Source organism: Plecotus auritus (assembly GCF_963455305.1).
Source record: "Plecotus auritus genome assembly, chromosome: 13".
In the NCBI taxonomy this organism is placed as follows: domain Eukaryota; kingdom Metazoa; phylum Chordata; class Mammalia; order Chiroptera; family Vespertilionidae; genus Plecotus; species Plecotus auritus.
Window position 1 is genome coordinate 11,462,218 of NC_137779.1, and position 72,089 is coordinate 11,534,306.

The window sequence follows — 72,089 nt, forward strand, 5'->3', positions numbered from 1 at the left end:
AAAATCGGTGATGAGTGAGCTTTACACAGAAATCAAACTGGGTAATGTGGCACTTTAGGGGGTGGGAAAATCAAGGAAGGACTTTAAGAACTTAATATTTGCCCTAGCCGGTTTAGCTCAGTAGATAGAGCTTGCGGACTGAAGGGTCCCCGGTTCGATTCCAGCCAAAGGCACAGGCCCGGGTTGAGGACTCCATCCCCAGTTGGGGGCGTGCAAGAGGCAACTGATCAATGATTCTCTCACATCTTTGATGTTTCTGTCTTTCTCCTCCTCCCTTCCTCTCTGAAATTAATAAAAAAATAAAGAAGATAATAGTTAACCTAAGCCTGAATAGAAGAAACCAGCCTTCAAAGAATGTTCTAGTCACAAGTGCAAAGGCCCTAATGCAGTAATGAGTTAGGAATATTTAAACAGCAAAAAAATGTGTGGCTGGAGCAGAGGGGACAAAAAGAATGGTAGATTAAAGGAGAGAGAAGCAACTTGGACTGAGAGAGGAGGCTCTTGTAATGATAGCATTGACCAGGGTGGTAGCAGTAAAGATATGAGGCATCAAGTGATTAGGAAATACTGTTAACTTTACAGTGCAAAGCCTCCCTCTAAGTCACACTTGGTCTGTGATGTTATCCCTGTCCCATGTTTGGCGGTAGAGGTGTCACTTTGCCAATAAAGGCCCCAAAAGCATAGGGTGTTGTGGGGTGACAACCAACCAGCCATACCTACACTTTTAAATTCTTGAAACTTTGCCTTGAATAGGCCACACGTGCCAAACCCACAAGAAACCCTTTTGAAAATAGGAAGGGTTCAGGCACTTGAGATAGATTCAGAACTCCATTGTAGGTTTCACTTCCCCAGCAATGGGTACAAATTAAGAAAATAAAATGATGGACTCTCTTTCTCTCAAACCCTTAGTTTGCCCATCTTGTAAACAAATTTGAAGGTTGCCAGTGGGTGAAGACAGGTGAAAGAGTAGGGGGTTGAGACTGCATTCAGCCTTCAACATTTCCAACGGCCATTTATCCAGGCCAGGACCCCAAATTCTGTAAACTTGGGTGCGGGGGTAGTGGCAATCCTTCTATGCCTTGATCCTTGTCCTCAGGCCCAATATTTCCTGTAGGGTGGTAGAACCGAAGCTTATTCTTAACGCTTGCACTTTTCAAGGAGACGCAGGCTATCTGGACATTATTTGCATATTGCAAAGCTGGCTGCAATCCACGCCAAGGGAAGAGGGGCGCAGAAATGCAAGCTAACATGACTGGTTTCTACCTCGCCGCCCAACCACAGCCTGTGCTGCGGCGTCCGCCTGGCACCGCCCTCCGGGTCTCCCACTTGTGACTCCAGGATTGGATCTCGTTTGACACCGCCCCCTCCCCATAGGTGAAGGAAAGCTGCATCTTGCACAAAAGAGGAAGCAAGTAAAAATACTGCAAAGGCGAGGGTGCGCAGGGGCCCTGGAGCTTGTAGACCCCATGGTCATGCTATGGCGTCGGCCCAGAGTCCACCAGCCCGATACGATGGTGGGAAGCCCCGAGATCGTAGTTAGAGACCACCTCTAGCCAGCCCTCTGTCCCTTGCGTCACCCACGGTGCGCGCTCCCCTGGGTGCGATGTCCTCCGCCCCTGTTACCTTGTAGAAAGTGACTGTATCCAGGGGAAGGGCGCCCTTGGTGTGCAGGCCGCTGCTGCCCTGCGGAGCGGAGAGAAGCTGGAGGAACAAGAAAAAGGGAAACAGTGGGGAGAGGGAAGGGGAGCGGGATAGAGCGGCAGCCATAACGCCGGACACTGGCAGTGGGAGCTAGTAAGGCTGTAGCGGAGAAAGCGCAGAGTCGGGAGCACGTGACCAGGAGGTCCCGCCCCGGAGGCTTACGCCCGCCTAGGACGAGAGGGAGGGGCCACGTGAGGGGCGGGGAAATAGGGCTGCCGTGTGCGCGCGCACTCAGCGAGGATCGCGCCTTCCCAGGATGAGAGGGAGGAGCGACGTGTGGGGTGGGGCAAGGAAGAGAGGGAGGGAGAGACTGCCGCGCACGCGCACGCGCACGCGATGAGGCGCACGCGCACGCGATGAGGCGCACGCGCACGCGATGAGGCGCACGCGCACGCGATGAGGCGCACGCGCACGCGATGAGGCGCACGCGCACGCGATGAGGCGCACAACCGGCCACGCCTCCCCCCCATCCCCCCGACCCCGTCCTCCGCGTGAGGAGAGGCACGAGGCGCGTGCTTTGGCGTCTTTGCAACTCTTGGTTCGCTGTCTTTCCTTGCCTCGAAGATGACGACGCCACAGCCCTAGTTCTTCCTGCCCTCGGTCCATCAGGCAGGCGGTTGAGACTGACTACTACCCTCGGTTAGTCTATCAGTCACTGTGACTTGAGTTACTACCCTCACTCAGTCGGCTCAGTATTCCCCTCAGTCAGTCATCCTCGGCCACCTGCCTTGGCCAGGCCCGGCTTGGGCACCAGGCGTGGCTCTTCATCTGTGTGGCTCTTCATCAGGGCCACTCCTGCCCTCTGCCCAATCTGACAGTCGAGCCTACTCTGAGGCGCCAGGTTTTATTGGAAGCTGATACCCCACCCATCTAGGCCCCAAAAAATTCCGTACCGCAGGTGTTTGTTCAGGGTAAGGTCTGTTTACACCGGATCCTGGGTTTGCCTGTGGGAATACAGAGAGGACTGAGACAGAGCTCTGTACCGAAGGAAGTCATGTGCGGGGAGGAGACATTGGAATAGTAATGTAGCACTTACTATGTCATTGGTAGATAATAAGACTGTAATACAGTCTTGTGAAAGTACATATGCAGATTCAGTCAGTCCTGTTCTGGGATGTCAGGGAAAGTTATAGACAGGAGATGACTTTTAAGATGGATCTTGAAAGAAGAGGCATTTACAAGGCAAACACCAAAGGATATTTCTAGCAAGGGGAAAAGCTGGATAAGTCTGTGAAAGGGCACGTTATAGAGGGTCATATTAAGTTAAAATATTTGGAGTCATCAACTTTTTTTTTGGTGTGTGTGTGTTTTTAATATGTATATCCTATATAATAAAAGGCTAATATGCAAATTGTCCCCTTGGGAGTTCCACCAGGAGACTGGGAGTTCAATTGCTTGCTATGATGTGTGCTGACCACCAGGGGGTGGTGTGGAACATGGTGGGCGGCCAGCAGCAGCAGCGGGGCACTGGGAGCGAGGGAAGGAGGAGGTGGGGAGGCGGGGAACCTGATTGGCCCTGATTGCTGGCCAGGCCTAGGGACCCTACCTGTGCACAAATTTCATGCACCAGGCCTCTATTATTCTTTATTGATGTCAGAGAGGAAGGGAGAGCATGTGCATGAGAGAGATGGAAACATCAATGATGAGAGAGAATCATGGATCAGCTGCCTCCTGCACACCCCACACTGGGGATTGAGCCTGAAACCCAGGCATGTGCCCTTGATCAGAATCGAACCCAGGACCCTTCAGTCTGCAGGCCAATGCTCTAACCACTGAGCCAAACCAGATAGCGCTCTGTTATTTTTAATATTGTTTTATTCAATAGGATAATATTTTGAAACTCAGATTTTAACATTCAGGCATCAAGTAATTTCAGCAGAAAATTTTTTTCTTCTTTTGTCCCACTTTCAATTCATATATTTTGTCTTACTTTTATAAGCCACACAAACAAATAAACCAGATATTTTGGAATTTCATAAATGTTCATCTGTGAGCTGATGATATTTGAGCTGATACTTTAAGGATGAGGAGCCAGTCGTGATTATCTGGAGGAAGAGCATTCCAGAGAGAGGGAACAGGTATTGCAAATGATCTGATTTGGAAAAGTACCTAACATATTAGAGTACACATGGTGGGAAGACATTAAGATGGCCCCTGCCTCTTGATATTCACACTCTTGTAATCCTTTCCTTTTGTGTGTTGAAAAAATCTGCAATCAATAGAATACAGAAGAGATGATGGAATGTCACTCCAGTGATTTGGTTCCATGAGATTGTGACTTCCATCTTGCTAGGAGGACATCTTGCATAAGTCCACAGGGCAAGCAAGGAATTGAGTGTAGCATTTGGCCAACAGTTAGTTGGGAACTGAGGCCCTCAGAGCAATAACCCTCAAGGAACTGAATTAGGCCAACAACTACATGAACTTGGAAGCAGATCCTTCCTCATTTGAGTATTCAGATGAGAATCAGTCAACATCTTGATTATAACCTTACTAGAGGCTCGATGCATGAAATCTGTGCAAGAGTAGGCCTTCCTTCCCCCGGCTGCTAGCACTGGCTTCCCTCCGGCCATTGGCAGGCACCCGGAACCTGGGCTTTCCTCGCAGCCCCGGCTTCGTCCGGAAGGACATCCGGTCTAATTAGCATATTATACTTTTATTATTATACCAGAGGCCCAGCACGCGATAGAAATTGCACAAGGAAGCACCCCACCTCCTCCCGTGTGAGGAGGCACCCCGCGGGGGACCGGGACCCGCGCCTGGCCCACGTAGCGCTGGCCGCTGCATTGTGTCTGCTGGGGTGGGGCCAGGTGCTCCTGTGTGTTGTGCCTCTGCTCCGGCCCGCCCCCAGCCCCAGCCTCCCTGCGGCCGCTGGAACTGGGGGTGGCACGCAGTCCCCTCCCACCCATCTGCGCACGAGCTCCTCCTGTGTGGTCGTGATGCAGCCTCCTCCTGAGCGGTCGTGACGCCCAGCTAATTAGCATATTCCCTGTTTATATAGATATAGATATAGATATAGATATAGATATAGATATAGTTATAGATATAGATATAGATATAGATATAGATATAGATATAGATATAGATATAGATATAAGAGACACTGAAGCAGAGGACCCAACTAAGCTAACCTGGACACCTGACCCATAGAATATGTGAGGTTATGTGTTTTAAGCCACTAAATTTGTGGAAATTTGTTACGCAGCAGTAGATAAGTGACACACACAACTTCATAAATATGCCTAATATATTTTCTTTCAAGTCATTGAAGAAAGTGTTTTACAGAACAGTGCCAAGTCAGAATGCTGGTTCACTCCACTAGAAGGTATTCCTAAATTGATATTCATCAATGAATTAGCATTCTCTTAGGTTTATTTAAGAAATGTCCTTAATTGTGCTTCTACTTGGTCTATATTTATTTTTACATCACCAAATTTCTTATCAAATGTTTTGTCAAAATACCATATATACTATGTGCAGTAATTCTATCCAAAAAGAGAATGAGGCATGATTATTTATAAGTTCATGCTGACATAATTATTATATTTTTCTGTTTATTTAAAAATGTATCTTTTGGATAGTTCATTCTACAATCTTGTCTGGGATCAATACTCTAATCTTTTCACTTATGGTTTGCAGATTTTACTATTTTATTTATTTTTTATTTTTTTAAAATATATTTTATTGATTTTTTACAGAGAGGAAGGGAGAGGGATAGAGAGCTAGAAACATCGATGAGAGAGAAACATTGATCAGCCACCTCCTGCACATCCCCAACTGGGGATGTGCCTGCAACCAAGGTACATGCCCTTGACCGGAATCGAACCCGGGACCCCTCAGTCCGCAGGCTGACGCTCTATGCACTGAGCCAAACCGGTTTTGGCAGATTTTATTATTTTATAAAAATAAATTTTTTTAATGGTAACCAGTTTTCAATAATTTCTAGCAGTTTTCCCATTTTAAATATATTTTTATTGATTTCAGAGAGGAAGGGAGAGGAAGAGAGAGATAGAAACATCAATGATGAGAGAGAATCATTGATTGGCTGCCTCCTGCATGCCCCCTGCTGGGGATAGAGCAGGGGTGGGCAAACTTTTTGACTCGTGGGCCACAATGGGTTCTTAAATTGGACCAGAGGGCCGGAACAAAAGCATGGATGGAGTGTTTGTGTGAACTAATATAAATTCAAAGTAAATATCATTACATAAAAGGGTACGGTCTTTTTTTTTTATTTCAATAGTTTTATTCATTTCAAACATTTTAACAAGAAGAATGTAAACACTAATTATTATAATTTGAAACTTCAAAAAATGGAGGAATCATAGCACAATAACATACCTTATATTGAAGATGGCAAAGGCAAAATAAAATTGCCTAACAAAGGAAAGGTACAAAAGCCTTTCAAATTAAACTTAAATATAATAAAATAATTTAAAACTAAAACAAATAGAAAAGAACAAAATGTATAAACAGTAAATTAAACATTTTCTTTAGTGCAACTTCCAAATTATGCCTGGGACGTAGATGTAGATGGCAATGTAGACTGGGTTGAAAGGTTTTTGGTCTTTAAAACATCAACTTCAGTGGGAACAGTGTTGTTGGTCTCCTTTTTAGCTAATGCTCTGATACTGTGCTCTCCAGGGATGTGTCTCCCTTCACCACCACGATAACGTGTCTACGCATTCCCAGGGTGATGTCGGGGACGCGTCCGCGGGCATTACAAGGAGCCTCTGGAAGATTGAGAGGTTGTTCCTTCTACTGAATGGGCGGATATAAATCCACCCACTCCGAAGAAGGAGCTGCGGCCATGTTTCCCGACATTGCCATGTTAACACTGCTGCTGGTGAAGGAGCGGAGGGGAGAGCAAGAGAACTCTCCGCTCTTTCGGCTCCGCCGAACGGGCCGGATCTGGCCCGCGGGCCGTAGTTTGCCCACGGCTGGGATAGAGCCTGCAACCTGGGCATGTGCCTTTGACTGGAATCGAACCCAGGACCCTTTAGTCCATAGGCTGACACTCCATCCACTGAGCCAAACCAGCTAGGGCAGCAGTTTTCCCATTTTTACATGAACCCTCAGATTTCACTCAATGGTTTATTGGGTTAACCTGCAAGTTTTATCAAAGTGCTGGAGTATAATTTGTTCAGGCCAGGAGTGGTGGATTCATTTAGAGTAGTCAGGTGCTTTCTCAAAATCTTTCTCTTCAGTTCCCTCTTGCAATGTTTATTTTACACTTTTTAATCTCAATATTATTCTTTTCAGTAGTAAAGACAGAAACATGTTATCCATTAATCATTACACCAGGAATTTCAGCAATGGGACATTTCCTTCCTTGTTTTTGTCCCAAACTTCATTTTTTGGCAGCAGCTTTATTGAGATACTAGAGGCCCGGTGCACGGATTCATGCCCTGATGGGGTCTCTCAGCCTGGCCTGCAGGGATTAGGCCGAAACTGGCTCTCCAACATCCCCTGAGGGGTCCCGGATTGTGAGAGGGTGGTTCTCGGCTGATGCACCCCAGTATCAGGCTCCCTCCTCTCTGGTTCTGGCTGCATCACCTGAGAACCACAGCTGCCAAGTCAGCGTAGCTTGGCAGCTCCTGCGTTGAATGTCTTCCCCCTGGTGGTCAGTGGGCATCATAGCTACCAGTCAGCCAATCGCTTGAGCTTTTATATATATAGATAATTCACCTATCATATAACTCCCCTCTTAAAGTGTACATTTCAACAATTTTTAGTATATTCATAGAGTTGTGTAGCCATCACCACTATATGATTTTAGAATATTTTTGTTGTCCTAAAAAGAAACCCTGTGCCCATTAGCAGTCACTCCCTAAACTATCTTCCTAGCCCTAATCTATGAGACTATAAATTTGTCTATTTTAGACATTTTGTATGAATGCAATCATACAATATGTGGTCTTTTGTGACCGGTCTCTTGACTTAGCATAATGTTTGTTTGTTTTTTTAAATCCTCACCCAAGAATATTTTCCCATTGATTTTTTTTAGAGAGAGTGGAAAGGAGGGGGAGAGATGGAGAGAGAAACATGAATGTGAGAGAGACGTTGATTGGTTGCCTCCTACATGCACCCTGACCTGGGGCCAGGTATTGAGCCTGAAACTGAGGTACATGCCCTTGACCAGAATTGAACCCGGGACCCTTCAGTCCGTGGGCCAGTGTTCTATCCACTGAGCCAAATCAGCTAGGGCAGCATACTGTTTTCAAGGTTCACCCATGTTGTATCATGTTATCAGTACTTCTTTCCTTTTAATTGCTGAATAATATTCCATTGCATGGATAAACCACATTTTATCCCTTCATCAGTTGATGAACATTTATATTTTTTCTACTTTTTGTCTATTATGAGTAACACTGTTATGAACATTTGTATCCAAATATACCTAGGAGTAGAGCCGGGTTTATATCTAGAAGCTGAGTCATGTAGTATATGTTTAACTATTTGAGAAACTAACAAAGTGGCTGCAAATATAATATTCCCACTAGCAATGTATGAGGTTTCAACCTTTTCCTCCACGTTTTCATCAACACTTTATCTATAAAATGGGAATAATACTGCTTCTTACCTCAAAGGTTATGGTGAGGATTAAAATGCTTAGTACAGAGCCTTACACATAGAAAGCACTCAATAATTGGTAGCTATTATTACTAAAAAAAACCCAACTTCTTTGAGTTGAGTATTTTTGCTTAAATAAAAATATTTTACTAGGTAGGTGATTTCTTGACTTTTTAACCACTGCATTAACTTGCTCATGGTAGAAGTTTAATGAATATCTGTTAACTTAAATTGATATGTAGTGTAGAGTGGCCCATTACGTTGACTTACTGGGGTGTGTTTGAGCTCGCTAAAGAAGTAAAAATAGAAGAACCCTGGCCTGTGTGGCTCAGTTGGGTGCAGCTTCATCCCGTACCCCTACTTCATCCCATAGTAGGTTCCATTCCTGGTCAGGGCACATGCCCAGGTTGTGGGTTCAATCCCAGTTGGGGCACCTATGGATGTTTCTCTCTCATACTGATGTTCCTCTCTCTCTCTCTCTTCCCCCCCCACCTTCTCCCTCTCCCTCCCTCTTTTTCTCTCATTACCGCTTTCCTTCTCTCCCTTCTTCCCTCCCTCTCTCCCTTCCTCCTTCCTCTCTCTTTCAAGTAAATTTTTTTAAAAAGGAGGAGAAAAGAAAACTGAAAATAAATATTACCCACTTTATCATTTGAGCTTGGTTAATCCTTGTAGAAAAAGAAGATGGGAAGATTATTTTTCCGTAGACATATCAAAGGAAGACAGTGCTGAATATACAGAAGGCAGGGGACTAATTTAGAGAGAAAAATGGAAAAGTAAATCCCCACATGTTGGTTGGTGACATAGACATTTTAGAAGAGATACCAAAAGTGAAAAGTTCTATCAAGAGCAGCAGACTAATGTTCTCGGAACAATTTGAGATTTGTTCTCGACTAAGACAAGAGTCCCTTGTTCAAAAGCATTCCTTTATCACTTGGTGAGACTGTCATTAGTCCCCTCACTCTTATTACATAGATATATGATTAGAAGCCGCAAAACACTCCCTAAGACCTATAATAGGGATTTCTGACCCAGAAATATACTGGTATTTTCATTTATTTGTTTATCTAATAATTTAAACAAAGTGATTACAGCCTACCTCCACTTAACAATGTCCCGTCTTCTATGCCACACTATATTCTTAACCTCATATGAATAAATGTCATATATTGAAATTACTCAGGCCAAGCAAATGATCTAATTTATGTTATCAATAAATATTCATAGAATGTATAAATGTATCGTTAGATGAAATAAATATTCTTCCTTCTGTTTCCTTCTTCCTGCAATTTTTGTCCAGATTTTACCATTTCTTACAAATACTTCCAATCAGGATATATGATTTTGTGTGCAGATAATTTAAGGTTTTTAGTATTCAAGCTGTTTTTCCTACTATATTATAAACTTTTGCAAGTATGGGTCTGTATCTTGTCTTTGTATCTTCCATAACACAATGCTTTATACAAAGTTGATATATAAACATAAGTATATTAAATGCATCGTATAATTTAATGATATATATTTCTGGTGGTAATTTTTGGTATAAAATATTGAAGGTGTTAGTATTAAATAAATATGAGATATTAATAACTTCTTCTCTCCACAGCTTTTTCCTGATAATACTAACATTTTATTGATTGAGTGAATATCCAGTCCAGTGTATATTTCTCATTATAGGCTTCTGTATATAAAAAGGGGCAAGTTTTAAGCAGACCTCCCTTCCCTATTTTTCTCTCCCGTTTTTCTGTTCCATTTCTTGCAGCTCTGTTTACCTTGTCACTATGACTTGTTCTTTCTACTTTTATTATTCCTGCCTCGCCCCTTCTTACAATTTTAATGCTTTTTTAGAACTTTGTTTCCTTGTCACCTGCTTTTTCTGTTTTTGTTCTTTCTGCTTGGCTTTCTCCTCCACTTGTTGCCACCTCTCCTTGCCCTCAAGGTACAGGGCAGGATTGGATAGGGAGGAGCCCAGCTGGAGTGGGGGTGGAGCCACCTGTTCACCACTTGGGTATTCAGAACCTGACGGAGAAGGATCTGGCTGCTTAAGCATAGCTGGGACTAACGTCCCTATGGCCTTCCTGCTGGAGGCTAGAATTCTGACAGACAATCTGGACTTGGTGAGATTAGCAGCTGTGGGGAAGCTCTCTCCTTTTGTGCACCCCCTTTCTTCCTCCCTGTTCTGTATTTTTCGCTCAAGTATCTCTCTCCATATTGTTTTCTTTTTTTCTATTTCTCTGTTGCTTAGTATTCTGTTTTCCTCTGTCTAGCTGTCACTCAACTCTATTTAGCATTTGTTTGCCTTTCTTTTTACCCATTTTTCCCTTATATCTGTCCTGTCTCACAATTTAACTTTTCCTACCTCTTTTCCATTTTATTCTTCCCTTTATTAATTTTCTCATTTAATTCTGTGTTTCCACTCAGTCACTTTCTGTCTACCTCTCTATTAGTTATCTCACTGTTTCCCAGAGGTGTAGCAGTAAGGGAGGAAGAAAGAAGCCGCTCTGCCTTTCCATGGTTCTATTCAGACTTTCTACTCATTCTCAGATTTATAGTGTGTTTTGATTAGGCACTGAAAAAGAGTTTGTGCTCTGCACAGATAGTTAATAAACAGTGAAACTGGAATAAGGTTGAATATTAAATGTAAAAGGTGTAGTTTTATTCTTATTTTCTCATTTTGTTTAGGTTTATTCTGCAATACAGTGGATACAATTTGTTATGGCTACTCTGAGGTACGTTTACTTAATCTCATGTGATATGACTGTTTAAACTAGTATAAGAAAAACTTGAGAATTCTGAAAGTTTCTACATTTCCCCCCCTTGGAATTTGCTTTTATTCTTAGTTAGAGAGAAGTGTTGTTCTTTACCATGTTGATATTTTCTGGTTAATAAAATGTACCAATATCAACAACAATAAGACCAAAAAATACAGATTGAGAGCTAACTTCTGAAAATCAAAGAACAACTTGGTCAATAGGATTTACTTAAAAAAAAAATCAATAGTTTTGGTAGTATATATACTAAAAACTGGAATGAAGTGGAGAAGATTAGTGTGGGCCTTGCACAAGGATGACACACAAATTCATGAAGCAGTCTATATATATGTTTAAATATGTGCAGGTAATTTTACATCAATTATATGTCAATAGAGCTGTAAAAATCAATAGCAAAAATGAAGGGACCCCAATTGTCCTGTTTTATTGATTTTTTATCTATGTTAGTGTTATAGGTTCAAGTTCACTTATTGCTTATGCTGTATTCCAGGATATACAGAAATCTCCAGAGGTGAGCAATCTCTTTTTGTGTTGGATTTGAAATTTTAGTGACTTAGCTTTTGATATAATTAAGAGAGGTGTCACCTATAAATGATGGAACAATTCTGTGAATCACTTATAAATTTGTCATGATCCATTGAGATATTTTAGACAGTGTCAATAGGTCTCCCTTTTCTTCTAGGTAATTATTTTAATTATAACTTTGAACACTGAGAAATTAACTACTAAATATGGATTTTTTTTGTATGTATTAATTATTAAGATTAAGGAAACAGTGTAGTTTGGAGCCTATGTTCACTCTAAGTTTGGTAGGGTCCTGCTTACAGGTGAGTTTTCTGATGTTAATATGTTGGTTAACTTGCTAGAGGGGCTAGGAAATAGTTCAAAGACTTTGCTATACAAAATGTACTTGTTTTGCTGTTCTGGCCTTCTATATAATTACAATTTAATGGTGAAATAGAGCAAAAATACATCCTATGTAAAACTATTCATACCAAAAAGTTCAAGGCAAGAACCTTCCTTTTATTGAGGTATAGTTGACAAATATTGTATGTATTTAAGGTGTAATAAAACAACAAACAAAAAACCTTCCTGATTCAGAGAGGACTAAGAAGAGTGATGAATTTGCTAGCTCAGAAAAGATTTTATGAGAAATGTAACAACTGTTTCTCTAATGAGGCCAAATGGCACAAAAGTAGGCAAAATGTAGTTTAGAACATATATGGGAAAACATATATGTGGAAAATGTCATTGGGTTTTATTGGGCCCACTTTAATAACAAAAATAGTTCTGTATGTGGAACACTTACTGGGTTCCAACTATGCTGAGTGCCTTATGGTCCTCATTACTTTTCTGTGAGAAGGATGGTGTAGCCCTGTTTCACAGATGAAAATATTCAGACTCAAAGTCATAAGATTTACTTGTTAAAGTTATATGGTCAGTAACAGAGCAAGAATTTTTCTAAAGTCCAACTCCTAACCACAGTCCTCCTTCAAATTAAACACAGTATTTAGTATTTATTACATTCTAGACACATGTGCTCAGTGTTTTAAATACATTTTTCATATAATCCTTAAAACAACTGTATAAGGTAGATATTATGAATCTGGTATTATAAATGAGGAAATGTAATACTAATAAGGTAGAGGGGCTTTCCTATAGTCTTATACCTAGTAAGTGTTAGAGCTAGAATTTGACTGCAGACTTGTCTTATTCAAAGCCTTCCCCCCCATAACAATTTTTACTTTTAATTAATTAATTAATTAATTAATTAAAATATATTTCTTTATTGATTTCAGAGAGGAAGGGAGAAGGAGAGAGAGATAGAAACATCAATGATGAGAGAGAATCATTGATCGGCTGCCTCCTGCACACCCCCTACTGGAGATCGAGCCCGCAACCCAGGCATGTGCCCTTGGCTGGAATCGTACCTGGGACTCTTCAGTCCGCAGGCTGACGCTCTAACCCAGCCGTGGGCAAACTACGGCCCGCGGGCCGAATCCGGCCCGTTCGGCTGTTCTATCTGGCCCGTGGAGCCGAAAGAGCGGAGGGTTCTCTTGCTCTCCTCTCCGCTCCATTACTTTGAATTTATATTAATTCACACAAACACTCCATCCATGCTTTTGTTCCGGCCCTCCGGTCCAGTTTAAGAACCCATTGTGGCCCTCGAGTCAAAAAGTTTGCCCACCCCTGCCACTGAGCCAAGCCGGCTAGGGCTACTTTTTATTTTTTGTTAATCCTCACCCGAGGATATTTTTCCATTGATTTTTTAGGAAGAGTGGCAAATAGAGGGAAAGACAGAGAGAAATATCGATTGGTTGCCTCCTGCATCGGCCCTGACCAGGGCCCAGGCTGGGGAGGAGCCTGCAATCAAGGTACATGCCCTTGATCAGAATCAAACCCAGGACCCTTTGGTCTGCAGGCCAACTCTCTGTCCACTGAGCCAAACTGTCCAGGGTCCCCCATACACTGAAATATGCTGCCTAATGAAAAGAGAATTTTTAATTTTAGACATAGAGTGTGAAAATAGAAATCTTCATACTGTATTGTCATTGCCTGACAAAGTAATCTTAGGCTACATATCTTCCTTTGATTAAGATTTTCCTAATGTTTGTTTCCTTTGCTGACATTGGAATTCAGATGTGATTAAGTTAATAAAATATGAGTTACATAGTGGAGAGAGCTTAGTAGAGATTCTCAATCTCAGCACTGTTGACCTTTTGGGCTGGATGGTAATTTGTTGGGGGGGGGTGGGGTGGTGGCTCTCCTGTGCATTAGGATGTTTAGCGGACTTTACTCAGATGCTAGTAGCAACACCTCCTACCCCACCCCTGTCCCAGTTATGACAACCAAAACTATCTTCAAATATTGCCAGATGTCTCCTGGGAGAGGCAAAATTGCTCCTGGTTGAGAACCTTTGTTCTAAGTGACCTCTGGGATGAAAGTGCATTAGAGCTTTATAAAGATGTGGGGTCTAGTCTGACTTAGGATGAGACCTTTAATTTCTCTGGCTTCAATTCTGACACCTTTCACATAACCAGAACCCAAAGGACCTTAGCAATCACTAGTTCAGTGGTTCCCACATACTCTGTTTTCTTTGCCTAGGAAAAATTCTAATTTTTTCAGATTAAACATGTAAGCCATACTTAGCTGTTTTCCTTTATTTCTTCCAGCAAAAACACATGGAAGGCATACTCTGAAAAAGACAAAGTAGTCTATTAAATTAAAAATAATTATAGTGCCCTAGCCGGTTGGCTCAGTGGATAGAGCATCGGCCTGCGGACCAAAGGGTCCCAGGTTCCATTCTGGTCAAGAGCACGTACCTTGGTTGCAGGCTCCTCCCTGGTTCTGGCCCTGGTCAAGGAGGGTGCAGAAGGCAACCAATCAATGTGTTTCTCTCACATTGATGTTCCTCTTTGTCTTTCCCTCTCCCACTCTCTCTAAAAGATTAATGGAAAAATATCCTCGGTGAGAATTAACAATGACAGCAAAATAATTATAGTAAATTGGAAAAATCCATGGGAAATCTAGATGGGACTAGCTGATTAGACAGTGAGTCAGGCAACCTGAAACAAGAAGAAAGTGTCCCAGGCCAGCCAATATTAAAAAAATACTCAGGGCAGATAGAGTTCACTGCATGGCGTGTGACTTCGTTTCCTCATAAAGATCACATATGATACTTTGGATATTCTTTATTTTACTTGAATAGAAATATTGGGAAGCAGAGTTTAGAAGAGTATTCATATGAGTTGTTTTAGGTCTTTCACCTCACCAGGATAGACCTGGACCCAGACCCCCCTAGGGAAAGTCACACAGTACTTTACCCCTACCCCATCCTCATTCTGCTTTTGCAAATGTGTGTGTGTTTGTGTATGTTTTAAAAAAGAGTCTTTGATTTTATATTTAGGACCACGTCTTATGCCTTTTAAAAAATATTTATCTTTATTGTTGAAAGTATTACAGATGTCCCCCTTTTCCCCTATTGACCCCTACCCCCACCGCTACATGCCTTATGCCTTTTCTTTGTGTTTCCTTATCAAGCACTGTATTGATTGTATTTCCCTAATACTTGATGATTTCTTTGTATTACCTTCAACATAGTATTTTACTAATAGTTAGGAAGGGTGAAATCTTTCTTGATCTCAATAATAGGTACTCAGTTAATTTTTGTTTAATTGATTGATTTTATCTCCTATTACTAGAACTAATGGCTTTCCAACCATGAGTGAAAATATATAAACCCCTTTCTTTTCCCTGACAAAAATTTTAAGTATGCTTTAGTGACTAACAGCTCCCTATATAGAAGGTTATTTTTTGAATCAATGACCATAATTATGTTCTTGTTTACAAAAGCCACTTGGCTGCCTCTCTCCTCCAGAGTTTACTTTATATTGTTTTAATTTTTTACCCATTAACAGTTAAAAACTTGTGGTAGGTCATAGGCCAGTTTCATCTATGAATGCGCTATCTGCCTGTAATTTTAGCAGGCTTACACAGAGCGTATGCTATATGTGGTGAAAATAATACTATCTGATGTTTATTAAATACAGCTTAAAATGTTATTAATTTACTTGTTTTTGTTTAAGGCAACTTGACCATTTACCGCTGTTAGCAAGTACTAGCATCTTAACTTTCTTCTAATTTGGAATATAGGCATGAGAAAAATTTTCTTTTGTACAGGTGAGATTAGTTTGTTGTTGCTTTTTAATCCTCAACCGAGGATATTTTTCCATTGATCTTTTAGAGAAAGTGGAAGAGAGAAGGAAAGACAGAGAGAAACATCAATGTGAGAGAAACACATTGATTGGTTGCCTTCTGCACTCTCCCTGACCAGGGCCCAGGCCAGGGAGGAGCCTGCAATCAAGGTACGTGCCCTTGACCGGAATCAAACCTGGGACCCTTTGGTCTACAGGCTGATGCTCTATCCACTGAGCAAAACCAGCTAGGGCGAGATTAGTTTTTATGTTAGGTAGTATCTGATGATAACTTAAATATTTTTAAATTTACGTTTTCTTGTGAGATATATCAGGCATCGATTAGAATGCATAAAACATACATGTACTGCTTAAAGAATGATTATAAACAAACACTAGGGACAAGAAATAGAAATTGCCTGTACCCCTAAGCATACCTGTTTGTGTTCTTCCCAATCACAACTTTCTCCCTCACTTCTAGAGGTAACCAGTACCCAGATTTTTGTGATAATTATTTCTTTATTTTTATGTACAATTTTACCAGTAATGTATGTATTTCTAAACAATTTAGTTTTGATTGTTTTTGCATTTGACATAGGCATTTTTTCTTTCTTTTTTTTTAAAAAATATATTTTATTGATTTTTTACAGAGAGGAACGGGGAGGGATAGAGAGTCAGAAACATCGATGGGAGAGAAATATCGATCAGCTGCCTCCTGCACACCTCCTACTGGGGATGTGCCCACAACCAAGGTACATGCCCTTGACCGGAATTGAACCTGGGACCCGTCAGTCCGCAGGCCGACGCTCTACCCACTGAGCCAAACCAGTTAGGGCAGTATTTTTTTCTATGTATTGTTTTGTGATTTGCTTTTTCTCCTTAATATTATTTGTGACAGTTAACCTTGTTGTTTTATATATCTCTGGTTCAATTCATTTTCATTAATGTTTAGCATTCTATATTATGAATATACTACAATTTGTCAATCTGTGCTGCTATTAACAATCTTGTACATGACTTGAGGTGAGCACACAAAAATTTCTCTAATGTCTTTTTCTAATAACAGAATTGTTATAGGATATGTATATTTCCTAGATAATGCTAAACTTTTCCAAATGGTTGTATGTATTTTTTTTCCTCATTGTGCTTTTAATTTTTATTTCCTTGATTATTGGTGAGGTCAGGTATATTTTCATGTGTTTATGGCCATTTGGATTTCCTCTTAAAGTACCTGTTCATATCTTTTGTCCATTTTTTTCCTGTTGGGTTTTCTTATTGCTTTGTAAGTTCTTTGTTTTTAATATTGTTTGGATATTGGTCCATTGTCAGTTATATGTGTTGCAAATATCTTCTCCCACTTTGTGGCATGTCTTTACACTTTATGGTGTATTTTAACACATGCATTTATTTTATTTTAATGTGGTCAAATTTTCCAATTACTTCATTTTGAGCTTTTTGTGTTTTGTTTAGGAAAACTTTCCATAAGCAGAAGTCAAAGACAATTCGGTCTTTTAAACTAGTTGGAACTGATTTTTGAGTGTGAGATAAAAAATAAGGTTCTAATTTTACTTTTATCCAATAGATAGCCTATTATTATCCTACTAGAGGCCCGGTGCACAAAATTCGTGCACGGGGCAGGGGGGTGTCCCTCAGCCCAGCCTGCACCCTCTCCAATATGGGACCCCTCGAGGGGTGTCTGGCTGCCCGTTTAGGCCCGATCCCACTGGGATCGGGCCTAAATGGGCAGTCGGACATCCCTCTCAGAATCCAGGACTGCTGGCTCCCAACTGCTCGCCTGCCTGCCTTCCTGATTGCCCCTAACCGCTTCTGCCTGCCAGTCTGATCACCCCCTAACCACTCCCCTGCCAGCCTGATTGATTCCTAACTGCTCCCCTGCCAGCTTGTTTGCCCCTAACTGCCCTCCCTTGCAGGCCTGGTCACTCCTAACTGCCTTCCCCTGCAGGCCCAGTCACCCCCAACTGCCCTCCCCTGCAGGCCTGGTCACCCCTAACTGCCCTCCCCTGCAGGCTTGATCACCCCCAACTGCCCTCCCTTGCAGGCCTGGTCCCTCCCAACTGCCCTCCCTTGCTGGCCATCTTGTGGTGGCCATCTTGTGTCCACATGGGGGCTTTGACCACATGGGGGCAGCCATCTTGTGTGTTGGAGTGATGGTCAATCTGCATATTACTCTCTTATTAGATAGGATAGAGGCCTGGTGCATGGGTGGGGGCCAGCTGGTTTGCCCTGAAGGGTGTCCCGGATCAGGGTGGGGTTCCCTTGGGGTGTGGGGTGGCCTGGGCGAGGGGCCTGTGATGGTTTGCAGGCCAGCCACGCCCCCTGGCAACCCAAGCGGAGGCCCTGGTATCTGGGGTTTATTTATCTTCTACAGTTGAAACTTTGTAGCCTGGAGCAGAGCCAAGTCTTCTGCTTGCTTCGTGGTGGCAGCCATTTCTGTTGGGATTCATGTATCTTCTATAATTGAAACTTTGTAGCCTTAAGTGGAGGCCTGGTCCGGCCAGGGTGTGCGGAAAGCTTGGCTTCCTCCATCGCCTGGGGCAACCCTAGCCTCCTGCTCTTTCCAGCCCTGTGGCTGCCGCCATTTCTGTTTGGGTTTATGTATCTTCTATCATTGAAACTTTGTAGCCTTGAGTGGAGGCTTAGGCCGGCAAGGGCAGGTGGAAAGCTTGGCTTCCTCCATTGCCGGGGAAACCCAAGCCTCCCTCCCGCTCTCTGTGCTGTAGCCATCTTGGTTGGGTTTATTTGCATATTCGCTCCTGATTGGCTGGTGGGCATGGCTCGTGGGTGTAGTGGAGTGATGGTTAATTTGCATATTACTCTTTTATTAGATAGGATATTGTTATAGTATCATATTTTGAGAAGACTATCTTCTTTTCCATTGAACTAAAAAGCCACCTCTAGCCAAAACCGGTTTGGCTCAGTGGATAGAGCGTTGGCCTGCGGACTCAGGGGTCCCGGGTTCGATTCCGGTCGAGGGCGTGTGCCTTGGTTGCGGGCACATCCCCAGTGTGGGGTGTGCAAGAGGCAGCTGATCGATGTTTCTCTCTCATCGATCGATGTTTCTAACTCTCTATCCCTCTTCCTCTCTGTAAAAAAATCAATAAAATATATTAAAAAAAAAAAAAAAAAAAGCCACCTCTACCATATATCAAAAGTCTGTATATATGCTTGGGTTTGTTTGGGGCTCTCTACTCTGTTTCATTGGCCTGTTTGTTCATCCCTGTGCTTAGGACTACCGTATTTGTGCTCTAGCTTTATATTAAGTTTTGATATGGGTAGAACAAGTCCTTCTATTTCTTTGAGTGTCTTGCTTGTTTTTCTTCAAGAGGTTACCTTGATATTTTGTATGTCAGTTAGATTTAGAGCCAGCTTGTTAAATTTCAAAAGAAAGTATGTTGAGATGTAATTGAGATTGCATTTAACCTATATATCAATTTAGGGAGAACTGATATTTCTATAACATTGGGTCTTATAATCCATGAGCATGGTATATTTCTTCACTATAGATCTTCCTTTGGTATCTCTCAATAAATATTTTATAATTTTCTCTATAGAAGGACCAAAACTATTTTTAGAAAAGTGGGAGTGGGGAGATAAAAAAAGAGGAGGAGAGGGAACCAAGATGGCGGCATAGGTAAACACCTGTACTTGCTGCCTCCCACAACCATATCAAAATTATAACTAAAATACATAAGAACTAACATCCAGAACCGTAGGAAACGTGGCTGAGTGGAAGAACTACAACTAGAAAAATAAAGAAGAAAGAGCATTGAGACTGGTAGGAGGTGCAGAGGCATGGAGGTGCGGAGGTGCGGAAGGGGCTGGCACCTGGGTATGCTGCTTTTTAATCGGGAGGGAGATACAAGCTCCCACATGCTCTGAGCTCCAGTGCCGGGTGAGACTTTGGGGGAACCAGACACATAGGGGAGAAACTGGACTGTCTGGCATTGGGGCAGGAATGTGGGGGCAGCTTTCTTCCAGATGGAGGTGTGTGCAGCAGCAGTCAGACCTCTCTGGTGCAGGACTGACTGGCAGCCATTGCTGTTTGCTCCACCCTGGAGACTCCCTGAGACTCCACCCCACCCAATTTACAACCCTACCCAAGCTGTGTGCAGTGGCTTTTGCATATGAATGGCCTATCCTTTCTCATCCTAAAACCTGTCAAACTGCAGCAGGGTCAGGAAGCCCCAAAGCTATCTAAAGAAGGCAAAGGCCAGCACTACAGCAGCCTGCCTTGCTTCACAGCTGGGCCTCATCTGGGCACTTCCAAACCCCATACAAAGAGGTGGAATCTGCAGATCTCTCTGTAGCTCCTGCTGGGTGGCCCCAGGCAGAGGATGACTTTGCACCTCCTTGGAGATCCAAGAGCCAAGGTACCCAGTGGTCAGTGTGAGACCATACCAGATTACAACTCTTCACATCCATAAGTGACACACTCAAGGGGCAGACTCAGTGAGCATCAAAGCCCCACTAAAGCAAGTCCTGCCCCATAAGGGTGTCTCCTGCACAGCAGCTCTTCCACTGTAGACACAACTGGTCCTCACAGCCAGTTGGCCTGGAGGTAAACAAATACAGGGAAGCAGCCAAAATCCAGAGACAAAGAAACATGTCACGAATGAAAGAAATGGAAGAAAGCAAACTACTGGATATAGCGTTCAAAACCACAGTTATAAGGTTACTCAAGAATCTTTTAGAAAGCTCTGAGAAACTTAGTGAGACCTCCAAGGAGCTTAGTGAGACCTTCAAGGACCTTAGTGAGAATGCCAAAAAAATGGAAAAGGACCAGTCAGAAATTAAGCGTACACTGACTGAAATAAAGAATAATACACAGAGATTCAACAGTAGACTAGAGGATCCCAAGAATCAAGTCAAAGATTTGAAAATCAAGGAAGCAAAAAGAGAAGAGCAAAAAGAGAAAAGAATCCAAAAATATGAAGATAGTGTAAGAAGCCTCTGGGACAACTTCAGGCATACCAACATCCAAATTATGGGGGTGCCAGAAGAAGAGAGAGAGCAAGATACTGAAAACCTATTTGAAGTAATAATGACAGAAAACTTCCCTTACCTGGTAAAAGAAATAGACTTACAAGTCCAGGAAGCTCAGAGAACCCCAAACAAGAGGAATCCAAAGAGGACCACACCAAGACACATCATAATTAAAATGCCAAGGGCAAAAGACAAAGAGAGAATATTAAAAGCATCAAGAGAAAAACAGTTAGTTACCTACAAGGGAGTACCCATACGACTGTCAGCTGATTTCTCAACAGAAACTATGCAGGCCAGAAGGGAGTGGCAAGAAATATTCAAAGTGATGAATAGCAAGAACCTACAACCAAGATTACTCTACCCAGCAAAGCTATCATTCAGAATTGAAGGGCAGATAAAGAGCTTCACAGACAAGAAAAAGGTAAAGGAGTTCATCACCACCAAACCAGTATTATCTGAAATGCTGAACGGTATTCTTTAAGAAGAGGAAGAAGAAAAAGGTAAAGATAAAAATTATGAACAATAAAGTGACAACAAATACATATCTGTCAACAAGTGAATCTAAAAATCAAATGGATAAAAAATCTGAGGAACAGAATGAACTGGTGAATGTAATAGAATCAGGAGCATGGAAATGGAGTAGACTGACAATTCTTGGGGGGGAATGAGATGTGGGGGGTGCAGGAAGAGATGGGACAAAGATCTTACATGCATGTATGCAGTACCTATGAACGCGGACAGTGGGGTGGGGTGGGAACCAGGTGGAGGGGAGCTATGGGGGGGAAAAAGAGGGACATCTGTAATAATCTGAACAATAAAGATTAAAAGAAAATGAGCAGAAAAAAAAAGCAGACAATACTAGGAAGTGAGAAAGGCATACTTCACCAATGTGGTTAGAAATTCATAGTCAACATACACAATTTATACTGATATTTTCATTGATATGGAAATTTATAAGATAAACTAGAGGCCTGGTGCACGGATTCGTGCACTGGTGGGGTTGCTCAGCTTGGCCTGCACCCTCTCGAGGACTAGTACCCCTCAGGGGATGTCAGACTGCCAGTTTAGGCTTGATACAGCAGTCCAACATCACCCAAGGGATGTAGTAGTGCACGAGTGGCAGGCAGCTGGAGAGGAGTCCAAGCCTAAGCCCTGGCCAGACGCTGAGCAGCTCCCGCTTATCCCGGCCCTGTTGCACCTGTCACCACTGCTCAGTAGTGCTGCTGCGGAGGCAGGAGAGGCTCGCGCTGCCACAGCTGTGCTTGCTAGCCCTGAGCTGGCATCTGGCGCCCGTAAGTCAGGTGAGCACCGCTCTGCTGTGGGAGTGCACTGACCACCAGAGGGTAGCTCCTGCATTGAGTGTCTGCCCCCTCGTGGTCAGTGTGCATCATAGAGACCAGTCATTCAGTCACTTAGGCTTTTATAGCTATAATAATAAAAGGGTAATATGCTAATTAGACTGGACATCCTTCTGGACATCCTTTTGGATGAAGCTGGGGCTGGAGCGAAGCCCAGGTCCCTAGTGCCTGCTGGCAGCCAGAGCAAAGCCTGGGTTGTGGGTGCCTGTGGGCGGCTGGAGGGAAGCAAGCCCGGGTCCCGGGTGCCAGAGGGAAGCCTGTACCAGCAGCTGGGGGAAGGAAGGCCTACTCTTGCACAAATTTCGTGCATTGGGCCTCTAGTATATAGATAAGGTCTAAGGTGTATAACATGGTGACTGACTATAGTTGATAACACTGTATTGTATAGTTGAAATTTGCTAAGAGAATAGAACTTAAATGCTCCCTAGCCCCCAATAAAGGTAAATATGTGAGGTGATGGATGTGTTAAGTAACTCAGGGGAAATCCTTTCACAATGTATATCAAATCATCATGTTGTACAGTTTAATTATCTTACAGTTCTATTTGTCAATTATACTTCAACAACGAAAAAAGAGAAAAACACACATTAATGACATTAAGGTTGAAAAAAAAAAAAACCTTTTTATTTTCTTTGGGTCTTCAACCATATCCCTAAATACTGAACTGATTTCCCATTGTTAGAAGATGCTGGCTGTGCAACTAGAGCACTTTGAATTTTTAATTGGTGGTGCCCATTCTTTTTTTTTTTTAATTTCAGAGAGAAAGGGAGAGGGAGAGAGAGGTAGAAACATCAATGATGAGAGAGAATCATTGATCAGCTGCCTCCTGTATGCCCTGTACTGGGGATTGAGACCATAACCTGGCCATGTGCTCTTGACCGGAATCGAACCTGGGACACTTTAGTCCACAGGCCGATGCTCTATCCACTGAGCCAAACCATCTAGGGCCCATTCTTTACTTTGATTCTATGTTTGAGGAAGGAGTGTCTCTATGAGGAACAAGGGCCAATGCTAATCCATAAGTACTCTGATTCCTGGACAGTTCGGATAGTTGTGATAACAGATTCCCTCCTACCTGGTGTATTCCTTTACAGTCCTCACAGTCAACCAGTGGGAGAGGCTCCAGGAAAACGATGCCCAGTTTCTACTAAAAAGTTAAAACATAAAAATAATTCCTTGTTAACATTTATGAAATGAGGCTTTTGTTGCTTTGACAGATGAGGCCACTCTTTTATCTGAGTTTCTCTGACCTCCTCCTGGGGATATGCTGGCTCATTGAAGCACTTCTCTATGGAACTTCAGCAGCCAATAAAGACATTGTCTGCTATAACTTGCAAGCAGTTGGACAGGTGAGTACTGCTAGATTGTGACTGTATATTACAAGAAAGGCACACTCAGATCAATAGGAAGCAGAAAATAATACAACCTGGGAAGTGGGACCCTTTTGTTTATTGTCACACTTTGACACAATAGCTTTTATTGTTTTTCCATAGTAAAAATATTACTTGTTTATTATAGAAAATTTGAAAAATCCAGAGAAGCAAAAAGATAATTAAAATCACCCAGATAGTCCAGCTGAGGTGGCTCAGTTGGTTGAGTGTCATCCTGTGCACTGAGAGGTTGCCGGTTCCATTCCCACTCAAGGCACATACCTGGGTTGCGGCTTTGATCCCCAGTTGGGGACCCTATGGAAGACAACTGATCCATGTTTCTCTCCCTCGCTCTCTCTTTCTCACTCTCTCTCTCCCCCTTTTTCTCCCCTCTCCCTTCCCCTCTTCCTGTCTCTAAGCATGTCCTCCAGTTAGGATTAAAAATATTTTAAAAAGAAATTGCACAACTTTAAAAAATGTATTTTTAGTGATTTCAAAGAGGAAGGGAAAGGTAGAGAGAGATAGAAACATCAATGATGAGAGAGAATCATTGATTGGCTGCCTCCTGCACACCCCCTACTGGGAATCGAGCCCGCAACCCGGGCATGTGCCCTTGACCAGAATTGTAGACTGACGCTCTTATTCACTGAGCCAAAATGGCTAGGGCAGTGGTCGGCAAACTGCAGCTCGCGAGCCGTGGTTTGCCGCTCTGTTGACTAATGAGTTCGCCGACCACTGACCTAGACTCTCGATTCCAATAATTACAGGCTGTTGTTGTTCCTTGTGATTAAGCTCCTAGGGCATGAGAGAGAATTATTGATTGGCTGCCTCCTGCATGCCCCAAACTGGGGAAGGAGCCCACAACCTGGGCATGTGCCCTGATCAGGAATTGAACTGTGACCTCTTGGTTCATGGGTGGAAGCTCAGCCACTAAGCCATACCAGTCAGACATGGGCTCCATGCTGTAAACATCTGTGTGTAACTTTTGTGTGCATATATGTTTTTAAGTCGTTTGTGGGTGGGGGGGAGCATGATTTCTGGATTCTATGGTAAGCTTTTGTTTAGGTTTGTAAAAAACTGCCGAACTATCTTCCAAAGTGTCTGTAGTCATGCTTCCTGTAATGGTGCTTTGGGCTACAAAGGACTGCATATACGACATTGTTCCCTACTATTATAATGGAGCTGAGATATTCCTATTGCTTAGTGACATCGTAATCCATGATTTCAAAGGATTTTTTTAAGGAATAGGAGGTTGTAGAAATCAGCAAGGCTACGGCCGAGATGGCTAACAACTTTAACCTGGGTGTGGATGAGGATGACCTTGAGGAGCTCCTGGAGGTGGCGCCTAAGGAACTGACTAATGAGTTGTTGGAACTGGAACAGGAACATATAGCTGAAGGAGAGTCAAGAGAAAAGTAAACTGTAAGAGAAGGAAAAGAAGACTCCTCCCAAGAAAATTCACATGAAGGGGTTAGCAGAAACTTTTGCAGACCTCAACAAGCTCCTTAAACATAGACCTCAACACTGAAAGGTTTTCATTAATAGAGAGCAATATTCATGGTACATTATCTGTTTACAAGCAAATCTATAATGAAAAAAGAAACAAACCTAGCAAACCACCATGGATGTATATCTGAAAAGAGTGACACCTCCACAAGAAGAGCCTCAGGCAGCTCCTTTAGGTGTTCCAGAAGAAGGCATTGTTGTTCTAGGACAATGGTCAGCAAACTCATTAGTCAACAGGGTGGCAAACCGGAGCCTGGTTTACTGACCACTGTCCTAGGAGAGGACAGCTTCATGAATGCCCCAGAAGACCTTCACTGGAACAAGATGTGGAGGTGAGAGACAGTGATATTGATGATCCTGACCCTGTGTAGGCCTAGGCTAATGTGTGTATTGGTGTCTTAAATGTTTAAAACATTAAAAAATAAAACCATTAACAATAGAAAACACTTTACATAATGAGAATATAAAGAAAGAAAAGGGTTTGTACAGCTTTACAATGTGTTTGTGTTTTAAGCTGTGTTATTACAAAGAGTCAAAAAGTTAAGAAAAATTTTAAAGTTTATAAAGTAAAATGTACAGTAAGCTGTTTAGTTTATTGAAGAAAGAAAATATTTTTTATAAATGTAGTGTAACGTAAGTGGTAAAGTATTTATAAAGTAGTGTACAGTAATGTCATAGTCCTCCACATTTATTCACCACTCACCACTCACCACTCACTCACTGACTCATCCAGAGCAACTTCTAGTCCTGCAAGCTCCATTCATGATAAATGGCCTATGCAGGCACACCATTTTAAAAATCTTCTATGCTATATTTTTACTGTACCTTTTTAATGTTTAGATACACAAATACTTATCATTGAGTTATAGTTGCCTGCATGATTCAATACAGTCACATGCTGTACACATTTGCAGCCTAGGGCAATAGCTATACCCTATAGCCTCGGTGTGTAGGAGGCTAAACCATCTGGGTTTGTGTAAGTGCACTCTATGTTTGTACAATGGTGAGATTACCTAATGATACATTTCTCAAAACATATTCTCATCATTAAGCGACACATGACTGTATACAGTTTGCAATCTCACCAGCAATAAATAACAGTCCCTGTTGCTTTGTATCCTCACCAGTAATTGGTGTCAGTGCTTTAGATTTTAGCCATTCTAATAAGGATATAGTGGTATCTCGTTTTAATTTGCAGTTCCCTAATAACTTAAGATGTTGAACATCATTTTAATATGCTCATTTGCTGTCTGTATTGTATTAAAATTTGATATGTATAAATTATAAAACTAATATATGTTCTCAGTAAACAGGTAAAAAGTAAAGAGGGGGATTTCAATTGAAAAGTAAAAGTTCGCCTCCCTTCTTTTACCTCTCACTTTCATAATTTGATCAGTTTAGATTAAATGTCTCTGCTTTTTAAAATTCTCCTCTAGCTGGTTCTTGAGAAAAGCAGGGTATTCCTTGTTTGCACAAGCAGATGAAGAGGTCCTAGGTTTTCCAAGCATCATAGTAAAGAAAGAGAACCAGTTACCTGGTCTAAACAAACAAGATATCCAAGTTTCTGAATCTAGATTTTCAGTTTCATTCTTTGAGCAGGAAGACCCTTTTTGAAAAAAACCTTTTTGAAAACTGGTGCTGAGATTGGTAGAAAATAGTTAGTAGTTATTAATCATTTCCACTGAAGCAGAATGAAACAAAAATGGGCTTAAGTAGTAGTAGGAAAGAATTTAATTTGGTGAGAAACCTTGAGGATTGCTAGGAATAAGTCATCATGGTCTCTTTGGTGTTTCCCTATCAAATATGTCTATAATTTTTATCTGTGTGAAATGGATCTTCTTTTTTTACATGAAAGCCAAGTGATCGCTAGATAAGTTATTCAGTGCTTCCTAGACTTTAGGATTTTACAAATGAGTAAAACAGGGGTCCTCAAACTTTTTAAACAGGGGGCCAGTTCACTGTCTCTCAGACAGTTGGAGGGCCGGACTGTAGTTTAAAAAAAAAACTATGAACAAATTCCTATGCGCACTGCGGGCCCGGGACGAGTCGGCCGCTAAGCAGGACAGGCAGCGGCACCCGGCGGGCCGGATAAATGTCCTCCGCGGGCCGCAGTTTGAGGACGCCTGGAAGACTTAAAAAGAAAGTGGGAGTTGTCATAGTGTTGCTAATTTTGTATTCTGCTAAATTAAGAACACTTAAAATCAGCTACCCCTGAATTCCTAAAAGGAATAAACAATTGATACTAAAAAAACTAGGCAAAGTACTAGTATAATCTCAGAATAAAGGGTGGTTTCTTTAAAGTAGTAAATAAATATAGCTTTATGAAAAACTTATTACATTGACTATATTTTTCTCAATATTTATTAGACCAATGACTATTTTGTCAGGGATTAACACTAAATTCTTAACCAGCATTTGGAAATTATTCCACTAAACGGCCTTTCAAAGTCCTTTTCAGATTTATGATGCTAAAGCTTCAGGATTATGTGAATATTTTTTCCTTTTGAGCTTTTCCTCCTCTATTGGGGTGGATGTGAGATACAAATTAGAACCAGGCTTTTTCACCTATCCTATATAATAAAAGGCTAATATGCAAATTGACTTAATGGGGGAATGACTGGTTGCTATGATGCACACTGACCACCTGGGAGCAGATGCTCAATGCAGGAGCTGCCCCCTGGTGGTCAGTGTGCTCCCACAGGGGAGCACTGCTCAGCCAGAAGCTGGGCTCATGGCTGGCGAGCACAGTAGCGGTGGCGGGAGTCTCTCTCGCCTCTACAGCAGTGCTAAGGATATCTAAGGATGTCGGACAGCTTAGGCAGGAGCAGGCCTAAGCCGTCAGTCAGACATCCCTCGAGGGCTCCTGGACTGCGAGAGGGTGCAGGATGCGCTGAGGGACCCCTCCCCCCAAATGCACTAATTTCATGCATCGGGCCTCTAATTATATTATAACTTCATTATGTGCCTGTTGAGTTTCTGTCTGATTTAGATGAAAAGAGTTTTGTAGGAAACCCAGAGATCGTTGGGGGTTGGGAAGAACTGGCTCTGTACCCTTGTGCGACTTCACTGAACTGAAGCAGAAGAAATCAATCATTTACCAAGAGCTAGTCTTTTGTTCTGGAACGTAGCTGAGAAGCAAAGTGAGTTTGAGAACCAAGCCATCAAAAATAGTTTCAGTATTTGATTAACAAGTTGAGATGTGAAGTTTTTCAGGTGCTACTTTTTTGTGAACTTAGTCCAGTGGTCGGCAAACTCATTAGTCAACAGAGCCAAATATCAACAGTACAACGGTTGAAATTTCTTTTGAGAGCCAAATTTTTTTAAACTTAAACTTCTTCTAATGCCACTTCTTCAAAATAAACTCGCCCAGGCAGTGGTATTTTGTGGAAGAGCCACACTCAAGGGGCCAAAGAGCCGCATGTGGCTCGCGAGCCGTGGTTTACTGACCACTGACCTAGCCAATCAGTAAACAGATGTTAAAATGACATAATATAAAAAAAATAAAATAAAATAAAATAAAATAAAATAAAATAAAATGACATAATATTTGGCTCAAAAGGCTTTGTCTAGACTAGGGGTAAGGAATGTCCAGCCCTGGGACCTATAGGCCTGATAAATCATTTGGTTTGGTCCTACCAACGCATTAGGGGTGAGTTAATTAAATGTTTGACCAAATATAGCAGACTAATTTTTAACTTGATAATTTTGTATGGCCCTCAAATGATGTTATAAATATCCAAATGGCCCTAGGCAGAAAAAAGTTCCCCACCGTGGTCTAGACTAGCAACTAGCTCTGAAAAATGGAATCTGATCCATAGTCTAAGATGCTGAGATTTTTAATTTATTAGTTGGCAAGTTCTGCACCGAGAATTGATTTGGTTATATATAATTGTCCCCATATCAATCTTGGGATCAAAAACAAATTCAATGCTTTTTCCAAAAGGGTCTAGGAGTATCGTTGTACTAATATTTCTCTTTATCAGAGATAATTGCTATGGAGAAACAAGATCATGACAGTACCAAACACTGTCCCAGTCAGCTTCTCTGCTTACTCTTGGGTATTCTAGTGTTTATTTTGAAACAGGTTGACGTGTCAGCAGTCATCTTTTCTTAGTGAACGAGCCCAGCTTTATTTTATGGAAGATATGTTAGTCAGGTACTTCAGAGATATCAGTTTGGATTGCAAATGACATGAAATGTATGGCTTGGAGTTAAAATGTAAGCATAGAGTTTGGAGTCAAACATATGTGAGTTGAAATCCCAGCTCTAGCACTTGTTTGCTGTGTGATTTTTTTAACAAGTTAACTTCTCTGTCTTAGTTTCCCTATGTAAAATAGGGACAATGATAGGGTTTTTAGGGTTGTTGTGAAGATTAAATTGGATAACAAATGCAAAATGCTTGCCCTTAGTGTAAACTATTGTTGTTATTTTTATTATCATTATTTTTGAAGGTAAAATAGTGTCTCTGTGTATTTCCTTAAGAACAGAATTCACCTGCAGGCCTTTTATTTTCTCCACATTCTTACTGATCCATTACTTTCTGAATGCCTGGCAATAGAAAGCAGGGCCTATTAAAAATATTCCCTCACCTAGAATTGGATTTCACTATCTTTACTTGTTAATGTGTTCTCATTGCCTCTCTGACCTCTTAGACTTAGCCTAAGTCAAAGGCATAAATTTTACAGTGGCTGTGGGCCTATATAAAATTATTATTGTGTTTTTCAGAGTCTTCTAATGGTTTTAATATAATAGGAATTCAAAGGAACTTTTGCTAAATGATAGCTGACTTCCCTGGGTTTAATCCCATATCTAGAGGCACTAGACCCTTCTGTCTGAGTAGATTTCTGATATTAGCCCCCTGTGGCTAGCTTTTACAACTCTTTTAGCCACAAACTAACAAACATCTGATTATTGCAGTGGCACTGTGTCTGATCTGTGACAGAACAGATTTGTATCATGACCAATCCTCTTTGTTAGGGGTAAGTACTCTTTTTTAAAAAATATATTTTTATTGATTTCAGAGAGGAAGAGAGAGGGAGAGAGCTATAGAAACATCAGTGATGAGAGAGAATCATTGATTGGCTGCCTCCTGTGTGTCCCCCACTGAATTGAGCCGGCAACGCAGACAGGCATGTGCTCCGGCCAGAAATTGAATCATGACTTCCTGATTCATAGGTAGGTGCTCAACCACTGAGCCATGCTGGCTGGGCAGGAGTAAGTACTCTTAACAGCAAGAAAAAAATCCTCTGTACCCTAGCCCATGTAATAGAAATAGCTTTATCTGTCATCCTAAGTGTTTTGGGACATTTAAAGTCTAGAGTGAAACTCATATTATTTTCTGTCACTTTTGTTGGTATAGAATCAGGAATTTGTTTAAAAAATTTCATCCTCGAGTATTTTTATACTTGATTGTACTTTGTCTCTATTTTCTATAAGCTTGAACTGCCATCTTTGAAGACAATTTTACAAAGAAGTAGAAAACCACATGTTTGATATAATTTTAAGTATCTTCATCTTGTAAAAGAGTGAACCAAAGTCATTGAGGTTTCATTTAGTCTCAGGATTCAATTTATTTAAAAAAGACCTGATTGAAAATCAGGACTCTGGAGTTACCTTGTTGGATCTGCTTTGTGCTGGTGTAGGGGAGATTTTGGGCAAATAACTTCTTACATTAGTTTTTCATTAATTTAATAGTAGAAGCAAAATAGTTTCTGCCATGTAACAGATCTTAAATAAGTCATTTTAAAAACAAATTCACTTATCAGCGTGGTTTTCTTATGACAAAAATAGGATGAAATGTCAGTCTATATGTAAAAATACTTTTAAGTTATAAAGTGTATACCAGTATAAGCTTGAATAGAAGGTTCTTGCTTGTCTTTCCTGTTATAGATTCTTCTTTACACATGTTAGTAATTCAGTAACTATTTGCCTCACTGGTATTTTAAGAGAGTAAAGATGATAGAGTTGAGTTTCTCAAAAGAATACAAAGTAGTTAAGGTGATAAATTTATAGTCATCTATAAATTGAAGAATGTTAACATTAATCACAATGGTCAAGGTTATTAACAACAATATCTCTTAGACTTGAATAGATTTTTTTTTCTAAATAGAGTTTTTTCTAAACTGTAAGAAAGGCCAAGTTTAGAATTTTCTGTGTCTGGTATGAGGGTGGAGGGAACCTATCAGATATAATGACATCCTAGTTCCCTCTACTGGGCTTAAATGCAATTGCCTTTTAAAAAATTACAATTACAGATGTCTCCTATTTTCTCCCCTTTTGACCACCTCCACCCAGCTATTGCTTCCTCAGACTTCTGTTTCCTCATTATAGAATGGCCATTCTCTTTAAATCTCAAGAGAAGAGAGAAAGACAAGGAAATCAAATCACGTATCAAATTTTACTGTCATGATTGGAGAGACATGTAATTTACTTCCTATTATAAACGATCACTTATTTTAAATGTTCACTTTAGTAATGATGGAAACAATTTGGAAATCCTTTTGCTACGGATTTTTTCTTAAGGAACTAAACTTACATCTTCCTGTGGCCTTAGATAAAGGAACTCAAAGTTATTAGATAACTGTTTATTGAGTGTTTATAATGTTCTAGTCATTATACTACATTTTGGCGTACACATGGATGAACAAGATAGATAAATTTATTACCCTCAGGAGTTTACAATTCTAGTGATAATTCACCTCGAGCTGTTGAGTGCCTGCTGTGCATAAAGCTCTGTGCTGAGTTGCTAGAAAGTGAGGTTGGTTATATTATGGTGGTATAAATATAGAAACAAAAATATGATTCTTTACCTCAGAGATTAAAATCTAATGTGAGACTAGACATATGTACTTTATCTAAATCATTACAGTACAAAGCAAATTATATTCTATATAATAAAAGCCCAGTGACTGAATGGTGGAATGACCAGAATGACCACTCTACCAGTCACTATGATGTGCACTGACTGCCAGGGGGCAGATGCTCAATGCAGGAGCTGCCCCCCTGGTGGTCAGTGTGCTCCCACAGTGGAACACAGAGATTAGGGTCCGCATGGGTAGAACCCAGGGCATGCAGCTCCAAAAGGATGTGGTTCAGGTTCTTCTCCAAGGCCAGGGTGGCTTCCATGGTGTCCTGAGTTTTGCCCCACTCAGCTGACTGGGATGAGCGGCACACCCATAGTGGGGTGATCCCCACAGGCCATACTCCCCACCAGTGCACGAATCCCATGCACCAGCCCTCTAGTTCTTTAATAAAAGTATAAACTAGGAATGTAAAAGAAGTGATTGGTTCTTTTTTTAAAAAATTATTTTAATTAATTTATTTTTTAAATTTATTTTTTATTGTTGATAGTATTATAGATATCTACCGTTTCTCCCCCCCTACCCCTTCCCTCTCTCCTCTCATCCCATACCCATCACCCAAGTGATTGGTTCTAACTGGGAAGATTCAGGAAAGTATCATAGAATGGGTAACCAAACCAAAATTTCACCTAACCAAAAATTTCAGTCTCTCCTTATTATATCTTTTAGGAACAAAATGTATTGATCTGAGGTTCCTTTCTTTTATTTTTTCCTGATAAACTTGAGCAGTAAAATGGTCTAATGTCAGGCAGTGTAAGGAGGGAGGTAAAGTCATGTCTCAGGATCGGGGGGATGGAAATATTCTCTGTCTGTGCTATCCAATGTTTTAACCAGTAATCACACTTGGGTACTGAGTACTTAAAATATGGCTGGTGTGACTGAGGAATTGTATTTTAAATTGTATTTAATATTTATTAGTTTAAATTTGAATAGTCATGTGTCTAGTACCTACTGTATTGGACAATGCAGGTCTGGATAATTCATGATATTATGGTTACTTACTGAAAATATGGGGACCTGGCATTTTATGTAGTGAGCTTGTTCAGGATCTTGTACATGAGCTTTTGTGTTGTTCAGCCAAATTCTTGCCACTAAACTACTTTCTAACGCTGAGACTATGCCCCTTATCTATGTGACTTACTGACATCCCATTGTCTTCTCTGTTGTAATTATTTTTAAAATATATTTTTATTGATTTCAGAGAGGAAGGGAGAGGGAGAGAGAGATAGAAACATCAATGATTAGAGAGAACTACCGATCGGCTGCCTCCTGCAAAGCCCCCTACTGGGGATCAAGCCTGCAACCTGGGCATGTGTACTTGACTAGAATCGAACCTGGACCCTTCAGTCCACAGGTTGATGCTCTATTCACTGAGGCAAACGAGCTAGGGCGTCTTCTCTGTTATTTATTTATTTATTTATTTATTTATTTATTTTTCTGCAAAAAACTTTATTGTTTCATTTGGTCCAATGCATGGGAGAGGGCTTTAGGCTGGTTAAAAGAATGACTAGTAGTTTTGGGAAGAGGCTTAGATACCAGGGGAATGCAGAGCGGCCTCTGAAAGGCCTCTGGGCTCCAAAGTCTCCTAGTCCTGCTTGAGGGTGAGCCTTTTGAAGAGATATTCACCCAACCCAGCCTGGGGGCCAGTTAGTCTGTGGATGTTAGTCAGGTGGTCGCCCATCTTTTTGATCAGTTTCACCTCATTCAGGAAGTGGTTCACCAGAAAGTCACAGAGATGAGGGTCTGTATGGGTAGAACCCAGGGCATGCAGCTCCAAAAGGGTGTGGTTCAGGTTCTTCTCCAAGGCCGGGGGGGCTTCCATGGTGTCCTGAGTTTTGCCCCACTCATCTTGGGAAGGCTTCACCATGTCCTGGAAGAGAATACGTCCACCACACCGGTTTTGCAACTTTTTAAAAAATTAAATATATTTTATTGATTTTTTACAGAGAGGAAGGGGGAGGGATGGAGAGTTAGAAACATCGATGAGAAACATCAATCAGCTGCCTCCTGCACACCCCCTACTGGGGATGTGCCCACAACCAAGGTACATGCCCTTGACCAGAATCGAACCTGGGACCCTTCAGTCCACAGGCCGACACTTTATCCACTGAGCCAAACCGGTTAGAGCTGGTTTTGCAACTTTAAGAGATGCTCAGCGCCCTTGCGTTTCTTCTCCGCCAACTTACGGAAGAAGTGGCCCACACCCTTGAGAGCCACATCATCACTGTCGAAATAGTAGCCCAGAGAGAGGTAGGAGTAGGAGGCCCACAGATGCAGGTCAGGTGCAGCCTCCACCTTCGTGGATAATTCTGACGAATTAGAGAGCTCATGGTTACTCAGCAATAAGGAGTTAAGGTAGAACCAGTGTGTTGGCTGGTCCCAGAGGTGGTTCTGAAGGTGGTGACTGGATAAGACGCAGGAGGGTGGTCGAAGGCGTCCCTGGGTCTATCCCATCCAAACACTGTTGAAGCAAGAGACAGATCCGGGACTTCTGAGGGCACTGACTTCTCTGTTATTTTTAAAAACAACTTTCCTGGTAGTTTTTTCTTTTTTTAAATTGAATTTATTGGGGTGACACATTGGTTAGTAAAATTATATAGGCTTCAGGTGTAAAATTCTATAATACATCATCTGAATATTGTAGTGTGTGTTCACCACCCCAGGTCAAGTCTCTGTCCATCATTTTTCCCCACCTTTACCTCCCCGACCCCCAATTTCTTCTGTTAATCACCATAATGTTGTCTGTATTTATGCATTTTATTTGCTTAATTTCTTCACCCTTGTCACCCAGTGCCCCCTAGACACAGACAACAGTATGGTGATTACCAGAGGGAAGGGGGTAGAGTGGGGGTAGTAATTGGTAAAGGCTGTCATATATATAGTGATGGAAGATGATCTGACTTTGGGTGGTGGGCACACAATATATAGATCATGTATCATAGAGGTGTACACTTCAAATCTATATAATCTTATTAATCAATGTCACCCCAATAAATTTAATAAAAAATATAAATTGAAATCCTTATGGCATTTTCAATAAAATAGAAGAAGATTCTATGATATCTTTTTTTATTGTTGACAGTATTACAGATGTCTCCCATTTCCCCCCTGTCCCTCCCCACCCAGGCTTTCTCTACACTATTGTTTGTGTCCATGGTCTATGCATATATGTTCTTTGGTTAATCTCTTACCATCCCCATTCACCTCCCTCCCCTCTGAATTCTGTCATTCTGTTCCATACATCCATGCCTCTGGACCTTTTTTGTGCATAAAAGTGGATCAGTTAGGTGAGAGGAGTTGGATAATACTGTGGTTCCTCTGAAGAGTCAAAGGATAAAATAAGGCCCTGGCTAGTGTGGCTTAGTTGGTTGAGTGTCAACCCATGCATGGAGAGGTCACCATTCAAATTCCTGGTCAGGGCACATGCCCGGGTTTCCGGCTTGATTCCCAGTAGGGAGTGTGCAAGAGGCAGTCAATCAATGTTTCTGGCAGGTCTCTCTCTCTCTCCCTCTCCATTCTTCTCTCTCTAAAATCAATAGAAACTTCTTTTTTTAAAAGGAAGCTGCCTCTCCGCGCCGCCCCCCCCACCCCCGCCACTCGCCAGTGTGGCTCATGGTTGAGCGTTGACCTTATGAATCAGAAGGTCACAGTTTGATTCCCAGTCAGGGCACATGCCTGGGATGCTGGCTCAATCCCGAGTAGGGGACATACAGAAGGCAGCCAATCAATGATTCTCTCTTGTTGATGTTTCTCTCTCCCTCTCCCTCCCTCTCTGAAATCAATAAAAATATAGTCCTAGCCAGTTTGGCTCAGTGGATAGAGCATTGGCCTGCGGATTGAAGGGTCCCAGGTTAGATTCCAGTCAGGGGCACGTACCTCGGTTGCAGGTTCCTCCTCAGGCTGGGGCCCTGGTCAAGGTGCATGCAGGAGGCAACCAATCGATGTGTTTCTCTCACATCAATATTTCTCTCTGTCTTTCCCTCTTTCTTCCATTCTTTTTAAAAATCAATGGAAAAACATCCTCAGGTGAGGATTAAAAAATAAAATAATAATAAATGGGAAAAAAAGCTGAGGCATGTTTTAGGTAGGCCTGGATAGAATTCCCATATTTTACATGGTATAAGTACTAGATAGTAAGTTACTAATAGAATAGTAGGTAGGATGCGGAGAAAAAAGGAACCCTCGTGCACTGCTGGTGGGAATGCAGACTGGTGCAGCCACTGTGGAGAACAGTATGGAGTTTCCTCAAAAAACGAAAAATGCGCCCTAACCAGTTTGGCTCAGTGGATAGAGCGTTGGCCTGCAGACTCAAGGGTCCCAGGTTCGATTCCGGTCAAGGGCATGTACCTTGGTTGCGGGCACATCCACAGTGGGGGGGGTGCAGGAGGCAGCTGGTTGATGTTTCTCTCCCATCAATGTTTCTAACTCTCCCTCTTCCTTCCTCTCTGTAAAAATTCAATAAAAAATATATTAAAAAACCGAAAAATGGAACTACTATTTGACCCAGTGATCCCACTTCTAGGAAAATATCCCAAGAAACTAGAAACACCAATCAGAAAGGATACATGCACCCCCTATGTTCATAGTGGCATAATTCACCATAGCTAAGATTTGGAAACAGCCTGAGTGCCCATCAACAGATGAGTGGATTAAAAACTGTGGTACATCTACACAATGGAATCGCTGCGGTAAAAAAGAAGGAATTCTTACTATTTGCAACAGCATGGATGGAACTGGAGAGCATTATGCTAAGTGAAATAAGCCAGGCAGAGAAAGATAAATATCACATGATCTCACTCATTTGTGGAATATAATGAGTAACATATACTGATGTACAAAAACAGATCCAGAGACAGAGAAGCATCGATCAGATGGTCAAACCTCAGAGGGAACGTAGGGAAGGATGGGGGTAAAGGGGAGGGATCAACCAAAGGACTTGTATGCGTGCATATAAGCCTAATCAATGGGCACAGACACCAGGGGGGTGAGGGCATGAGTGGGGGTTTAGGGGGACAATGGGGGAATAAGAACACATATGTAATACATTAATCAATAAAGAAATTAAAAATAAAAATAAATAATAATTGAAAATAATGGAATAAATCGAAGGAAATCAGAGTGGGGCAGTTATGATGGGTTGTTTTGATTTTTTACCTAGATATTCTACATTTCTTCATTTCTCTACACCGTCAATTACATCTGGTATCTGTACAAAGAACTAAGGATGAAACACACCCAGAGTGGACAGAGCACATTTTCCTTGGTAAGTTTTATTCAGAGTTAATAGTTAAGAACAGTTTGCTAAAACAAACCCATATATCCTTGATCAGTAGTATAAACACTCAGCACAGACTAGGTGAATTAATTGAGTTTAATAAAAGGAAAACATGTTCTCACTGAGTTTCTATTCTGTTAACATGATTTCCTCATATCTCATGCCACCAAAAAAAAAAAAAAAAGACTCGATTATGGGAAACATTATGCATAGTACTGCCATTCCTGCCTGGTTCTTTTCTTTCTTTTTTAAATATATTTTATTGATTTTTTACAGAGAGAAAGGGAGAGGGATAGAGAGTTAGAAACATCGATTCAGCTGCCTCCTGCCCACTCCCTGCTGGGGATGTGCCTGCAACCAAGGTACACGCCCTTGACCGCTATCGAACCTGGGACCTTTCAATCCACAGGCCGACGCTCCATCCACTGAGCCAAACCAGTTAGGGCCCTGCCTGGTTCTATTCAGTAAAAGAAATAATCCTTGGCTCTATGCCAGTATATCATTGTTGCTAAAGATCTTGGTGAAGAGTCAGGGAAAGTGTTCAGTTTGGTAACCTGGAATTTGAACTATAGGTATGGAAAGGGAGAGTGTTCTGCTCTGCTGTATTTTTTCAGTATGTGTGGGTAACAGATATTGGTTTGCAGAAGGGCAGGGGAATTAATGTATGGTAATCAGAAAATAAGATTAACCCAGGGAGAAGTTAGTTGTCTTTCCCCCTTTGGTTCACAAAGAGTTTTGGCACTGTTTAGCATCATAATTATTCACTAAATCAGTACATCTGGACTCCTTTTGTGTGCATATACATATTTTACATATATAATTCATCTATTTTAAATATACAATTCAATGGTTTTTAAAGAAAACTTATCAGGTTGTATAGTCATCATCATATGACAATTTCAGAATATTTTCTTTACCCCAATAAAATCTTCCATGCCCATTTACTGTTAATCCCTTTCCCACCCTCTGCACTAGACAACCACTAATCTACTTTCTGTCTATAGATTGTCCTTTTCTGGACATTTTATATAGATGGAATCATACAGTATATAATTTCTTTTGTCTGGTTTATTTCATTTAGCATAATGCTTTTGAAGTTTATCCATTATAGTATTATATAAGTAATTCATTACTTTTTATTGCTGAATAGTATTACATTGTATAGTATACTTTCTTATTTCTGACTCTTGGTATATCTCTAAGTGATCTTGGCAGAATACATTTTTATGATGTGAGCAATTTTCATTTATTTAAATGTCTTTATATGTTTTAATACTATTATACATATTTTTCAAAATATTTTTATTGATTTCAGAGAGGAGAGGAGAGGGAGAAAGAGATAGAAACAGAAACATCAATGATGAGAGAGAATCATTGATTGGCTGCCTGCTGCATGCCCCCTACTGGGGATTGTGCCCACAACCCAAGCATGTGACCTGACTGGGAATGAAACTGGTGACCTCTTGGTGCATGGGTCGAGGCTCAACCACTGAGCTACACCAGCCGGGCAGAACAAACTAATTTTTGAAGAAAAGGGAGGGAGAGACAAAGATTAACTGTCATATATGTTATTCTATTGCTTTATAGTCATACAAATGCATATATTGTGCTTTTCTTTATGTAACACGTGTTACAACACTAATATTCCAAAAAGATAAACTCTAGCCAAAAAATTTAACTCCACTGTCTATTATTCTGTCATTTTAGCTTTATTCCAAAAGCCTTGACATGTTTTTTTTTCATTTTTGAGTTCTCTTTTAAGTACCCTAGCAAGACTTATGCCTTAAACTTTTACTTATAAACTTTTTATCAGAGATTCATTGATATCCAGTTAAGAATAAGAATTAAACACATGATAGCCACCTGCTGGATAGAGGATATAATAAAAAGAGAAAAAGGGACATGAGTGGAAGAAGTAAAGACTAATTTTACCTATTTCCCATTTTACCTAAAGTCAGCGTTGTCTATCCAACTTGAAATCATTTGCTATTCTTGATTCAAAGTTCTTAAGGCAAGTCAGTTAGTCATCTCTGGTTAATTGCTCACTTAATGCTTATTGACCCCTAACAATGCCATCCCATATGGTCTCTACCTTAAAATAGAAAAAAAAAACAACAAACACCACACACACTTGTTTTCTCTTCTGTTATCTCTTTAAGGTGTTATGTTCAAAATCTTTCACCATAAATTCCTAGTGGATAGGGACCATTCTTCTGTACTTTGTTTTACAGTGTCTAACACAACTGGAGATTTTTGAAATGTTTTTTCTTCTAGAATCTAACAAGTCTTGAAGAGCTTATAATCCAAAGAGTTTATTTGACCTTGCCCTTATTATACTAACCCTGGCCTGTTATGCTTTCTGCTGGTCATCTTTTTAAAATTTATTTTTTATTAATTTTTAAAAATCCTCACCCGAGGCTATTTTTTCCAGTTTTTTAGAGAGAATGGAAGAGAGAGGGAAGGATAGAGAAATATTGATGTGAGAGAAACACTTCAATTGGTTGCCTCCTGCACAAGTCCCAACCAGGGCCCAGGCTGGGGAGGAGCCTGCAACCGAGGTACGTGCCCTTGACTGGAATCGAACCCGGGACTCTTTAGCCTGGAGGCCAATGCTCTGTCCACTGAGTCAAATTGGCTAGGGTCTGCTGGTCATCTTATACAGAGACTTTCACTCCACTCATAAGGAGTGAAAATCTCTCACCTCGATATAAAAGAAGAGGATTGAACTGTTATTAGAAGATGGAACATTGTGTGATTTAACATTTGCCTTTTTTAAAGAGAATTTGTTCTGGTATTCAAATCTTATATTAAGCTACTTCCTGCAGGTTGTCTTTGTGACTACTGTACTATCCTATATAATAAAGAGGTAATGTGCAAATTGACCATCACACCCTCGCACAAGATGGCCACGCCCATGTTGTCACAAGATGGCCACCACAAGATGGCCGGCAGGGGTGGGCAGTTGTGGGTGATCAGGCCAGGCCAGCAGGGGAGGGCAGTTGGGGGCAACCAGGCCGGCAGGGGAGGGCAGTTGGGTGGGACCAGGCCAGCAGGGGAGGGCAGTTGGGGGCGATCGGGATGGCAGGGAAGCAGGCTGCATGAGGCGACCAGGCCGGCAGGGGGGTTAGTGAGGGACAACCAAACGACTGAACAAGCGGGCTGCGTGGGACAACCAGGCCGGTGGGGGTGGGCATGAGGGGCGATCAGGCCAGCAGAGGGGGGTAGTTGGGGGTGACCAGGCCAGCAGGGGGGCAGTTGAGGGTGACCAGGCCGGCAGGGGGGGCAGTTAGGGGTGACCAGGCCAGCAGAGGGGGGCAATTGGAGGCGACCAGGCTGGCAGGGGGGGGTAGTAAGAGGCAACCAGGCCATTGGGGGGCAGTTGGGGGTGATTAGGCTGGCAGGGGGGGCAGTTGGGGGCAATCAGGCTGGCATGCAGAGGCAGTGAGGGGTGATCAGGCCAGCGGGGTGGGGTGGCAGTTAGGGGTGACCAGGCAGGCAGGCAGGTGAGCAATTAGGAGCCAGTAGTCCAGGATTGTGAGAGGGATGTCGGACTGCTGATTTAGGACCAATCCCCAGGATTGGGCCTAAACCAGCAGTTGGACATCCCCCAAGGGGTCCTGGATTGGAGAGGGTACAGGCTAGTCTGAGGGGACCCCCCCCCCGTGCACAAATTTTATGCACCAGGCCTCTAGTTTAGAATATAGTAACACAGATAAAATTCTCTTATCTCCAATGCTAAGGAACTATTTCACTGAATTTTATGACAAATATTTCTTAACAGAAGCAAGCTGATTCTTGGGAATTTTTATTCTGTCAAGTGACACTTAATGACCTGGTATTTATTATAACATGATAGGCAATATCCTAAGATATTGCTCACATTTATTCTTTTCATAGGTTATAGATAATACTTGTCGAGTTGGTCAGATAGCCATCATTTCGTCAAGGTAAGATATTTTGCTTTCTTTCCTAGCAAGGTGTGGACTCTCATTATTCTGGGGTCTAGGTGGGAACAAATAGGGGAACAATGTCCTTTATATCTATTGAGTCTGTTATGCCTAGGTCCTCTTGGAGCCTTACTGAGTAGGAAGCAACAAATATGTGTCTTTGGTTCCATTTTCTCAAATAGGATAGGCAAACAGTTTGAAGTTACAGATTTGGGTTTTAGCCTCAATTCTGCCATCACCTCTATGTGACCATCAGGTATTTCCCTTTAAGTCTTTGGACTTTTAATTCCTTTCTACATCTCTTAAAGAGTTGTAATAGGGGCTTTTAATATCTCATCTACCTTCATAACATTGGGTGAGATTCTTAAAATTATTAAGCCCAGAAGAGGTCTGGATCTCATTTAAGTGGTCATTACAGAGTTGGTTTTAGATTTTGTAACTTTAACTCCTGGATCTTTTCCTCTGGATAAATAATTGGTTATTTAAAGGTCTATTTTGGAAAAGCTCCCAGGAAAGGGCTTACAAGAATGAAGTTATTTCTGGTCACCATGGAAAGTGAAACAGACTGAGCAAGCACAGAGCTCCTTGTAAAATTTTTCCTTTAATTTTGACCCACTTGAATTTTATCGGACCACACAACTCTCAGAGTCTATGAAACTCTGTTAGTGTTCATTACCCTAAGTATAAAATGCATCCTTCACTTCACTTTCCCAGGTATTGAAAAAGACAGTATACTTAAGGTTTTTGAATGATTTTTCTTAGAGAATTTAAATGTGTATGTATTAGTGGAGAGTGGTGGGATGATAGAGGAGGGAGAAGAACAAGATAATATTTTGCAAATGGAAGAGGGCATAAAACAGTCTGAATATTAGGATGACAAGTTTTTTCCCTCCCAGCCTGATACCTCTACTATTGATGATACCTGTGTTCTGTCTGGGCAATGCCAGTGAATGTTTCCGCAACTTTAGCCAGAACCATGGGTAAGTAAGGACCAAATCTATCATTTTCATGGTAGCCTACACATACTCTTTTCTATAAATGGAGATAGAAGAGAACTTTATACATACATTCTGGCTAAGGTGTTGTATTCTAAATGAGCTATGTGAATAATGAGAATAATGTGTAGTCAAGGCTGAAAATACATACATAGAAATATAACAAGGTGACTAGAAAATAATGTGTCTATGAGAAGGAACAAAGTGTTAGCAAAACGATAAGTAAAATTTTATACTCATGAACTTTTGTTGCACTAATAGGTATCTCTCTAGTTTTATATCTGTAGCAGTACTCTTGTTCATTGATTCTCTTCCTAGATGTATCCTGATGCACTCACCACCATCAGAACTCCTGCCTTCTGCCAACACATCAGTCTGTAGCACACTTTATTTTTATGGGCTCATCGTTTTCCTGACCAGCTTTCTACTCAGCCTCTTTACCATTGTGGTATGGTGTAACCTTATCTGCCTTTATGGAAAGAAGCGGAGATAGGGAGGGATTGGGTAGTACTCCCAAGGCCTGGAAAAGATGAGGTAGGAATCACTTTTGATAGCCCCAGACTTAACAAAGTGGCTAGGAGATATTGACAATTTAATTATTACCTTAGTCTTTTGGACTTCCCAAAATCAAATGATAACTGGGAAAAAGCCTGTATTCATTCTGTAGGAATTATCCTCATTCTAGAAGTAATATATGTTCTTGTGGATCCCCATGGAGGATCAGAGCAGAAAACTACAATGTGTCAAGTCTATCCTTTATATAGAATAACTAGAAGCTTGGTGCACGAAATTCATGCACTCGAGGTGGGGTCCCCTCAGCCCAGCCTGTGTCCTCTTGCAGTCCGGAGCCTGACTGATGGCTTAGGCCTGCTCCCGCCTAAGCCATCAGTCAGACATCCTTAGTGTTGCTGTGAAGGTGGGAGAGGCTCCCACCACCACTGCTGCGCTCACCAGCTGTATTGAGCATCTGTCCCCTGATGGTCAGTGCACATCATAGTGACTAGTCGTCCCATCATTTGGTCAATTTGCATATTAGCCTTTTATTATATAGGACTAGGGGCCCAGTGCATGAATTTGTGCAGCTTTAAAGAAACTGTGGGCCGTGAGGCTGCCCTGGGCACAGGGGCAGGTCTCGGCCCATCCTCGGCACCCCCACCAAGCCCCTCCCACCGCAGCCTCCAGTCCCCTGTCTGCCAGCAGCCCTGCTCTCACTGACACCATTCCCACGCGCTGATGGCACCAGCCCCACTCACACCCACTGACAGCGCAGAGCAATTGGGGCCGACACCAGCAGCGGGTGCAAGCGGGGCCAGTGCCATCAGTGGGTGTGAGCAGTGGCTGCTGCCCGATCGCCCCTCAAGAGCAGGGGGAGGTGGAGAAGCCCTCAGGGGTGATCGGTACCTGCGCCAGGCGCTGGCAGCGGTGCGAGCGGTGGCTCCAGCAACAGGTATGAGTGGGGCCGTTGTGGGCAGCGAGTGCGAGAGGCAGCTGCCAGCCCTGATCGCTCCTCAGGAGCATGGGGAGGTGGAGAAGCCCTGAGGGGTGATGGCGTACCTGCTGATGGCGCCAAGCAATAGGGGCCAGCACTGGGCACTGGCAATGGGTGGAAGTGGCAGCTCTGGTGCCAGCAGCGGGTGCTAGTGCCAGGGGTGCTAGTGCCAGGAAGGACCGCAGTGCATGAGAGCTAAGAATTTTCAGTAACCACCAGAGGCTTGCCCCAATGACAGCGACTGGTGCCCCGCCTTGGTCTGGCACCCCCGCTCACCTGCTCCACCATCCCGCCATGGCCGCTGCCCGCCATGTTCCTCACTCTGCTGCCTGCTGCCGACACCCGCTATGTTTTGCGCATGCCCCCTGGTGGTCAGCGCATGTCATAGCGACTGGTTGTTCATTTGTTCGATTGTTCTGCCATTCGATCTATTTGCATATTAGGGTTTTATACTAGTACTAGAGGCCTGGTGCACGAAATTCGTGCACGGGGGGAGAGGTGTCCCTCAGCCCAGCCTGCACTCTCTCCAGTCTGGGACTGCTGGCTCCCAACTGCTCGCCTGCCTGCCTGGCTTCCTGATTGCCCCAAACCGCTTCTGCCTGCCAGCCTGATCACCCCCTAACCACTCCCCTGCCAGCCTGATTGATGCCTAACTGCCCTCCCCTGCAGGCCTGGTCACCCCTAACTGCCTTCCCCTGCAGGCCTGGTCACCCCTAACTGCCCTCCCCTGCAGGCCTGGTCACCCCTAACTGCCTTCCCCTGCAGGCCTGGTCACCCCTAACTGCCCTCCCCTGCAGGCCTGATCACCTCTAACTGCCCTCCCTGCAGGCTTGATCGCCCCCAACTGCCCTCCCTTGCAGGCCTGGTCTCTCCTACCTGCCCTCCCCTGCTGGCCTCCTCACCCACAACTGCCCTCCCTTGCAGGCCTGGTCCCTCCCAACTGCCCTCCCTTGCTGGCCATCTTATGGTGGCCATCTTATGTCCACAGGGGGGCAGCCATCTTGTGTGTTGGACTGATGGTCAATCTGCATATTACTCTTTTATTCGATAGGATAGAGGCCTGGTGCATGGGTGGGGGCCAGCTGGTTTGCCCTGAAGGGTGTCCTGGATCAGGGTGGGGGTTCCCTTGGGGCGTGGGGCAGCCTGGGTGAGGGGCCTGTGGTGGTTTGCAGGCCGGCCACGCCCCCTGGTGACCCAAGCAGAGGCCCTGGTGTCTGGGGTTTATTTATCTTCTACAATTGAAACTTTGTAGCCTGGAGCAGAGCCAAGCCTTCTGCTTGCTCCATGGTGGCAGCCATTTCTTTTGGGATTTATGTATCTTCTATAATTGAAACTTTGTAGCCTTAAGCAGAGGCCTGGGCCGGCCAGGGCTGCAGAAGCTTGGCTTCCTCCATCGCTGGGGGCAACCCTAGCCTTCTGCTCTTTCCACCTCCATGGCTGCTGCCATTTCTGTTTGGATTTATGTATCTTCTATCATTGAAACTTTGTAGCCTTGAGTGAAGGCCTAGGCCAGCAAGGGCAGGCAGAAAGCTTGACTTCCTCCATTGCTGGGGAAACCCAAGCCTCCCTCCTGCTCTCTGTGGCCGTAAACATCTTGGTTGGGTTTATTTGCATATTCACTCCTGATTGGCTGGTGGGCGTGGCTTGTGGGCATAGCTTGTGGGTGTAACGGAGTGCTGGTTAATTTGCATATTACTCTTTTATTAGATAGGATATATAGATACTTTGGAATGTGTGGGATGAGCTTTCGTTTGATTTTCCAAATAATGAAAGAGTTTATTGGCTATAAATTTATGATTATGATATGTCTAACTGGGTTAAGGTGCTAAGTGACTCAGGCAGTTATTAAATACTCACCCGACATCATCAGAATGATGTAAAATTAAAATAATCAGCTATGGGACAATACATTATCTATAATAATCTATAATAATAAGAGCATAATATGCTAATTAGACCAGACATCCTTCTGGATGAAGCCGGGGCTGAGAGGGAAGCCCGGGTCCTGGGTGCCAGAGGGAAGCCAGTGTCGGCACCTGGGGGAAAGAAGGCCTACTCTTGCACAAATTTCATGCATCGGGCCTCTAGTTTATATATAACTGCCTAGTACAAAATCAGTAAGCAAGCAATGTGCCTTCTAATTTGCCATATCTATTTTTCAGTATAATGTTCTCCTTTCTTCATATGTTAGGTCAGGGATTACAAACTATCTACCTGCAGACCAAATTTATCCCCCAAATATGTTTTGTTTCCTAGTATAGGTAGTACACGTGAACCAAATATAATTGTGTGATATTTCCTTTGATAATTCAAATATAAGTTATAGAGATAACTTAGCTCAAATCAGCAAGTTTGTAAAGATTGCACAATGACTAATTTACATTAAAATGGCTTTAATGGTTTATATTTAGAACTGATTGACAAGAGAGACAGGTAGCCTGGCACCCTGGGGATTCCTGTTTGCTTCTTCAGAATAACCCAGGCTTCAATGGGCATTCAGAATTGTCATTCTGATTCCTTTTTAAAAAACATATTTGTATTGATTTCAGAGAGGAAGGTGACAGGGAAAGAGAGAAACATGAAAGAGAATCATTAATTGGCTGCCTCTTGCATGCCCCACACTGGGGATCGAACCCACAACCCAGGCATGTGCCCTGACCAGGAATCGAACTGTGATCTCCTGGTTCATAGGTCAACATTCAACCAGCTGGGCACATTCTGATTCTTTTTTAAACAACAGAGGATGAACTGATTCTACTAGCCATGAATATTCTCAAATAAGTTCAGGCCTCCTTTTGATCCCTATTTCTGTGGGAAAAAAGAAACTTAAATGGCTAAACTTTAAGTTAATTGGTTGTTAATTTAGAGTATGGATCTGGATTATTAGAGAGAAGTTTTAAATTTGGTCAAAGTTGTTACCAAGATTATTACATAATTCATTCCCCACAAAAATCATGTTGGACTTCTGAACTGATTTATATTTCTTTCAATTAGCTAAAGGGCAAGAAAAGACCTTTTTTTTTTTTGCTTACAGTTGAGAATTTAAGCTCACAGTGCTAAAGTATTTATTTTAAGGATATTAAGTATAGAATACTTTCTAACATAACCTCTAATAAAGGGTTTTAAAAGAGGGTCTGGTTAGATTTTTTAAGAAATATATTTTATTGACTTTTCACAGAGAGGAAGGGAGAGGGAGAGTTAGAAACATCAATGAGAGAGAAACATCGATCAGCTGCCTCCTGCACACCCCCCACTGGGGACGTGCCCGCAACCAAGGTACATGCTCTTGAGCAGAATCGAACCTGGGACCCTTGAGTTCGCAGGCCTACTCTCTATCCACTGAGCCAAACCAGTTAGGGCAGATTTTTTTTTTTTTTTAAATCCTCACCTGAGGGTATTTTTCCATTGATTTTTAGAGGAAAGTGAAAGAGAAAGGAAAAGACAGAGAGAAATATCGGATGTGAGAGAATTGATTGGTTGCCTCCTGCACGCACCCTGACCAGGGCCCGACCCGGGAAGGATTCTGCAACCTAGGTATGTGCCCTTGACCAAAACTGAACCTAGGAACCTTTGGTCCGCAGGCTAACGCTCTATCCACTGATCCAAACTGGCTAGGGCACATAGATCTTAGTAGTAATTTTATTTCTCATGCATATTGTGATCAGTCTCAGTGAGAAAACATCCTGAGGGTTATTGTTAAGGTTCATGTTTTGTACATGGTAACCACCAGTTTGGCTAATATCTGTCTATTTCCCTATCCAAGCAAAAGTTCATTCTGAAGATAATTTTCTCTCAGAAAAAGCCTGGTCTCAGATAGTAAAGACAGAAGAATGGGCTTTTCCTGCTATCAGATTCTAAGAGAATGATCCTTCTAAAATTATAGGAAGATAGACCTGGAAAGTTACTGAGTCTTGGGCAAACTATTCACTGCTGTACCCCTGTTTAGGTCTTACTCATCCAAGCCCAGACTCTGTATAAGAAGTTTGTGAAATCAACTGGCTTTTTGGGAAGTGAACAGTGGGCAGTGATTCACATTGTAGAGCAGCGAGTACGCTTCTACCCCGTGGCCTTCTTGTGCTGCTGGGGTCCAGGTGGGTATCTTACTGGAAAGAGCTGGGCTGTGAAGAGGGCATTATGGGGTTCTGATCAAGCAAAGAGGTCTCACCAAGAAGGATTACTGCAAATTCCTGTCCAGCTTGTAACATTTAAGTTGTTCCCACTCATATTTTCCAGTTTTTCCCAACCTCCTTAAATTCTTCTTATGTTTTGCAAGTTAATTAGACATGTGATGCAACCTGATATGAGAGGAAATGTCCTGACAGAACTCAGAGATACTAATACCTGTCCTTCCTGCTACATAAAGTTGTAGCAAGGATCAGATTGGATAATTTTTATAAAAGAGCTTGATAAACTTGAAAATGTTAAAAAGTGTGACTATCTTCCTGTAGTATGTCTTACCACCATTGCTACACTAATAATCTGTAAAGTTTAATCGCTGAGGAGTAAAAATTGGAGACCCAAGGCCCCAGTGGTTTACATAACTGCTTAATCTTACTGCTGGTCTTCATTCTGCCTATAGCTTCCATTCTAACAATGCTTAGGCATGTATATTGAAGTATTTTATGCTCAGGTAGCCAGGGCTGACAAGATTTATACTTTGTGTTTTCATAGCTGTCATTTTGATGATCATAAAGCTGATTGAGCCACAGGACACCAAGCTTCATATGGCCTTCTATGTACTTCAGGTAACACCTTCAACATCTAGCATCTCTGTTCTCATGCCCTCTTTTCCTATTCTCTTAAACTGCCATAACTCTGTAAGCAAAAATTTTTTCCCATCAGGGTATTTCTACATTGCAAAAGAGAAAATATATTTAGTTATGAAGGATGTGAAATTTTCCTCACAGATGTGGTAGATACTTTGTGAAAGTACTCCCATGCATTTCAGAGCATATTTATACCTGGTCAACTTCATTTTATTGATGTGTGTTTAAGGGATGAGTAACAAAAAAAAACAAATGTTCTTATGAAACACTAATAATGACATGATTCTCTCCCATCCAGAGTGAACTGAATGGGATAAATGAGCTATTCTGGGTGAATGGGGAGGTAGTAAAGAAATGGGACAATTCTCTTTCTTCTTCCTTTATCAAATTTAAGAAGGCTCTTGGGCTGACTAAGCTGATAGGGCAGTTTTCTCAATCCTGACCTGGAAATGGGGCAATAAGGAGGGGTATTGAAACCACTTCATTGTCCTTATGTAAACACTAAAAAATATGACCGACTCTCTCTCAATCATCCATGACAAGGTACAGTGTAAAGAGCGAGGTCAGGAGAACTAGAAAAATATTAAAAACTGATGCCAGATCTTGAGGTATGGGTTAGAAGAAATATAACAATGCTTTATAAATAAGGGGAATGGGAACTATTTCCTGGATCTCTGAAAACCTGAAGGATGGGCTCCATCACCCCTTCATCTCCTCCAGGCTCTAACAGCATCATCCCAGGGTCTGCTCAACTGTGGAGTATATGGATGGACACAGTACAAGTTCTTTCAACTAAAGCAAGAAACTCGGCGTGATGCAGACACCCAGACACCATTATTATGCTCACAGAAGAGATTCTATAGCAGGGCCCTAGATCCACTGGACTCTACCCTTGCTTTTGCCACCAGCACCTCCACTACTTTTTGAAACTAGTACTGGGATACAGGAACTGCAGTTATTCCACACTAAAGGATTGGGAAAAGTGTTGGGGAACATCTTTAGTCTTTTATAACCATGCCTTACACTATGGAAATGAAAGGGAATATAGTGCCATGGTTTAGTAGCCATTCTAGGTGAATTGGGCAGGTTCTTTTCATTATTTTCAGATTGACTAGTGATTCTTAAAGTCTTTGTTCAAGGAGATGAAGCCACTTTCCATCTAAGAGAAGGATTTATTACCTTGGTGAATATTAGACTTGTCTAAGTCTTTCCTTAGAAAAAAAATTAATTATAGTTTATTATTTATACACTAGAAGTCCAATGCACGAAGATTCATGCTAGAATGGGCTTTCCTTTCCCTGGCTGCCAGCACTGCCTTTCCACTCCGGCCCAGCCCCTTTCTGCTCAGGCCCCGGAGCTGCCTCTTTCCGCTCCGGCCCTGCCTTCCCATGCTGCCCAGGGGCCCTGAGAGACTGGAGGTGGGGCAGAATGCCTGCGTCCTGGCCCCGTCACTTGGAGCCTGTGTATGCAAATTAACCACCATCTTTGTTGGGTTAATTTGCGTATCACTCCTGATTGGCTGGTGGCGTAGCGGAGGTATAGTCAATTTACATGTTTGTCTATTATTAGGTAAGATTCCACTTCCAGGCTCTCTATTCCATAGTTTCAAGTGAAGTAGGGTGGTATACAACAGTTCAGATGTCATTGCTATTTCTGTCTCTGAGGTTGGACAGAGAAAGTTTCTGTTCTTTGAAGAGGTTTGGAAACTCAGAATAAGCAAGGACAACAACTATGAAAAAAGGGACAGTGAGATACTCAGATACACCATAGTCTAGTCTCATATGTTCAGTGCCATTCTAAGTCTTGACAATAGGGACCATCCTACTCTAGAAAATTAAAGCCAGTCTTTTTAAGTTACAGGGGATAATAGGATTTAAGAGAAATCATGACTAGAGGAAACTCTAGGAATCAAAAACTCTAAACTGTCCTTTACAAGCAGAAGTCGTAAGAAGGTTTAATAATGCTGAAAATTGAAATAGGTTTAACCATTTGAACTTGCCATTTTTGTAGGTGAAAATGGTCTAATATCAATTTTACATGGTTCAACTTAACAGAGCTAAATATGTTTATAGAATAAATGAATGAATGACTAGTAAGTAGAATTTGAACCTTTTGGGTGAAAAAAGATTCCTAGACTAGAGCCTCATTTATGGGTTGGAATGTCTAATCTGTTTCTTCTTCTTGAATCACATAACAAATAATGTTTGATTGCTCAAGTTAAGTTATGAACAAATCCAATCTGAGGCTTGTTCTATGATGCCAAAACAAAGGGCAAAGTCAGGTGCACAAAACTGACTGGAATGGTAAAATATCTGGAACTCATAATCATATGATTCTCACCTGATAAATTCCTTGGTCTGTCCAATGCAAAATCCTTAAGATTAAAGAAAATCAACAGGGGAGGTTACAATGGGGGATTTGATAGGATACTCTGAAAAGGAAGTTCCAGAGAGTTTTCCAAAGGAGCTCTCCATAGGAATTTTAGGGAGCTCAATAATAGCTCTTTAGATTTTAGGCCAGCCTTACTATGGAGGTTAACATGGCCTTCTTCTGTTAACATTACATCTTGAGTCTTCTCATTGCCCCAAAGCTCTGGAGAGCTGATTTCTGGGTAGCACAGAACAAGAAAGATTGCCTCACCCAGGGAGCTACTTTACCTTTTTTTTAAATTTAAAAACTAATAAGCATTTGGCATATAGAAAGACAGATGGGAAGCAAGAAAGTATTCCCATCTCCATAGACCTTGAGGAACACCAGAACTAAGGAGTCAATTCCTTAAAACATCCTTTTAGTATTACTTCATATTTGGATTAATTACCAGAAAGATGGTAATTACCTATTTGTCAGATTTGTTTATTTTGCTTTTGCAAGATGAATCTTTTACATTGACACTGGTCTTAAATCTTCTATGGATGTAGGCAAACAAAAGAATAGTGGAAATGAGAAGTAATAAAAGGCTAAGAAAGACCCAGGTTAGGCTGATCAGTATTTTGTCACACATGAAACTGGGCCACTATTTAAACTGCACCCCATAACCCTTGGATTCACATGGAGGAGGTACGTAGACATAGACACAGTGGCAGTTCTTAAAATTGTTGCAAATACCCCTCCCATGACACTAGGTCAGGTTGCAATCATAGTGAAATATAGTGGTATCTTAGCAGGTTTGATTTATATAGATCTTCTGTGGACCACCTTCAACAACTTCTCATTAGCCCTGTCTGTGGCTTAAGAAAAACATCTCTGCATCCCAACACTATGTGACCTGCATGAGGAACCAAGTGTTCGATGTTTTTCAATATGTGGGAACTTTTAGATGTTTTCACATAGCAGCCTACCACATTTTATATCACACTTGCTGAAGACCTTAAAAATCCCTTTAGATTCACTGCCACAGTTTCTAGACCTGTACTGTCTGTCTTGGTATTCATGTGATGATAGCAGCTTTCCCGAGCAACCTCTGTGCTCTTTCCAGAGATTTTTAACACACTGATTCTCTAGGCTTTGCTACCAGTCCTGATAATAATAACCTTGTTATTTGCCAGGGGCACCATCTTGCTTGTAGGTATTTATCTGCACTATGCTGCACCTTGCTTGTAGGTATTTGTCTGTAATGGAGGTACCATTACAGTATTCTTGGAGATCTGAAGCGGCAAGGTGTAGTTTACTTTAGAAGTCAGCAGTTCTTGCAGCAGGATCCAAATGTACAAACTGAACCCTTCAACCAGCATGAGGGCAGACACCAGTGATTCTTTGGACATTCAAGGACACTGCCATAATCACATTCTTCTCCTTCTTCCATTCTTTTATACCCACTATATGAGTTTCCAAAGGAGCTTTGGAACTAAGTTTTATGAACTAGGCAGTCCCATCTGTGCTTATGTAACAGCTGGTGGAAGTAGTGGAAGCTGCAGTTGCTGAGGCCCATATTTACAGTAGTAAGTTTATGTATAATTCAGAGGTTTGGCCATGACATCTGCAGGACACATGGTCATGCTTCATTCTCAAGTTGTGGCCACACTCATGAGCCATGAGAGTTGCGTAATGTGGCATATCTTCATGAGAGAAAGATTCAAAACCGGTTGCATTCTAAGTAGTGCAGATATCACCGAGAAATGAACGGTCCTGGTACTTCCCAAGACTTTGGCCAATAATCATCATCATCCTTCACCCTTCTCAAAATATGCTAGTCTCTCCAGAAGTGAAAAATTTGAAGTACTCCCTGCACAGTCAGGGGAGGTGTTCATTAGGTTTCTCTCTGTCCATATGTCTAGTCTAGTAAATACTGCTTTCACATTTAGCTCCTTCATGTACCTGTTGACCAGGGCATGGGCATCCATTATATCCTGTTGTCTTGGTAACACTATTCTTTGGAGTTGCTTATTGTCAACAACATTTTAACATACTTGGGAAATGTCCACATTTGGGCATAGTATCTGAGGAGGGTTCTATTCTGCTCTGAAATTGTGAAGTGGTTATCCTTTTTTATCTTCATAAGACCTGATTTTAAAGATAGGCTATAAATGATAAGCTCAAAAGTCTTTGAAGTATAGTCTTGATGCAAAAGAATGCCATGTAAAGTCAAGATTCTCTTTAGCCCTGAGCAAGTGCTGAGAGTCGCAAGAGAATCCAGATCACCCTCTGAATACCCAGTCATCCTGAATAAAAGGCATGCCCAAGCCCAGTTTTCTATTTTGAAGTGTATAAATAGGGAAGTTCTTGACAAATAATCCTTTCTTTTGATTCAAATTAATAATATGCCATTTTCCTTGTACGAGCAGATAGGTCATAGGCCACATCTTCTGCTTCTTCTTCCAATTGTCTGAACATCGTTAGATTCTTAGGGATGAGTATCTCCTAATAAAGATGCATCCCTTGAAATATAGTTACTACTAGCAATCAGATGACATGTAGTTTAATATGGGAAGAGCCCATTCTCAAGCATCCTACCTGGGAAGTTCTGAAAGAAAAATCACTTCAAATCTTATCCCTGACCAGTTGATTTCATAGAAGAAAGGGCAGGGAGGGAGGCAAAGTAAATAATTGGGATTGTCATTGTCATGGCCTAAGTGAAATAGCTAGTGATCCCAGACCTCTGTCTCTCATTTGCATTCCCTGGAACCCAAATCTTTGTCTGAGACACAGTCGTTTGGCCAGACCTCAAAGCTATGCCAGTTTGGACAGTGTTTTATTTCTCCCCGGTAGAATAACTAACCCTTCCAGAAATTGGAAGGCAGTGCATACTAAAAGAATAGTTGCTCCCACCCCTGATTATTATATGATGACAACTGCCGTTTGACTGTGTCTCTTCCTATTCCTGTTGTGCTCTTTCTTTAGGAGTGTCCTTACTTTGCAACCTCCCTCAAAGAACAAGTTTTAGTGACCCTTAGCTGTGCTCCTGCTATCTTTATAAAGGGGTATACCAAGGAGAGGAAAATTTCAGAGGTCCAACCAGTACTGTGACCCAGAATCAAGCCCTTAGAAAAGAAAAAACTACATAACCACTTTCCCTCAGTCCCTGTTCCCTGGAACAGCCTTCTCCTGTCATCTGTTACTCTTTTGAGTCATTGAAGCTAAGGGTTCCAGAGCAGGGTTTGTGGATCTTTGGGTAGGTCACAGACCTCTACTGTCCAATGCCTTTTGCACCATTTCCTATTCTGTACCATACAGCCCATTTCAAACCTCTGATCCTTTTCCCTTTTTCCTCTATTGTTCACAATATATATACTTATTTGCTCAATCCTAGAATATATGTATATTATTTTTAGAATAACTAACCCTGCCTCTGTAAAAAGCAAATATATGAACTAGAGAACAATGTTTGTGTTCAGTTATTTTTGTCTTTAGCCTTCCAGTATGAGGTCAAAATAATGTTCTTCAAAATTATTTAGGTTAGTACTTTTCCATCCTAGACCTATTCAGTGTGGTTATATTATTCATTTTTATTATAGTATGGCTCATATATTACTGCTTGTATTTCCTTTTGGTTTGTAAAATGTTACCATGATTCTAAAAGTCAGTACTATAGAAAAAAAATGTACTCCAAGTATACCTCCTTGAGTCTTTCACCTGTTCCCATGTCCTCATTCTTTCCATCCAGATTATTTTAAAAAAAAAATATATATATATATTTTATTGATTTTTTACAGAGAGAAAGGGAGAGGGATAGAGAGATAGAAACATCGATCAGCTGCCTCCTGCACATCCCCACTGGGGATGTGCCCGCAACCAAGGTATCGAACCTGGGACCCTTTAGTCTGCAGGGTGACGCTCTATCCACTGAGCCAAACCAGTTAGGGCTTTCCATCCAGATTCTACTCACCAATCTCAATAGTATTTATTTTTTTAAATTTCTTTTTGCAAATTAGTAGATACATGTATATTTTCTTTTATCCCTTCTTATGTAAATGTAGCATGACATTTTACACTTTCCTTTTTAAACTTACTATAAATCACTCCATAAAAGTTTATAGAGATCTTTCTCATTCTTCTTTACAGCTGCATAGTACTCCATTTTGTGGATATACCTTAATTTTTTCAATCATTCTCTTGTGTATGTGCTTTTAGTTGTTTACATTGTTTTGAAACTACATACATGCATCAACAAATAATCCTAGAAATGGGAAGGCAGTGCTAACTGCTTTTGTAACTTTGTTTGATATTGCCAATCCCCTTTCAGAAGGGTTTTGCCAGTTTGCATTCCCACTAGCAATGTATTAAGTATCTGTTCCTGTGCAGTCTAAGCAACAAAATATGTTGCTATGCCACACATTTTAATTTTCACCAAACTGATAGGTGACAAATGGCATTTCAGTGTTAATTTGTATTTTTCTAATTTGAATGATTTTGAACATGTTTTAATATGTTTAAGGGCCATTTTTATATTTTTATTTTTGGTCAAATAGGAGTTTAGTATTTATTATCTGACTAGAGGCCCGGTGCATGAATTTGTGCATGGATGGAGTCTGGTCAAACTCCTGGTCAAACTCCCAGTTGAGGGGACAATTTGCATATTAGCCTTTTATTACATAGGATAGTGATTTTAGTTTGTTTTCCTGTAACAATTGATTGGTGAAAGAGTGTTTTCAGGGAGGAAAAATTGATACACAAGGCTCCTGGAATTGGACAGAATGTTTATGAATAGAGCTCTTCCTTTTGATTTTTCTACCAGTAAGCTTCTAGCACCTGAACATTTCTATATTTTTAAATAATTGTCTGTTCATGTCTTCTTTTTCTATCAAACTTTTGGTATTTTCTTTCCTCAGCTTCTTCTTCCCTCAGCTTCATTGGGGAATAATTCACAAATAAAATATATGTATTTAAAGTGTACAACCTGATAATTTTATATATGTGTATATTGTGAAATATTTATTGTGAATATAAATTTTCCAAAAGGCAAGGAACTACAGTAGTTAAAATAATTTTGGAAAAGAATAACATGGGCCCTAACCGGTTTGGCTCAGTGGATAGAGCGTCGGCCTGCGGACTCAAGGGTTCCAGGTTCGATTCCGGTCAAGGGCATGTACCCTGGTTGCGGGCACATCCTCAGTAGGGGTTGTGCAGGAGGCAGCTGATCGATGTTTCTCTCTCATCGATGTTTCTGGCTCTCTATCCCTCTCCCTTCCTCTCTGTAAAAAAATCAATAAAAATATATTAAAAAAAAGAAAAAGAAAAGAATAACATGGGAGGAACCACTCTATTCAATTTTAGGCTGTGGTATTGGTGATGAGACACATAGATCAATAAAACAGAATAGAGAACCCAGAAATAGAGAATGCATATATGTATGGCCAATGGCTTTTTTACAAAAGGGCAAAAATTTGGGTGAAGAAAGCATAGTCTTTTCAACCAATGGTACTGGAAAGTTTGGTATATATAGTAAAAAAAAAAAAAAAAGAACCTCAACCTAAACTCCACACTTTATACAAAAATCACCTCAAAATAGATCATAAATTTAACTGTAAAATATAAAACTATGAAACTTTTTTAGAAGAAAACATAGAACATTTTTAGGAGCTAAGGCTTGGTAAAGAATTCTTAAACATGACACCAAAAACATGATCCATAAAAGAAAACTCCATAAATTGGATTGCATCAAAAGTAAAAATCCTGGCTTTGTGAATGACTTTGTTAAAAGGATGAGAAGACAAGCTATGGAGGGGGAGAAAATATTTGTAAACCACTTATCTGATTTAAAAAAAATTATACTTAGAATATATAAAGAACTCTTACTACTCACCAATATCAAAGCAAATAATCCAATTAGAAAATGGGCAAAAGACATGAAGAGACATTTCACTGAAGAGGATATATAAAAGTTATATAACTATGTGAAAAGATAATCTGTTTATAACATTGTCCAAAAATGTGTATGGGAGATACCAGCAGAGCAGCCACCTCTTATGTGTGATTTTCATGGGTACTTTGGCTGCTAACTCCAGGCCCACACTCTTCTCTGGATGGCCTGGACATATTGGTATCCTAAAATTATGCCAGTTAAAGACTAGGTATCCCAAAAGTCTCCCCGTGTTAGAAAATGACTTACATGTGTCTAGTGCCCACTTCTGTTTGTTCATTCTGATATGCCCAGATTCAAGAGTAGATGAACTAGAATTATTTGTTGAATGAATAAATGACTCCCAGGTAAGGATCTGTCTCATAGTATTTAGCTCCTTTTCTACCCAGTAGATTCTGGAAGTAGAACGATTTTCCATAATAGTACATAAGGTGCCTATTTATGGGAAGTGTTAGGGAAGACTCATCTTCCTATTGCAAAGTAATCTCCTGGAGCCATGATCTATATCTATAAAAGCCTAATATGCTAAGTGTTTGATTGATTGGTCGACCTACAGGTCGCTATGACGTGAACTGACCACCAGGGGACAGATGCTCCGACTGGTAGGTTAGCTTGCTGCTGGGGTCCAGACACTCCCTGGCGCCCACCCACGGTCCCTCCCGTGGTCCCTCCCTGGCCACCGGCCCCAGTCAGCCCCAATTGGGACTGGGTGATACGGCTCTGATCAGCCCTGATTGCCTGCCAGGTGGAGGGTCCCCACCTGTGCATGAATTCATGCACTGGGCCTCTAGTACATATATATTGGGAGGGGGTGTAATAAAGGAGCTCAAAAAAGTTGACAGCTTTATATCTAGAAGCAAGGTGAAAATTACTTTTAAAGTTGTTCAACACTTTCATTGAAGAAGGAAAACAATTGCTTTTTTTTTCTTTAAGAAAACACTTCAGTCCTGGCTGGGTGGCTTGGTTAGTGGAACATCATCCTATATACCAAAAGGTGGTGGGTTTGATTCCTGGTCAGGGCATAAACCTAGATTGCGTTCTATCCCCAGTTTGGGTACATATGGGAGGCAACGGATCGATGTTTCTCTCTCATATTGATGTTTCTCTCTCACTCTTTCTCTGTCTCTCCCTTCCTCTCTCTCTCAAATCAATAAAAACATATCCTCTGGTGAGGATTAAGAAAAACAACACTTCAGTGAGATTACAACCCACCCAAAATGACAAAATTCTACTCAAAAATGAAGTTTTGAGCTCACAACTAACTTTATACTCAATAGTGAAAAACTGAAAGTTTTTCCTCTAAGATCAGGAACAAGACAAAGATGCCTACTGTTACCACTTTTATGTAACATCATATTGGAAGTCCTAGCCAGAGCAATTAGGCAAGATAAAAGGCATCTAAATTGGAAAGGAAGAAGTAAAACTGTCACTACTTCAGGTGACATGATATTATATATATATAAAATCCTAAAGATTCCAGCAAAAACTGTTAAAATGAATAAATTAAAACTAATAAATTCAGTTAAATTTCAGGATACAAAATTAACATAAAAATGTTGCATTTCTATACACTAATAACAAACTATCAGAAAGAAATTAAGAAAACAATCCCATTTACAACTGCATCAAAAGGAATAAAATACCTAGGAACAAATTTAACCAAGGAGGTGAAAGACTGTACACTGAAAACTGTAAGACATTATAGAAAGAAATTGAAGAAGACATAGTAAATGAAAAGATATTTTATTTTCATGGGTTGGAAGAATTAATATTGTTAAAATGTTCATACTACCATAAGAAATCTACAGATTCAGTCATAAACTCTATTAAAATTCTAGTAATATTTTCACACAAAACAACAAACAATCCTGAAATATGTGTGGAACCACAAAAGACACCAAGTAGCCAAAGCAATCTTGAGAAAGAGCAAAGCTGGAAGCATCACTTCATAATTTCTAATTATATTACAAAGCTATATAATCAAAACAGTATGGGCCCTGGCTGGGTAGCTCAGTTGGTTAAAGCATGTCTTGATATGCCAAGGTTGTAGATTTGTTCCCCTATCAGCACATAGATGAATCAACCAGTGAATCCATAAATGCGTGGAACAACAAATTGATGTTTTATCTCTCTCAATAAATAAATAGATTAATAACTGAATAATTTAATTTAAAAAACCAATATGGTATTGGTATAAAAAGAAACACATAGATCAATGGAACAGAATAGAGAGCCCAAAAATAAATCTGCACATGTATGGACAATTAATTTATAACAGAAGAGCTAAGAATACAATGGGAAAGGGACAGTATCTTCAATAAATTGTGTTGGGAAAATTGGACAGCCACATGCAAAAGAATGAAACTGAACCACTATCTTATACCATACACAAAAATTAACTCAAAATGAATTAAAGATTTGAATGGAAGATCGGAAACCATAAAAGTTTTAGAGGAAAACATTGGTGGTAAGCTCCTTGACATCAGTCTTGGCAATGATACTTTTGGATATGACACCAAACACAAAAGCAAAAAAAGCAAAAAAAAGTAAGTGGAACTATGTCAAACTAAAAAGCTGCTGTACAGCAAAAAATGAAAAGGCAACCTATTTGTCAATCACACATCTGATAAGGGATTAATACTATATATACATATATATGTGTGTGTGTGTGTGTGTGTGTGTGTATGTAGAGATATATATATATGTGTGTGTGTGTGTGTGTAGAGATATATATATATATATATATATATATATATCTCTACACACACACACACACTCTGAGTGGCCAGATTATTATGATCTCTGAACGCATAATAATCTGGCCACTCAGTGTATATCCTATATAATAAAAGGCTAATATGAAAATTGTCCCCTCAACCAGGAGTTGGACCAGCAAGCAGGCTGGCCAACCGCCCATGTCCCCTCCCCCTGGCCAGGCTGGCCGGACCCCACCCATGCACGAATTCATGCACCGGGTCTCTAATACACACACACACACACACACACACACACACACACACACACACACACAAAGTATATGCTGTGTCTTCATTGTGGGCATGATTACATCCATGTGAGGTTATGATGATGTGATCTGGGTTTTCAGTAAATGTTATTTAAAAATTTTTTTCCTTTCACTGAGTCCCAGAGAATGGAGTCTGACTCCTGCTCTGAGAATATTCCCAAAAGCATTCCTACAGGAACAAAAGTTGTCAGGTCAGTTCAAAGGAGAGACATACCCAAGTTTCACAGCAGAGCATGTCACATCCCTGGACTCCCGGAATATTAATATTGGCAACACCCAAATGTGTTCTTTTCCACATTGTAATTTTCCCCATATCTGGATAAAAATCTAGAGCCTGGACTTGGCTGTGCTTTGAGGAACTAGGGAAGGGCCTGGATCTCTGCTGGCCTGAGGCAGCACAAAAAGGACAATAATCACCCAGGGAAGACAGGTAAAGGGTAGCAATAAATCACCGTCAGAGTTTTTTTGGGAGCAGCTGACTGGGACACAAATGACTACCAGCAGGTTATTAGAATGTGTCAGCATTCTTCAGAATCCCCCAAATATAATGGGGGAGAGAAATCAGGTGAGATGGTATTAATTCCTAGAGACAGTCACACACAATACAGAATGAACCATTGTCACTTGAGCTTTATAGAAAATGCTGACCATTGAACATGGGGATTTAACATGTTGAGTTACATCTGCTCAGTTACATCTACTCACTTCCACCCACATTGAAACTGGTCCCTCCCTTACCACAGTCTGTCAAAAAAATTTTTTTTACCATAGTCTATCTTAATGGGGTTCAACCTTCATTTGCTGGAATTTGAGGTTTTACAAACTTTTTATTACTTACTTGTTTATAAATATTTAGCATTATTGCATCTGAGCAAGATTTTGGTTGTGCTAGGAAGTAGCACCCTGCCCATGGAATGAATCTGGCCCTGTATTTTAAGGCTAGCTCTGGTTAAATCATTCACTTGGTAAATATTTATTAAGCATCTATAATGTGCTAGGCCCACAGTACAGAATAAGATGGCAACCCGCCACTCCATCACGTCAGCATGTAATAGGAGAGAAGACATTTTTATCAATAATGACTACACAACATGAGGATTCATAATAGTGGTCAGTAAGGACACATTGCCTTCCTCATCACTTTTTACTGAAGAAAAAGGCCCATAAGGTAATGGAGAATGTAGATTGAGTTATGCTTCGTGAGACATGCATGTTCTACAACTTACTAGAATTCTTTTTGGTCTATTTCCCCGTATACATGATGGAGGTTTCGTACGTAGATTAGTTGGGAAGACAATGACTGTAAAGTGTTTAACACAGTTCCTGGCATAGAATGAATAATGTTAATTTTATACTTGCTTTGTGCTCTCATCACATGGAAGCATCTACAACCTCCAAAACGCTGTTACCTATAATTGGAGAGGTTCCTTTTGATATTAGTCAATAAGTTATTAATTTCAATAAATAAGTAAAGAAAAATAGAAAAGACAAAATTATAGTTTCAGCTTCTATACTGTTACAAAATTAGTATAAATTTCGTTTCCTAGCTCTGGCTGATGTTAATCAAACATGAGATATCTGGATGGCTGAAATTCACCCCAGGAAGATTAGTAAAGAGGAAGAGCTCTGAAAGCTGCTCTAAAAGGAAAAGAAATCTTTTAGGTAAACAGAGAGTAGGGCTATAGAAAGGGCCTGGAAATACTGGAAGTAATAACTTTAATACATACAAATCATGTTACACATCTGTCAGATTTGAAAAGGTCAATGACTTCAACACTGGCCTTTTGACCCTGGGGCGTGAGGCTCTTCTGTTTTATCAGATATAGTTTCTCTCACAGAGTCCAGTAACAAAACAGACCTTATAATTATACACATGGAATCTGAAGAGATGTCTAATCTGAATAGGGTTTTATTTATTTAAAAACTCATTTCATGAATGCACATTTATAGGGCAAACAAGAACAATCGATTGTATAAACAACTGTCCTCACATAATAGGCAGTTGCTACTTGAAATAAAAACCCAAGTGACAGTAATAAGTGCAGGCACATATAGTAGCATATATCAAACAGCTTAGATGAAAGATGGCATGTCTTGAAAAAGTTTCTGGTGATTGCAAAAATTGGCCCAAAACAAAGACATTGATGTCAGAAGATGCAGGTGAAGAGTTTAAATGAAATGTTAAAAAGCAAAAGTAGTAAAATATGTACTATATTAAGTAAATAAAACCTTAATTACTAAAATGAATAATGAAAGTGAGAGTATCCCTCTTCTCATATTAGTTTATTTTCAAACTAAAGGCAAAATTTCAGTTTCAGCTTCTATACTGTTATAAAATTAGTATAAGTTTTGTTTATACTATTATATAATCCTATCAGAGCCATGGAGTTATCAATTCCCACTTCACCTTTGTGTCATTGAACTTCTGGTTCCTGGTCAGTGTTTGAAGTGTTTCATATATTGGTTTCTTCCTCCCACTACTTGTTTTATTCATCATCTTCCTCCTCCTCCTCCTCCTCTTCCCCCTCCTCTTCCTCTTCCCCTTCTTCCTCTGGGGCAGCCTCTTCTGGAGGCTTCTCTTCTGGAGGCTTCTCTTCTGGAGGCTTTTCTGTGGGCTCCTCTTTTGAAGCTTTACAAAGGATGCACGTGGCAATACTGACAACTGCTAATATTATGAGAAAAAGTATTAAGAATGATAAGATCATGTTGTCTAAGACCTTTTCATGTTTGGTAGGTTTGCCAGTGACGGAACCTCCACCATCTGGTGGCTGGTCATCAGGTGGCAAACCAGGGGGACCACTGTCCAGACTACCCCCATCTCCAAGATTTTTGCAGTCAGGGGGTCTATAGCCAGTCCTACAATGGCAGTGCTTCAAATTATTGCAAACTCCTTTCCGATCACACATTGCTTGTACATCGCAGTCATACTTGAGCAAAGCATAATCAGTGCAGGATGCATTTGCGCAGATTTTCCCTTTGGAACAAGTAGTGCCATATTTCACATTTCCTATACTATCTTTATCAGCAGTGTCATAGAAATTCATGGCCCAGCAGTAGTTGTCAGAAGAAGGAATCTGGATCACTGTAAAATAGGGGTTGATAACTGGCATCTGTCTAATACTTGAACATACAATTTTCCCACACTGCATATTCTCTTTTGTACACTTCACATACTCATTGTTAGTAGAAGTAGGAAGCCCACAGTTTCCAAACCGGTCTCCTAGCGTGTTTACCAATTCATAACACTCATCTTTAGCAGTCGTTGAAAAAGTCCCAAAATATTCTTGGCATTGAAGATTAGGATCCTTACACTCACCGTGTACACAGTAATATCCTTTACATGGTGTACCATCTTGCATATAGAAGTCTTCGGGACATTTTGCAGAGGTACCATCACAATACTCTGGGAGGTCACAATCTCCCTTAACAGGACGACAGTTGAAGCCCTTTGGTTGAAATTGGCACGTATCTTTACAACAAGGTCCTGGACTACACTTTGCATCAGGCTTTAGCGTACATGTATTATCACAGCACTTGCTTGTGTCACATTCAGTGCCACAGTCACACTGCTCACCGTCATCCACCACACCATCTCCACACTTGCCAGCTCTACGCAAGCGGCCTTTGTGCCGCTGAGGGTTGTTAAATAGGCAGGCCCCTCTGTGTTCCTGGAGGAACTGGTAGAAGTCGTCAGAGCTACAGTTGCTGAAGCCACTTTCCTTAGTGATATTGTCACGCATGAGGCAGAGGTGTTTGTCTTTACAAATGCAGGCTGAGTGGTCGTGCCGAATACCCAAGTTGTGCCCAAGCTCATGGACCATGAGTGCTGCAAACAGGAGGACATCTTCATGATGGAAGGATTCAACAGCTGCTGCAAAACCACTTGAACAGGCACCATTGAGAAATGCCTGTCCCATACCCTGCTCAGGATGCTGTCCGACAATCATGTGGGCAACATCATGCTTCACACGAGGGAGGAGCTTCTCTTGTCTCCAGCTGTTGAAATTCCCAAGTGTAACTTGCAGGTCCACTGGGACCTCTACGAGGTCCCCCTCGGTCCAAATCTCCATTCCAGCCAGCACCACCTCTGTGTTTATTCCCCTAGTGAAGCTGTTGGCCAGGGCAATGATGTCCATCACTCTCTGGACCGTCTCATTGACGTTACTGCCCCACATTTGGAACCGCTGGTTGTTGACCACAACAAACATCTCCACGTACTTGGTGAGTGACCACAAGTAGGACAGCTCCTGTGGACCGCCAGGCTTCCTGCTCCCTTGTTGTCGGCTGGCGGACACCACTGGGCTGTCTTGGGAAGTGACACTGCAGGAGACTGGTGCGTGATGGGCCATGGTGTACAACACATGTTCAAACCGTTCTGAAGAGTCCATGGGCTCGATGCCATAGGATTTTCCCTCCTTAATCAGGATGCCCCTGAGGCCTGAACAGGTGTTGACGGAAACAAAAGAACCTGGGACTCCTTCTATGTAGCCTTCATAGTGACAGTCATGTGAGATGAAAGGTACTTCTTGTCCCAGGATGCCATTGTGGTAGCTGAAGACTGGAAAGCTCTTGATAAAATAGTCTGTCTTCACTTTCAAGTGAATCAGCTGTTTCTGGCCCTGCATAGATATCACATAAGATGCCTCTTCCACTGGGTCTTGCCTTCCCTCAACTGTCAGAGCCTTGGGGATGACTATTTCATAGGATGAGGAATAAACTGATCCCAGGTCACAGCACAAGCTTGGCAGGAAACTCAGTACCAACACCAGCACCATCCCCAACCTGACCCGTGAAGATCCTGGCACCAGTACCAGCGCCAGGCCCTTCGTCTGAGGAGCCCAAGTCTGAAGCATTCTGCTAGTCTCATTCATAACCACTTGGATCTTCTGTAGAGAAGGCCAGGAGGAGGCAATCTCTCTCACAAAGGTGGGCACTGACATGGCCTCAGTGAATCAGTGGCTGATGCAGGGCCTGTGTCCATGAGGAGCAGCACTCCTTGGCATGCAGATCCTTAGCCACTGGGATTAGTTCCAGGTATATGCTGGCTACATAAAGGGTGGGTACTATCTCCTTCTGAGAGCAACTGCCTACCTCTGGCTGTGTCTTTTTTAATCTCTCTGACCTCTCTGTTATCCTTCAGATAGTGTCTCTTCTGCAGCTTCCTTCCACAGTATTAGCTTCAGTGATCCTTGGCTACAGTCCTTTGATATTGTGGTGATGTATTCACAAAGAAGGACTACAAACTCTAAAATGCAAGATTTTTACCTTGAGAAGGAAATAAAACCTCCATGCCTTCCTCAACTGTGCACACGGAACACACCTTCCCCAACCCCCCCCCCCCCCCCCGCCCGTGTCCGTTGCTCAGCCAACTCCTAATGTTCCAGACCAGGAGGCTTGAAGATCATTGGTGGGCACACTCCATTGCCCATTTCGCCTCATCTAAAACTCTTGTTCTGTAACACATGGACATCAAACTCACGATGTTTTTGATCCTGCAATGAGGCTTTATAGTGATATGCACATGCCTCGGGCCAGACTGTTAGATAGGCAAGGAGGTGGCTACCCTTTAACCCAGGGTAGGCCCAAATGGGCTGGAGACCATGAGGCAAGGGACAATACTCCAATTTTTTAACCTCACCAAAATTCAGTCTCTCAGGTTCTGTTATAACATTGCCAAAAAATATGTATGGGAGATGCCAACAGAGCAGCCTTCACTTATGAGTGATTTTCATGGGCATATTGACTGGTAACTCCAGGCCCTTCTCTGGATGACCCAGACATATCAGTACCATAAAATTATGCCAGTTGAAGACTAGGTATACCCTTTGTTTGAAAGTGACCTACATGTGTCCAGTGTCCACTTCTGTTTAATCCTTATATGCCCAGGTTAAAAAGTCGATGAACTAGAATTACTTATTGAATGAATAAATGATTCCCAGGTAAGGGTGCTGTCATGTAGTTATTTGTGCTCTCTTCACACCTGCCCTGAAAGAATGAATGTGTCTATAGAAAAACCCACAACTATTCTGAGGAATGGCACATTCATGACCTCAAAATGTACCTCCTTCTTCCTACATTTTGTGGTCAGTTCACTTTCCTAATGTCTTTGTGCCTCATATTTTATTGAGAAAAATAAAAGCAATAAAGAGTACTTTCACATGGAGACACCACTTGAGTTGCCTGCATCTAACTTTTTCTCCAACTCTGGTGGATAAATTGTCCATACTCCAATCTAAGGCTAATCCTCCTACTTGTGTGTAGGGTCTATTTACCTTTCAATTTCTCATGACTTCACTTTTCCAACTGTCCTTTCTGTCTTTTATTTCTAAAACATCTGTTTGTCCGTTGGATCCAATCTCATTATATGCAGTAATGTTTCATCTTTATCAAACCATCACTCTCAACCCACATCACTCTCCAGTCACCATCCAAAATCTCCTCTCTGTTTCATATATAATGAAACTCTTTGGAAATATATTCTGTATATATATTTCACTTATACTTATTTCTTTTCTGAAATTTAAACTTTGAATCATAGCACAGTCACAAAATATGAATAAAACATAAATATATTTTATAGTAAATTATTTGGACGAGAACAGCTCAATCACACACAAAAGGACACATGTGTTATGACTTAATTTATATGAGGTTCCTCAAGTAGTCAAGTTTATAGATTCAGAAAGTGAAGTGAAGGTTATAGGAGCTGGGAAAAGAGTAATAGGACTGGTTAATGAAGACAGTTTCAGTTTGAGATGATGAAAAAGTTCTGGAAGTGGATGTTGATGGTTGCACAACAATGTAAATGTACTTAATGCCACTGAACTGTACACTTAGAAATGGTAAAGAGGGTTAATTTTATCTTCTGAATATTAGAGAGAGAGAGAGAGAGAGAGAGAGAGAGAGAGAGAGAAAGAACTGTTTAAGTACAACTCTGATCATGTAATGAACAGTTTTAGCTTCATTGAAGTTACCCATGTGCCATTGCCAATTACAAGTCTTCCTGCTTCAGAGATAATCATGACCCTTTCTTTTATGGTATCTACTTTGTCACTTTTCTTTCTCAATTTGCTTCTTAAACATGCACTGCAGAATTTTGTAATTTTATTTTATTTGCTTTTTAATCACACCTTTATTGAGATATATACTGAGTGGCCAGATTATTATGATCACTGAACGCATAATAATCTGGCCACTCAGTGTATATCCTATATAATGAAAGGCTAATATGAAAATTGTCCCCTCGACCAGGAGTTCAACCAGCAGGCAGGCCGGCCAACCGCCCATGTCCCCTCCCCCTAGCCAGGCTGGCCGGACCCCACCCATGCACAAATTCATACACACACACACACACACACACACACACACACACACACACACACACACTCTGAGTGGCCAGATTATTATGCATTCAGAGATCATCATAATCTGGCCACTCAGTATAATTCACATCCCTTAACATTCATCCTTAAATGTGTACATGTCGATGGTTTGTACTGTATTTAGAAAGTTATGTAACTGTCACCAAATCAATTTTAGAACATTTTCTCACCCCCAAGGAAAACTCTAGTATCTATTAGCAGTCACTCCCCATCTTCCCCTCCCCACAGCTCATGGCTACTACTACTCTACTCTGTAGCTCAATGATTTTGTTTATTCTGGATACTTCATAGTAGTGGAATCCTACATGTGGTAATTTTCTGTGACTGGCTTATTTCACCTAGCATAATGTTTCCAAGGATTAGCCATGTGGTAGATTATGTCAAAACTTCCTTTCCTTTGGCCAAATAATGTTCTTTTTGTGTGCATATACCACATTTTTTATTAGATATATCAGCTGATAAAAATTTTGGTTGTTTCTACTTTGGGACTATTGTGAATAATACTGCTATGGACATTTGAGTACAAGTTTTTGCATGGACATATGTTTGCATTTCTCTTAGGTGCATACTTAGGAGTGGAATTGTTTTGGCATGTGAGAACTCTGTGTTTATCCTCTTGAGGAATTGCCCAACTATTTCCAAAGAAGCTGCACAATTTCACATTCCTGCCAGCAATGAGGAAGGATTCCAATTTCTACTCATCATCACTGATATTTGTTAGTCTATTTTTTTAAAATTATAGCAATTCTAGTGTACTTGACGTGGTATCTCATTGTATTTTTGATCTGCAATTCCCTGGTAATGATGTGACACACCTTTTCATATTCTTTTTGGTCATTTATATATTCTTTGTAGAAATGTGTATTTACATCCTTAGCCCTTAGAAAACTGGGTGTCTTTTTCTTGTTGAGTTTAAGACTCATTAATATTTTCTAGCTACTAGTTCCTATAAGATATGAGTTGCAAATATTTTTTTCTCATTCTGTGGGCTGTCTTTTCACTTTCTTGAGTGTCTCTTACAGTGGAGAAGTATTTCACTTATTAAAAAACTCCTCACCTGACAATATGTTTTTATTGATTTGAGAAAGAGAGAAAGGAACAGACAAGAGGAAACATGAATGTCAGAGAAAAACATCGATCTTTTGCCTCCCATAAGTGCTCCAGTCAGGTATTAAAATCACAACCTGGGTATGTACTCTGACTAGGAATTGAACCTGGCACCTTTTTGGTATAAGGGATGATGTTCCAACAAATTGAGTAACCTGGCTAGAGCAAGAAGTATTTCATTTTTTCTTCCAATTTACTTTATTGTATTAAATAAATTTATATAAGATACAAAAGTTATATCATCTATTTTTAAGTCTACACTTAGTGAGTGGTATTAAGTACATTCATAATGTTGTGCTACCATCACCGCTAGTCATCTTCAGACTCTTCCTGTAAAACTCAAATTCTGTATTCATTAATCTATAAATCCCCGTGGCTTTCTTCTCCCCTGCCCTAGCAGCTGCCATTGTACCTCTGTCTCTATAATTTTGACTACTCTGAGTACCTCATACAGTAGTATCATATGGTATCGGTCTTCCTGTGACTGGCTGATTTCACCTAGCACATTATCCTCAAGGTTCATTCATGTTGTTGCATATTGTAAAATTTCCTTTCTTTTAAGAGGTGAAAACATTCCATTGTATGTACATACCATACGTTGCTCCATCCACTCATTTGTCAATGGATACTTTATTCATCCATTTGTTTTTCAATGGACACTTATGTTGCTTTATATTTTAGCTGTTGTAAATAATGCTGCTATGAACATGGACATAAAAATATAATTTCAAGCCCCTACTTTAGATTCTTTTGGGTATATACCCAGAAGTTATATAGCCAGACCATATGGTAATTCTAGTTTTAATTTTTTGATGAACTGTTATATTGTATTCCACAGAGGCTGTGCCATTTTACATTCCCACCAACAGTACACAAGGGCTTCCATATTCTTCATATCCTCTCCAACACTTGTTATTTACTGGTTTGTAGTTTTCTTTTATAAGATGTGAGGTGGTACCTCATTGTAGGTTTGATTTGCATTCTCCAAAGATTAGTGCTGTTGAGTATCTTTTCCTGTGCTTATTGGCCATTTGTGTATCTTTATTGAACAGATATTCATTTGAGTCCTTTGCTCATTTTCTGAATCAGGTTGTTGGTTTTTCTGTTGTTGAGGCTTAGGAGTTCTCTGTATATTCTGGACATTAATCTATTCCCTGCTATGTGATTTTCAAATATTTTCTCTCATTCTTTGTGTTACCTTTTTACTCTGTTCACAGTGGTTTTTGACCCACGATTTTTTTTTCATGGACCTAATTTTGTCTTTTGTTGCCTGTGCTTTTGGTGTCATATTGTTGCAGAAAACCGGAATAATCAAACAATGCAGGAGAGTTTGGAGTCACACTTTATTCACCGCGGTGGGCTTAGAGAAAATGAATTCAAATTCTAAGCAAAGCTACAAGCAGGACTTCCCTTTTTATTAAGGAGCCAGACCTCTGTGCAATTAGTGGTTATCTCGCTGCTGTCTTTGAAAACAAACACAGTTCTAAAAATTATGGGCACATCTAGTCTCTGGCCTTCAAGGTCAGATAGCTAAAATTATGGGCATACCTAGTCTCTGGCCTACCAGGTCAGACAGCTAAGTTTATGGTCCTTATTAGGCTAAAGCAGGCTAGAAAGCAATAAGAGGCTGTCTAAGAAAAACAGCAGAGAATTCCAAATGGCAGTTTTTACAAAATAGGGGTTTTCCTTCTCAATATGTGAGAAATCTTTGCCAAATCCAATGCCAGGAAACTTGTGCCTGTTTTTTGTATTACAGTTTAATAGCAAGCCATTTCCTGTGAAAGAGGATTTTTCTAGGGAACTGCCAGACATGTGAATTAGTAGCAATTCTATGGCCAGAGGGCTTTTGTGGGAGCTCCAAACTTTTGTGCCCATTCCATTGGCAACTAGGCTGCCTGCACAGCTACTGTAGTTGTGATGATGGGGTTTTACAAGGCTCAGGGGGACCTGAGGAAGAAGGATATGGGAATAGGGCAGTAAAAACTTCATATAGTTCGCTGCCCACCATATTCAGCTGTTTTGTTGTTTTTGTTTAGTTTTTAAATGAACAAACTTGATGCTTCTATGATTTGATTAATAACCATACTTCCAAAGAGGTTGATATTGACTGTATTTGCTTCTATGGAGCAGTCGATTTTTGGAGGATGTTATTTTAACATTTTGGAAGTGATTGTCATTTTATCTCTTACCTTCCTCTGAATCCATATGGGTGTAGTGTTTACATATGACCTCTTTATTCCACCCAGTACATAAATTTACTTACTGATTTTGTGTGCTGCTACATTTCATTCCTTTACATTGCTCTATACTTGTGTGGATTTATCCAATTTAACATCCATTATGTGTGAACACAGGGGTCTTTTCTTTTGCAGTACTCTGAAGAGGGCTTCAGTGGCCATTGTTGTCTAATAGCATGTTGCAAATAACTGGAAATTTCCATGGGTTTTCTCTAAGACAGGGATTGTGTCTGCAGTCTGTATACAGTCTGAAAAATCATTTGGTCTGGCCCTGCCAAAGCATTAGGGGTGAGTTGACTAAATGTTTGACCAAGTATAGCAGGCTAGTTTTAAAGCTGATAATTTTGTATGGCCTGGGATTATTTTTATAAATATCTAAATGGCCCTTGACAGAAATTGGGTTCCGCACCCCTGACCTAAGAGTAAAATACCTTAATGATAAGGTATTTGAGACTTCAATTGGACTAGGAAATAAAAAGTACTATTTCAAAGTGGCACATCAGTTTGCATTATGAGAGTGCCCACTGTTCCACAGTAATACTTGGAATTATCAATCTTATATTGCTCATCTTGTGGGTGCATAGTGATATGCTCTTGTGGCTATATAATCTTCTTTCCTCTGAATACTCATGAGGTTGAACACCTTCAGAAATGTGTTTTGACTCATCCTTTATATTTTGACTCCACTAGAACGAGCTTTCATCCCTACCCATCCATCTAAACAGCTCTATTCTGGGTTGCCAATCAATAACTCTCTACTGTAAAATCAAATGATCAACACTCACTCCTCCCCTTATGGACCTACCAGCAACATTGAACAGATAATGGGTATGTTCTGACTTAACTTTTAAAAGGATCACTCTGCCTGCTGAGTTCAAAAGAGGCCATTGTGGGAGCCAGTGAGGAAGCAGAGAGACCCTTTAAAGAATTCTGCAGTTGGCTACCATGGAGTTGATGGTGACTTGCAGTGCATTAGAAAGTTGGTGGTGGTGAACAGAGGTCACATTCTGGATATATGGGGAAGGTAGAGTCAAGAGAATTTGTGGATGGGCTGGATTTGTAGTGTATAACTCTTCTGAAAACACTTTCCTCTCTTGGTTTTCAGGACAACACTCACTTGGTGGTACTCCAACCATACCGGCCACTCTCTGTCTCCCACTTCTTTTTTGATTGCTTCTCATCCCATCTACATATACACATAGAATGCTATGGAGCTAAGTCCTCACCCCATTCTGGGATCTGTTCCCTTACCTAGCTATAGTTATTGCGTAGGCAATTTCACACAGTCCCATGGTTTGGAATGTCTTCGATAAGCTGACAACTCTCAAATATGCATCTCTAGCTGACTTCTCTCCTAATTCCAGACACAATCATCATGCTGCATAGCTGAAGAGCCAACTTGGGTCTTTAACAGGCATCTCAAACTGAACATGTTCAATCCTTGCTCATTCCAGATGCATCCCCATCTCAGTAAATGGCCACATGCATCCCCATCTCAGTAAATGGCAGGTGTATTCACTCAGTTACTCAGGGAAAAAGCTACTGGAGAGGTATCCTCCTCCTCCTCCCCCTCCTCCTCCTCCTCCTCCTCCCCCTCCTCCTCCTCCCTCCCCTCCCCCTCCCCCCTCCCCCTCCCCCTCCTCCCTCTCCTCCTCCTCCCCCTCCCCCTCCTCCTCCTCCTCCTCCTCCTCCTCCTCCTCCTCCTCCTCCTCCTCCTCCTCTCCCCCTCCTTTCTTTAG

General features: G+C 41.2%; 3 protein-coding genes across 3 annotated transcripts in view; 1 reads left to right on the forward strand and 2 right to left on the reverse strand.

Annotated features, from left to right (window-relative positions):
- ERP29 (endoplasmic reticulum protein 29) overlaps nt 1-1,966 on the reverse strand; it is a 6,869-nt gene extending 4,903 nt beyond the window's left edge. The window contains exon 1 of the mRNA XM_080649518.1: nt 1,624-1,966. Within this exon, the coding sequence (XP_080505644.1) occupies nt 1,624-1,767 (144 nt within the window). The 5' untranslated portion in view covers nt 1,768-1,966. The remainder of the gene's footprint in view (nt 1-1,623) is intronic.
- Nucleotides 1,967-10,284: 8,318 nt separating this feature from the next.
- Nucleotides 10,285-49,230, forward strand: TMEM116 (transmembrane protein 116; the record flags this gene model as incomplete). Its single annotated transcript, XM_080649706.1, has 11 exons — nt 10,285-10,385; nt 10,951-10,997; nt 11,487-11,550; nt 23,313-23,444; nt 36,990-37,094; nt 41,004-41,053; nt 41,950-42,033; nt 42,367-42,496; nt 47,484-47,628; nt 48,209-48,282; nt 49,024-49,230. The coding sequence occupies exons 1-11, from the start codon at nt 10,338-10,340 to the stop codon at nt 49,228-49,230; spliced, it is 1,086 nt and encodes a 361-aa protein (XP_080505832.1). The 5' UTR covers nt 10,285-10,337.
- An 11,987-nt stretch (nt 49,231-61,217) lies between these two features.
- Nucleotides 61,218-64,564, reverse strand: LOC308238183 (disintegrin and metalloproteinase domain-containing protein 1a-like; the record flags this gene model as incomplete). Its single annotated transcript, XM_080649860.1, has 2 exons — nt 61,218-61,262; nt 62,342-64,564. The coding sequence occupies 2 exons, from the start codon at nt 64,562-64,564 to the stop codon at nt 61,218-61,220; spliced, it is 2,268 nt and encodes a 755-aa protein (XP_080505986.1).
- Nucleotides 64,565-72,089: the final 7,525 nt, after the last annotated feature.